Genomic DNA, 69799 nt, shown 5'->3' with positions numbered 1-69799 from the left:
ATAATTACGATAATGTCTGTAAATCAATCTTTCCATTTTCAACTCTCCTCTTTTTCTGTTTCTATTTCTCACTCTTGCAATAATCTTCAGGTTTTGATGTTCGATTCTATTTACGGAAGAACATGCTTGCATTATTCAGCTTATTACGGCCATTCTTCTTGCCTTAAGGCAATTCTTTCTGCTGCTCAATCTAGTCCTGTCGCTGCTTCTTGGTTAGTTACTCCTCTTTCTCTTTCACCATCATCACTCGTTCAAAATTAATTGGTTAATTTTGTTGCAGGGGATTTTCTCGGTTTGTAAATATCAGAGATGGCAAAGGTGCAACGCCATTACACTTGGCAGCTCGCCAAAGAAGGCCGGACTGCGTGCGTGTTCTGTTAGACAGTGGAGCTCTTGTTTGTGCTTCAACAGGTGGATATGGGTAATGAAACTAATCTCTTCTGTTCTGTTCTGTTCTGTTTGATATTGTTATTTAGATAAATGAATGAACGAGTTGGTGGTGTATGTTTTCACTTTAATTTGCAGATGTCCAGGGAGCACTCCCCTACATGTTGCGGCCAGAGGAGGATCTCTGGATTGCATTCGCGAGCTCTTAGCTTGGGGCGCCGATCGTCTACAGCGCGACGCATCCGGGTATTGTCTTGTTCTGTTTCAGTGCATTGAACCATTCACATATCCATGGATTTATGTTGATTGTTTATGCGTGCAGGAGAATACCGTATGTGGTTGCTATGAAGCACAAGCATGGGGCATGTGCATCACTGCTGAATCCCTCGTCTGCAGAGCCCCTTGTTTGGCCCTCTCCATTAAAGTTCATCAGCGAACTTAATCAAGAAGCCAAGGCCTTATTAGAGCAGGCCTTGAAGGATGCAAACAGAGAGAGGGAGAAAAATATATTATTGAAGCCTACCACCTACTCTCTCCCATCTCCATCCCATTCTGATGATGATAATATCTCTCAGGTTATTCAATTCAATTCAATTCAATTCGATTGATTCCACTCACTCTGCATCTATCTCTCAAATTGGATTTAACAAGATATTATTTGTTTCAGGTTAGCGAATCAGCATTATGCTGCATTTGCTTTGAGCAAGAATGCACAATTGAAGTCCAGAACTGTGGGCACCAGATGTGTGCACAATGCACATTAGCCCTATGTTGCCACAACAAACCAAACCCTGCCACGGCTGCCCTTATGCCGCCGGTTTGTCCCTTCTGTCGAAGCGCCATAGCCAGGCTGGTGGCCGTGAAGGTGGAAGCTCAGGAGGAAGTGGATCAAGACACCAATAATGGTTCCAAGCTAAGCAAGTCATCAAGGAAAACAAGAAACACAAATGAGGGCGGCAGTAGCAGCTTCAAAGGCCTATCATTCGCCAAGTTGGGTAGCCGCAGCTCTGGAAGGATTGCTGCTGATGATGAATGGATTCACAAAGACTGAATGCAATGCTTCCATAATTGGCAACATGGATCAAAAAGAAAAGGTTACTAGCTATATATATGTGCTTCACCAGCAAGGCATGATCAAAGAATATTATGTAATTTTGGGAAATAAGCAAAGTCAGTGGAAGTAAGTGCAAGTGAAGTGAAGTTTGCGGTAGGTACCAAAAACAAGACCAGGATGTCATGTTCTACTAGCTAGCTACGATTGTTGTTCTAATTATTGTTACTTGAGATTGAAGAAGCATCACTTGGGTCGATGATTTTGAGAGTATAGTCCTCATTCAATCAAATTTTATTATACGTTAAACAGGTAAAGTGGACGGGAATTGGATTTCTCTTCCAATAATAAATATTTTATTATGGAAACTGTGTATTTGGTATTTCTTTGTAACCATGTGAAATGAGCAATAAAATATGAATACGAAAGTGAAGTACTTACTCATCAGAGTGTCATGTGATCATGTCTCTACGTTCTTATTAATAATTAGTAGTAATAATACATACATAATTTGTGCACTTGTTAGATGATGTTACATAGTGTTGACACGTGGATTTTGGAATTGTATGTGATATAATAATGGTTGATAACTTGATATCATTGATTCAGAATCAGATAGAGGGACAGCAGGGACAAACAGGAACGATGATTGATTGATGAAATGCCAAGAGTTACAGTGTAGGTGTCACTTGCTCAATTACGCCACACTGATGCAAACGCTGTGTTTGACTTGATGATGAACTTCCAACTTCCAAGTTCCAATCTCCAATCATAGTGAATAATATAAATAAAAAATACTAACGGTCCATGCTCCATGCTGATCTTAATATTTACAGTTTCAAAAGCAGAAGCAAGAAACTCATTAGAAAATAATGTGTATGCGTTGACATTATATGGTTTCTTTAATTCGTCATTTATATTTTTACAAGTTGCATTGTAGTAACTAATTTGCAAGATATGAGTATTATTGGTGTCTGCCGACAAGTTGGATGCAAAAATATCTGAAAGAATAGGTCATATTCAAGTACGTCACATGGGACTTGGTCCTTTTGTTTATACAAAATGGAAACAATTATGAAACTCGTAACCTTCGTTTTGGATCCAAGCCAAGTGGCTGCAGATTCACATGAATCTGGATAACAACAATGACACATTTTTTAATTTTTATTTTATATTCAGGACTCTATGCCACATATATAAACTTCTCTAATCGATATGGTTTCTAATGAGATGACTAATCGCAGACGTACCCTGTTTCACTTTTGTATTTTGTCCATTTTAGGTTGGGTTGGGCCAATAGATTATATATCCCCAAGTTTTAAGTAATCACTAAGCATAATTAATTCAAGAATAAGAACCAGTGTAGGAAGAAAATGTCAACGGCTCTTACCTAACTTAATAATCTGATAGACATTACTATTATTATTTTTCTATTTTAAGCTGCAGTTGCTAGACAATATTATTATTATGATGAACAACGTAAGTGTAAAGTGTAAACTTGTAAACAAAAAATGGTAAATGTTAATTATTTAGTATTTACAACAAAAGAAGTTTTCATCAAATACCAGAATCACGTGTAGAGAGAAACTTTCGTGATGAAATACTTAACTAACTGGGCAACAACCCAACAACCAATAAATAATTCCATGTCAATAATGTACATAAAAATATGTAACCAAATTGGTATGTGGCAATGACCATTGACTCTTCACCAATAACGTACTGCATAAAACAAAAACGTATGTTTTAAGAAATAATTCACTTTTGAGATATATTTTAAAAAAATTGTCAATCTAGAATATATAACTGTAGATTGTTATTGAACCTCCAAGGTGTGTGATTTTCTCCCTAAGTAGGGGTCATTTTAGTTAATTAGTTGAACAATTCTGTCAAATATCTGTAGTGGTCCAATCCGGAGAAAACAACCAAGTGTCAATTATTTAAGTTCTACTTCATTATCCACTAACTCACCAAATAATTGATGCATGCTCAAGCTAGCCAAAATCGATTTTGCTTTCTTGTGATTCTTAATTGGTTCCTTTTTTGTTTCTTTCTGTGCAGATATGTGTAAGAAATCAATGTTTAAATCAATTAATATCAGTTAAATTTTTTCTTCAATGTTAAAATTGCATTTTTAACTCTCATTTGTTTGAAAGCTTTAAAATCTAAGGTGTAAAATTTATTATTTAAGATTTAAAGTTTAGCATAGTTGAAGGTGGCAACAGTGGGAAGGTGGCCGGTGGCAGCGGTCAGCGGCCGACGACAAGAGATGAAGTAGTTGTGATGATGTTAAGAGTGGTATTGGAAGAGAAAAAAACCGTGAAAATAGAAATTATGAATATAAAATAAAAAAAGATGAAGTATTTGTTTTTCTAAAATTTGTGATAATTTTAAAAATATTTTTAAATTTTATTTTGTTTCAATTTTGTCTTGGAAGGTTTTCGATTTTTATCAAATGTATATTTTAAGCTAAATTTTCAAAAAATGTAAGATTAATTCAGTAATAATGTATGACAACTATTTTTACCTTGCTTTGATTGAAAGTTGTTCTTGCGAAATTATTGCTGAATTCATTATAAATTTTTTTAAAAATTAGTCATTTGGAATATATTTAATGAAATCGAAAACTTTTTAGACAAAATTAAAACTAAATAAAAATTAAAAATATTTTTAAAATTTTTACCAAAATATATTTTACCCATAAAAAAATTGACCTAAATTAATCATTAAAAGTTAGTTTCATAGTTAGACTTGGACTTATAATCCTAAGATTTGACACGCACAATTATTTTATGATAAAAGAATTGAGGTAGTTAAAAGATAAGAGTTCTCGTTATTGAATTGAATTTTAATGCTTAATTAAGATTTGATCACCCATATATATAGGGTAAAAAAATTAAATAAAAAAAAACCTGCATATATTGGTTCATGGTAGAGTGAAGAGTTAGGCCAAGCTTGGGCCACAAACGCATGAAAAGAGCTCCAAAAGTGATGTACGAAACCGTTTCTTCTTCTTGTTGTTGTTGTTGTTGTTGGTCGGAGGTGGAGCAATGGTGCCATTAACAAATAATGAATTTGGCTCTGCAATATGAATGGTTTCAGCCAATGCAACCTCATCATCAGGTCCATAATAAATAATAGGCTTATTACTTGTTCTTTCCACGGCAAGATATTCACCAAGAGATGGACCATCATTATTTGAATTGTTATTATTATTATTCTTAGTATTTCTTGTCCTTGATGATGAGCTTGGACACAATAACCGTGAGATCATGAAACTGAACCTGTTGTTGTTCTGCTTCTTGATCTTGTTCAAGCCTTGTTCTGTTTTATTATTAGGTGCTCTTCTAGAAAGCTCTGATATTGTGGACACACCCATAAGGCTCCCAAGTGTGGTACTATTGTCCACGTAAAACGACCCTGTTGACTGATTCATATATTTCAAGGGACACAAATTAAAACGCAGATTTAGTATTTGATATGGATTAATTAATTAATTAGTTCTCAAGGCAAGAGAAAGAGTAAAGCCTTTAAAATCACTAGAAGATGTATATAGATAAAATATGAACGTATCACGGAGATTGCCCACCTAATTGGTACCTATAAGATCGTAGTTGATAAAGTTTCAATAGATCTGTGATATTGTAAGATCACCCAAACACAATCATTCACTAACTAATAAAGGAATAAAAATCTTACGTAGGAATGTCCAAATTTCATACAAAAGTGTAATAAACAACAGATGCTACAAGTCAAAACTTAACAAACAATAAAACCCCTTTGGGAAAAACAACAAGACTAATTAAGTGTACAAACGAACTGCGACAAATGAAATAACATGCAGTGCAGTGTCCAAGGCTATACTCATGAATCGTAACTAACTTCCCAAATTAAGACTAAACCGGAAACTTGCATACCCATTTTCCAATTTCCATTTCTTTCACAAAAATACTTGGGAAAATTAATCTTAAAAGACTGATGGCGAGATTTAATTATTAAAAGAGATTCGCTTTTATCAAAATTATTAAGAAAGATTAATTAATAAAATATTAAAAAACAAATTTTTTATTTAAAAAATATGTTCTATTTTTTTATTTATTTCTCTCTTAAAAATATATTTTTTTAATTGAATCTTTTTTTTCATCCTCCTCATTCGTCTTTTTTAACTATGTCTTTATATGCATCAAATCAATTTTTGAGTCTTACTTAATTTTTTATTTAAATTTTATTATAAATAATTTTGTTATTTTACTTTATACCTTTATTTTAATACACTGTCAAATCCAACATGACAACAACACAATAAGTGCTAGAATTTGGTTGAATTAGTCCCACATTGCTTAGGATAGCAAATGGAGTGAGTGGTCTAGGCTATAAATATGAGGCTAAGTTCTCCGTATTTTTTGCACCAATTAGAAACACTTAAAGTTTGTATCTGACTTTTCTTTTTCTCTATACCTTTTGATTAGAGAGTGTTGTGAGGTGTAGTTAAATATTTGCTTTGAGAGTATGGGTATACTGGGGTGCCGGTGTTAGAGAGAAAGAAGAAAGAGAATATATATTTTTATTTTATTTTAATTTTAATATTTTTTATAAATAATAAAAAAACTCAAATCAATTATAATACTTTAATTTTGTAAAGTTTTTATATCGGTCGTCATTTTTAAATTTTATGATCAAATTCAATTTCACAAAGTTAATAATGAAGAGAAAATTCACATTATTTAACAACAATATTAAAATTTACTCCTTACAAAAAGAAACGACAAAATTAACTTGAAAATATGTATAAATAATTATAACAACGAAATAATAATAATAATAATAATAATAATAATAATAATAATAATAATAATAATAATATATTTCATATTTATAATAAAGTGAGTTATGTTTACATATGTGTTCTAAGTTTCAAAAAAATTAATAAAAACAATTTTTTTTTTCATTATTCTTATATTGTTGCTATATTGGGTTTTGAGAGTGTAGTGAAATAATAAAATTATTTACTAATAGTAAATTGGTAGATTACAGTAATAATTTTTTGTTATAGAAAAAAGTGTATTAATAAAGATTTGAATATAATAGATAATTAAAAAATATATTTATAAAAAAATAAATAAATAATAACTTAAAAATATATTTATTTTTAAAAAATTGATTTTTTAAATATTATAGAAATTAATTTTTTTAATAATTTTAATATTAAATTTTTCCCAAATAAAGTAATAATCTTTTAGAGTAATTTTTCCAAAATACTTTTAGTAAATATCACCCCCTAGCAGTGCACTCGTGCTTCTTTTCTTAACTTGAACTCTAGAAGTATAGACATTTCGGACTTATTTTTAAATACTTTTTATTTTTAATTAAATAATTCTTAATTTTTTATTTATTGTATTATAAATCAATAATTTAAATTTAAAATTTATGATTTAATGTTTTAAAATTTAAAGTTTAAAATTAACATTTTTTTTGTTTTTTTTTTCTTAATAATAAATTATATTTTAAAGTGTGTTTCACGCTTTACTTTTTCAAAGCGCACTACCTCATTTACTTTTGCTGTTAACCTGTTATCCATACTTTATTTTTTATATGAGTATTATTTAAAAATTAAAATGGAATTTGTTAAAGAATATCTCTTAAAATGAAAAAAATATCGGTATATTTTTTGAAAATAAAATTATTTGATATAATTATAGATAGTAAATTTTATAGATAAAAAATCAAAACATAAAATATATATTGAACACCTGTTAATTTTCTAACCAACATACAAAATACGTATTAGATATATTTTTTATACATCTACAATAATATAATATACTTTAAATATCAATATTCGACTAAAATATCATTTTCCTCTCTATATTAAAAAATAATTTCTGCCAAGTTGATTTAATTTGCTTATTTTCTAAGTTGTCAAGTTTTCCTCGAAGTTAGCTCTCCTCATCTCCTCAGTAATTAGGCACAGACATTTAAGTATGTAGCACAACTTTTTATTTGTCCAAAAAAATGATGAATTTCAAGGCAATTCCAATATAAATAAGAGCAATGAGAGAAGCATGCAGGACAAATTAAAAGAAGACAAAAAATGGCACTATATTCTATTCTAGTCTCATCACTTTAGTAGGCACATGCAGTAACTGAAACATGCTCATTGGAATTGCCATCATTAACCCGAGATTAAAAATAAGATAAAATTGAGTGAGTAGTGGTGACCTCAGTGTCCAAATCAGATGAAGAATTATTATCTGTAGTAGAAGAAGAAGTGAGTAAAGTGTTGAATGATATTGACCCTGAATTGTTACCACTTCTTGCATTATTCAGTGGTTGCAATAACCCCAATGGCCACCCCTCAATATCCTACCATACAAACATCAAAATCAAATCAATTGTGTTCAGAGAAATAATTAATGTCCATTTTTGGTAGCAGACAATGGATAATGAAAACGAATCTCATCAATGCATATCAAATAAATAAAATTGTTGACCCACATCCTCGGAAATCATTACAATATAATAGATATATAATTCATGAGGATAGTTCCAAAAACAAGAACAAGCTAATGGGTTATTAAATTTAAAATGTACCTGTTGATGAGCCATGTTTGCAATATTTTGGGAGCAAAGGCCAAGCTCAGATGTTAGACAAGACTGAAGGATTCGTCATTGTTTCAGTTTGCTCTGTAACACTCTGATTATTTGAAATCTATAGCAAGAGGCAAGAGCTGTGAAAGAAAGAATGCTATGGTGAAATGAAATCTGAGTTTGATAAGAACAAGAGAGAGGCATAGCAACAAAGAAGAATAATGAGTGGCAGAATGTTGATCATTTGCAAGAACCCATCTTCTCTGCTTTTTCTTTTCCACTGTTCACCATAAATGGAACCATACTTATTGTGTCCGTATACTAAAGTGTCCCTAGAATAAAGATAAAAATGAAAATTATACTTCTAAGTTCTAATCAAATTCTGAAAATTATTCTTTTATTATATATTCTTGCATGATAAATTTAATTATGGTGTATACATATTTTAGACATAAGAATAAGCTTTGTTTACATATTTTTTTTACCCTTATACTGTTATACAGTAGTATAAAGTTAGAGACATAATTTCATCATTTTAAAGTACATTTAATAGGTGCTTTAAAAGGTTATTTTTATCCAGATTTTATTAGAAATCAATAATTAATCCTAATTTTTTATACCATGATAAAAATAATTGAATACAAGTATATTTATTTGTGGGAATCAATAATTAATCTCTATTTTTTGGATACAAACAAATATCACATAGGTATTTTAATGAAATTAGAATTTATTTTGCATAAAATAACACTTATGGATCTATTAATAGAATATGGAATATATTCAGCTAAGTTAGCATCAAGGCACACGCGAATCTCCCCCAATAACACATCACTCTGATCTTAGAAGCACATAAGTTTGGACTCAACTTGATGAGTCTTAGTCTTTTTTATTGCATTGACAATGTCAATGCGACTATAAATTTTAGTTCTATCAGAGATTATTTCAACATTCTTGAATACGCTTTGAATGTCTAAAATATATGTAATAGATACAACCTTTTTAAAATATTCAGATTGATTAAACCTTTTAAGATTACATGTTCTATGTTTTTCCCATTCGTCTATTCATAACTCCGTATTCATTTTTTGCTTGTATTAAACTTGGCCAATAATAATTTAATTCATCTTTTAATGTATCTATCTACGAGAATAAATTATAAAAATAAATAACAATTAATTTATTATATAACAAGATAAATAAAAATAGATAAAATTAAAGTATAATTAATTAACTCATCGAACTTGACTTAAAATGATCCGCCGGCTTTTGAGCACAATATTTTTCTACCTTCAATCATTTTAAAGTACCCTCTATTTGATGTATAAGACTCTAATTATGCCAAGTTAAAGGGGCCAAGGATGAAAAGGTCTATTTGCAATTATGAATGATGCAAATAGAGTGAGGAGTTGATGAGCAAGGATCATATAGAAGAAAGTGTTTGAGGCAAAAGGATAACATTATTTTGATTTTGTGTTAGAGGACAATCACAAGAATATAAATAAAAAAACATATCCATATAGAGTAGACACTTTTTTTTAAGAAAAAGCTTGGTTGATGGTCTCAAAGTCCGGTAGGTGTTTCACAAATCAATACACACTTTATTCAATTTGCAGAGAATCTTAATTATTTTCTCCAGTTTATCGAATTGCCTATTCAACCAATATTACTCAAAGTGTTCCCTTTTGCTTCCTTATGCATGTCAATATATACATTTATTCATATTTTTATTTATTTATTCAGACAAAAGTGCAAATAATAGTCAATTAGTTATCTTTCTTCGCTGGAAAATAATATTGTGGAGTCATGTCATTTAGATACTCCATCAAAGCACGTATATTTCAAAAGACAACTATGCAACAACAACTATGATTTTTCTCATGGTTAAGTATAGCTTTTTATTATTTTTTATTTATGAATTACATTATTAATTATTGCATATTTTTACTTATTTTTTTATTTTATAATTCAAAAACCATTATAATTATTTCAATACGAATACAAAAATTGAAAGTAAATAAAGAATGAAAGAGCATTACATAAATTTACAAATATGTATTTGATACTAAAAAATTATTGCATAATTATGTTTTGTGTGTGTGTTATAAAAACTTGGACAAAGACATATATAGGCCCAAAATCCAAGTAGTTCATACCCCAACTTATGTATGGGCTTTGATCTTTCTTAATTCTTTTCTCGTTTGAGTTTTTTTTTCTTTACAAAATGTTTTGATTCGAGATAGGCCTCCATATTTTGGGTTCAATAAAACTTGATAAGCCTCTACTCACCCATTTCTTTTGTCTACTTTCATTTGTGGTTATGACTTATGAGTCCCATTTCCTCTTAGGTCATCACATAAGATTCAATTATACATATCTAGTTTCACAAGACAAAGAAAAAGAAACCTCCGACGTGTTGTGTATAAACATATGATTCATGAATGTATGACTTTGTTGATGCAAAGTAAAGTAATAAATGTGAGCTTGCCCAAAGTGAGAAAATAAGAAGGTTCAAATTGAGGTATATTACTTGAACACATAAAATCAATAAGTTACATGGTGTAATGAGTTATAACATTTCGAAAGAATTATGATACCTATTGTGATGATATAGTTGAAACTCTTGTAAATCACTTTTTCAAGTGTTGACGTGGGATTCTTTTTAATATTGAGTTCCACCAACTCATAATATGACACCTCTTTAACGATTCTACTGTGGAGTATTTTTTTTAGTGGCACTTATTCGATTTTCTGTCAGTTAGAGTTATTTGCAAGTAATCATTTCTGTTTGATGAACTCTAATGAAAACACAAATTTAATGAATTATAAAACCTTGAAAAATCACTACCATAAAAACTAAAAAACTAGCTATTATGCTAAAAGAATCCAAAATCTTACAAGACTTTAGGTGCTATCTCCCAATGTAAAACTCTTTTTTGAGAATATCCTACAAAACTCATGACCCATGCTTCATGCTTATTAGAAGTGTTGTAGCATAATCAAGTAACATGGTTCTTGGGCCTGTATGGTAAATAATTAGGAAAAGTTTGATGAGAATACTAAACATTGTGAATAATAGATATGTTGGATGTTTAATTCAATAGGTATGCAGATGATTATGTTCATTATTTTTAATTGGATGATTATTCTTTTGATTCGATTTACTCATGTACAATTAACAATGAATAGATGTTCAATTTATTAGGTGTGCGAATGATTATCATAATGTTAAGGTTCAGTAAGTAATTTGAGGTGGAGTGTTTTTTACTTGATTGGGTCAATTCTAAAATCCATTATTCAAAGTGTTTACAAAAGTTATTATTTACTTAACAAAACCCAAATAATTATGTTCAGGACGCAAGACTTTGGTCTAGAAAGTAGCAATGCAGATTGTGGGTGAATCGGATGCATGCGATTGTTCATCAAGCATGCATGTAGAGAAGGAAGGAAGGAATTAATCCCATTCCACTTTCTATTATTTGAACTTTGAATTTCATATAAATACACATACATGCATATATAGAATAGAATTACATAATTAATTAAGAAATGTTAGATGAGGAATATTAGTTATTGACTTATTGAGCGGTGCTTAATTTGAGTCTCTTGTTATCGGCAGCAGTAGGGAACAAGGATTCCAAATGTCGGCATAGATGAGAGTGCGCCATTATTTTTTGCTCATCATCCTCACTGCAACTTTTCCGTTTCTTGGCCTTCGCCTTCTTGGGTGCCCCTGGGCATTCCCAGTACCTTCTTCTCGGAGGAGGCGGAGGAGTTTTCACTTCTTCTTCGCATTCCTCCGACAAGAAGGTGCCACCACGAGTATCATTACTACTCTCCTCTTCTTCTTCCTCTTTCTCCTTCTCCTCCTGCTTGTTCAATTCCATGGACAACGACGGCCTCATCAATACTCCAACACTTTCTTTCTCATCCATCTTCCTCTTCTTCACATCCATATCTACTTTCTCACACACAAACACTCCAGAAGAATTCGACGATGACGACGAAGACATCATTTTTATTCTTAGATGAAAATGGACAGAAAGATACAAGACACAGTGGTAGAAGATGGATAGGATAAGAACATAAATTAAAGAAAGTAATTCGTATATTATAGAAGATAGATCTTCCGAAACTTGATGTGTTCGAGAGAGAGAAGCTTTGGAATCCGGTTGGATCGGCGAAGGATCCAATGCATACAACAACAAATATTACACACTCTCACAACTACTCTATCTTCTTCTCTTTCTCTTATATATATAACACTTTAATTTAAAGGATGGACTTTATTACTCGTTATATTATAAAAATAAAAATGTTAGGGTAGCTAGCTAAGTAGCTTTTCTAATCCTGACTTTGATGCATCTAGGCACGTGCTGTTAACGTGCATTGCATGCTACTTTCCCCTACTAAATATTCTCACCACTCATTTCTCTAGATACCTTTGTTTTCACTTTTGACGTTACATGTATATATTAATTAATTGATTTAATTTTGACCTCATCATATATATTAGAATTCAAAATAGCTATTACATATATATTTATTTTATTCTGATAATTAATTTTAGTGTATATTTAATAGGATGGATTTAAATTTGGCTAAGCGTAACTAACAAATTAAACACAAATTCTGTTTGTTGCGTGCTGGAGGCAGAGGCAACACTCAGCAGGAGATCATTGATGTTTTTCTTTTCAATCCATTTATTGATGAGTGGTATAGTATAAGTAACTGTCTGCCATGTTTTCAAAACAAAGTCCCATATATATCTCCAACAATATTATTGCACTTAGATTTGATTGTGTTTTGGACTAACTCACAGATTAATTAATTAAATAATATCTTTAATTATTTTTACTTCTTTAAAATCTAACAATCATGAGCTAATAAATAAGCATTATATATATATCCATATTAGAAATAAAAATATTAAATGACTAATATTATTTTAAATTATATTTATTTTGCGCTTAATTCAATATTGATTGTTAACCAACTCTTTATTTTTTTCACTAAAACATTCACGGATAATAATATTAAGTTTTGCTAACCGGAGACAAAACTTTATAATGGAGTAAATTATGCAATTTTAATAAATTTATGGAAACTCGAATTTGTGAGCCTTTAAAATAGAGGCATTTCAATTCACATTCAAATGTAATATGAAAACAGTAATAATAAAAAATATTAATCCAAAATTATTTTATTTTAATTAATATTTACAATTTTATATATCTAACATCTATAATTATACACTTATTATTATATCTGATATTATCTAATCATTTTAGTAGATATTAATAAATGCAACTAATATAATTTTGAGCTAATTTTTTATTATTTTTCAAATATTTTTATATGAAAAATCCATTTATAAAAATTTCATGAAATTTGTATACTATACATAGCTCTTTCGTGGCACTGCTGACATTACTAATTTAAATTCTAGAAAGCAATAGATCATAGTAGCATGGTGGTTGTTAAATTAAACAAAAGACTCAATGATAATCCACTTGCGAGCACTTCAAATGTAAGCATGCTTTGACTAGTGTACATTGCAATTAAATTAGCAGGTAGGATTAATTAATATTATGGTATAATGCCGGCCATGACTTCTCATGTTTCCGATAATTGGGAAGTGACTATGGCCTATGGACTATATGGAGAGTATATGATTAATCATAGAGCTTGATGTGATGATGAGGTTCCCAAACTTTTATATTGAAATAAATCCAAAGGGAAGTTAGAGACTGGGTCAGTTTTGTTTTAGGGTGAACTAATGCCCATAAATATAAAATAAATAGAGGGAGAAAAAGAAGAGTTACTCCTACTACTTCCTAGTTCCGGATCCCATTCAATTGGAAATACTTTTTTCGTATTTTGTATTTTATTTATTTATTTATTTATATCCATGTTTATAGCATTAAAAAGGCATCTTGGCCAAATGAAAATGAACGTGGAGAGAAGATGGAGAGGACCCCATAATAATATGCAAATTAGCTAGGGCACATACCTGTACTTTATTTCTAGCATATATATTGTTTAATTTTAATGTACTGATAATAGTATAAAATGTTTTTTATAATTGTTTAATTATATTTATTATTTTTTATAATTATTTATAGATCAATATAAAAATTAATTATTTTTACTAATATGACATTATATAATTAGTTTTATGTGTAAAATTACTTTACGTATCAAAATTAAATTATATATAGATATGAGTATCGTGAGACTATTAGACTAATACCTAAAAAAATTGTACAAAGCTTTTAAACATTTTTTTACCATAATACTTTATTTTTGTAGTGATGATTCTCCTAAACTAAAGAAAGACTACCTATAGAGAATTCGAAACTAATAATAGGAGGGTTCTAATCGCCAAAGTTAACTAATTAAAGGGCGGGTAAATAATTTAATTAACCTCTTTTAAAAAATAATTTAAAATATATGAATTTAAATTAAAAATAGTTTATAAATAAATTATTTGTGTTTAAATTTTTAATTTTAAAAATATTTATTTTAAGAGAAGAATAATAAAAAAAATTTGTTATAATTTTTTTTAAATTTTTTTATAAATACTTAAATAACTTTTTAAAAAGTTACAAATTAATTTTAAAAATTGTATCAAACATTAATGCTATAACTTTTCATAAGTTAAAAATTACTTATAGACTTATTTAAAATAGTCTTTAATAAGTGTGGCGGAGTGAAATATCATAATTAAAGCTATCAGGACGCTACTCTGAAAAAAAAATGTTGAATTATGAGTCTTATGACACTATTTCTTCTTCGTTTTAATTTCATCGTCTTGGATGTCCATTTTTCTCAATCTGCTTCCATGAAACTTCAGCATTCTTCGAGTTTCTATAACAGGTTAATAACTTAACAAGAGCAAATAAGATAAAAGGATACGAGAGCTTACACGTGGAGCCACTGTACGAAAAGCAAAATGAGTATATAGTAGTACAATTTATTTCTGTCTTGTTAAATTTGACAACTTGGGGAAATTATTGCTGAAAACATGGTGCATATCATTATATCAAAGCAGTGTAGTTTTAATTTAATTTATAAAGAATTAAAAACATATATATTAGTAATCGAACATAGCAATATGATCAAGAAAAAGAGAACGCATGATAATGTGGGCCTGTGGGGTACGAGTAGGGGTTTAATATTTTATAGGCATTAGTTTTAGAATTAATTTTTTATGTAGTATAAAATAATTTTATATATCCATTTAATTATATAATATTATATTTATAAAAATTTTTTATATTAACAATATAAATAATCATTAAAAAAATGAAAATAATTAAACGATTATATAAAATATTTACATTGTTGTCTTACGTTAAAATTAAACTCTTGGTTATATATATTTTTTACATCTTTATTTTATTTTTTATAATATAAAAAATTGTATAATAGAGTTTATACAAAAGGTGATATCAACATTATTTTTTGTACATTAATAAAGAGAGCATAACTAATTTAACAATTAACAATTTAACACAGACTCTGATGGAGGGGGCATAATTGCATAATGCGTCCCATCTTCATGCTTAATCATTCTGCTTCTTCCCATCTCAATTATGGAAACATCTTTAAATGTGGGCCTATAACAATTACATCGATTTCTGACGGGCCCTTTGATCTCATTTGTTTTAGCATTTGATTTTTCAAAACCTTGAATTTCGCTAGACAAGTTGTTGCGATACCACACCTTCTTTCTTCCTTCTTATATTATGATGTAATATAATAATTGTATGTATCTAAATTGGTGGCTCATTGATGACAATATCAAAAGAGAATGATTAATTTAAATGTATTTATATGTTTAGGTGTGATAGTGGTGATTTTAATTAATTTTATGCGATGTAGTAACAAACGAAAAATTTATCGATCGACTTTGAGTTTTGGAATTTCTTACATATACTTTTATTACTGATTTATTAGATCATTGTCTGAAAGTTTACTATCTTTCTTCTCCTGCCAAATACTCAAACTTAAGAATTTAAGTTAATATATATACGAATCATTGTAATATAACTATGTTAGGGTGGCTTTGGTAATTATATTTTAAAAATTAATGCTAAAATTAAAATAATATGACGATAATTAGTGGCTAAGAGAAATGGGGTTGAATTTTAGCGCCTCTTTACTGAGTATTAATTGCTACTTTTTCAAAAAAACTTTATGAGATATTTATGCTTTTATCTCATAATAAGTAAAGAGACATTTTTTTTTTCTCGTAACCGGTTAGGAGATATTTTTCATTTTTATCTCCAACACAACAGAAACAGAATAGGAATAGAAGAGAAAGAGAGAATCACACACAGAAGTATCCTGATTCAGCTGCTAAGTGCAATGCAGTATACATCCAGTCTCCATTACAATAGTGGCAGAATTTCACTATAACGATCATATTACATACACCAATTCTTTCCGGGATCTATCCAATCCTATCTGGGATAAATCCATATTCTATCCCCAAATTTGAACTTGACTTGGACTCTCACCAAGCTTTCAACCGCAAAGTGCTAACCCAACTTGCAAGGGAATCCCACAGGATCATGAAACACAACATACAGATGTACAAAGAAACTCTGAGACATCTATGACTTTTTCTTTAATTTTGCTCACTGTATTTTTCCTCTCACTGCCTTTTTCTTACAAACCTCACCACGTTTACCTTTTGCCATGAGATTCAAATAGACAAAACTAAAGAAAAGAAAACAAAATAAAACTCATTGAAGGAGAAGAACTCTGTTAGCTTAGGGTAGTTATGAGAACTTTGTGCTTTCTCTCCTTGCCTCAACCCTTGGCCGTTCACCCTTATTATAGAAGGAAAAGCTTCTAAGGTTGAAACCGGTTCAACCAAGCCAGCAACATCTTCTCCAACACAGAATAGCAGTTAGGACAGAGAGAAGAGAGAGAAAAAATTGAAACAAAACCAACATGCATGTACCTCTCTCAACCCTTCTCATTAAGTTCTTTCACTGTGAGCCCTTGATCTTGACTTTGACTCCAAGAAAGAACTTTGACTCTTGATGAACCTCTGATACTTGTCAGCTCCATCCTTTCCATGTTTGCTTCTTTCTCTTCGTAGCTCCAGTAGCTACCTTCTATCTTGGAATAACAAAAATGGAAATGAGCTTTACCCACTGAGATCTTCTTCTCTGACCGAGACGGATCTTTCCTATTATTGGAATGGAAGATCTTGAAGCTCTTCTTCAAAATCTTGCCTTCAATGGCAAAGATCTAGCCACACTATACTTCGGGTCTTCCTTTTGTAAAGGCCATCATCATCCTAGCCTTTTTCTTCCTCCATTAGCCTTACTGTTAATTTTCTCTGATAACTTTCACTTGCTTCTTTTCTCTGGTTGAAGTAACAACCGAAAATAAGAGAAAGAGGAAAGAGAATAAACAAAGCATTCAATGTAAAATTAACTCAATTTAATTTCATGTTTCGATTACATATGCATGCAATTAATTCCTTTGAATTTTGAATTTCATTCCACAATGTAGTAGATAACCGTGGCTTTGCTTGGAGTCTTTGTAAAACCCATAATTTTCAAAAAAAATATTATTATGAATTAATTTTGATTTATTTATTCATTAAAGACTTTATTTATAGAAATTATTTTATCAAAAATAATTAAATCAAATATTGATAATTAAATTAAAAATTTTACTTCATTTATAATTATTGAATAATTTTTTATATTAAATTATAAATTTTTTATATTAAATTATAAATTTCAATAGTTTTAAAAGAATAAGAATCGCATAAGATTTAGTTTAAATAATTGAGATTTCAAAATTTAACACCTTAATTTTATAAACAAAGAAAATAAATTATATTATCTCTAATTTTAAATTAAGATACTCGATTGAAAGTTAATTAGCAAATTTATAATTAAATAATATTTTAAAATAATTTTGAGAGATTAAATTAAATTTTTAATTAATACTCTATATCCTTAATTTTATTAAAATTACTTAAACTACCCAAACTCTTACCCCTTACCGCCACTGACACTCACCGTCTCAGCCACTGCCATTCCTTCCCATATACACATGCACCCACACCCATGGAGAAAAGAAAAAAAAAAGGGAAATGAAAACAGGAAAGAAAGAAAAGGGGAAAGGGAGAAGAGAGGGAGAACGTTGAGGAGGGGAGAGCATCGTCGGCAGAGGAAGATGGAGGAGAAGTCGCCGCTGTCCAACTTGCCACCGCGCTCTGCCCTGTCACGCGTCGCCACTGCGCCATGCGTCGCCGTCGATCTGCCTTGAAGCCACCGTCGTGAATCAAAACTAAGGTGAGAGAGACAGTCGTGCGAGGAGGAGGCGTCGCCGTCCTGTGGAGCCACGTCGCCGTCATCACCGCGAGGAGCGTCTCACCGCCGCTGCTGTCCGTGCCATCGCCGTTGCCCTCACCGCTGCAAAACTGTCACCGTCATCGAGCCCGAGACGGAGGAGAGAGCGCGCTCGATGAGCGAGAATGGATGGAGGCTGGATTTTGTCGCTGTATTACTCCATTGCTACCTCTGCCATGTCCTGTTGAAGCTTCTGGAGCCGCTATCGTCATTGTTGGAGCGGGCTGGAGCTTGTCACGGAAAGAGAGAGACTAGTGCTAGCACCGTTTTGCCTGGTAAGAACCTGCAACTGCTCCTGCTTGATAAACCACTATTTTGTATTGAATTGAGTGGATTTTATCCATTATTCTCACACTTATTCATTGAATTCACATGTTTTACATTTTTCTTCCTAATTTTGTGCTATGATTGAAAACATGCTTCTTTGTCCTTAAATTTGCTAATTTTAATCATCTCTTATTACCATTCGATGCCGTGATATGTGTGTTAAATGTTTTCAAGGTTTATAGGGCAGGACTGGCTTAGAGGATGGATAAGAAGCATGCAAAAGTGGAAGGAACACAAGAAATTGAAGTTTTGAGAAGTTGGCAGCGACGCGCATGCGTGGACGACGTGTATGCGTGACTGGTTGAGTTATTTTGGATTCATATAAGCTGTTTGACTGCTGCTATGCTGATTTGAGTTGTTTTATTTTGCTTAATGTTTCCTGAATCATATGGATTTGCTGTTTCTTGTACCTATTTGATTTATTTTGGATTCATATAAGTTGTTTTGCTGCTGTTCGTTTATCCGGGAACGTTCTTTTTATTGTCGAAATGCTGCCCAAATTTTTTCTGAAAACTGTTTTACTCTTAACTTCCACTCATGAATTGACTTTAGTACTTTTGACTTTTGATTTATTTGGTTTAAACCAAAGCCAATTCATGGGGTGATGGGTTAGTATTTTCGTTCCTTTTGGTTCCCTTTCTATTTGAAATGCATTATTGATGATTTCAATTCTTGTTGTGCTTCTTGCATTACATGTTTCATCATCAATGACTTGCATTGTATGCATGGATGTGAGCTTGCTTGTTCTTAAACCTTTTGAACTTATTTTAGTTAGGAACTACATTACCATGCCACTAATTTTAACCCATTTCTCTAACTTTTAACTTAATTGACTTTCTAACTTTTTTTTTAGTTTTTACCCTTTTCAAACTTACTCTTTTAGTTTCTTTCAAAGCATGATGCTTGTTGTTTCTTAACAAACAAGCATTCTGAATTTCATTGTATAGATTCTTGGATTGTGATTTCTGATTGATTTTTTGAATCCTACTTTTCTTTCATTCCAAGGATTTATCTCTTTTTGACTCACTTCATGCTTTAGCTTTAACTCCTCTGTTGCCTATCTTCTGTTTGTTTTGCTTACATATTGTTTGCCTTTCTATCTCTCTGCTTTGATTTGATAATCTGTACCCTGAAAATTCTATTTTTCATGATGTCTGATAGGAAAGGGAAAGGAAAGGCTAAGGCCAGCTCCAGTAAAAGAAAGAGAGGACAGTCATCCATTGTTCTATCGAATGAATTTTGGTGTGAAAAGAACTTTTCTGATCAAGAAAAAACTGATCAACTTGTGCTTGCTAACGACTCAGTCAAATTTGATAACCTTTACTGTGAACTCCGGTTTTTGGTATTTGTGGAAAAATGAAAACTCTACTTGGAAAGGAAGCTCAGAATACCAACCGATTTGAGGAAGTATACTGAACATCAAATTGAACAGAGAGGTTGGGTATTTCTGGATAGGGAGTTAGCGGATGTGAATACATCATGGGTCCGTGAGTTCTATTCTAACTATTATCGGACGATCCTCGATGCAGTTCAGCTCAGGGGCAAGCAGGACTTGGTCACAGAGGAGGCAATACAAGATATCATCCACTTCTGGCCTAAAACAGATGGCACATATGGTTTTCAGAAGGCCGATGAGGCTATTCGTTTTATGAGTTTTGATTGGGATGCCGTTCGGCATACTATAGCTATTGATCCAAATGTTCCGTGGGCTATGGAAAAGTCGAAGGAAACTCCACGGGGTATCAAGGTTGATTATCTCAATGATGAGGCTAGGCTATAGCAACAGATACTGAGCAATTATGTTATGTCTAGCACTCACGAGTCAGAGGTGCCAACAGCTATGATCATCCTTATTTAGTGTGTCATGGAAGGGAAGGACCTATACCTTCCAAGACTCATTAAGAAGTATATGTCTAGAGTCCATGTCAGAGGCACCTTGGCTTTTATGTACTTGATCACTCAGATGGCTATTCGAGCTGAGGTACCTTGGGAGCCCCAGGATGAGAGACCACCAATTGCCGACTGCAAGAAGGTTATTCTGCACGGCAAGCGGTTTGGACCTCTAGGCCAAAGACCACATACTACTCCTCCTACTGAGGCAGCCACATCCTCAGCAGCACCTGCAGCACCACCTACTTCAGCAATACCCTCATCAACTTCTCAGCCAGTTTACCACCTTGTGCAGCGCCTTTTCAAACGCATTGATCAGATGAAGCGCCGCAATCAGCGACGCTATGAGCAGTCAGAGCATCGCAACAAGCGGCGCTATGCCCATCTGAAGCTGATTATGACTACTGGGTGTATTGACATCCCCCTGAGCGTGACACACCCTCGGAGCACTCTGAGGAGGAGGAAGAGCAGAAGGAGGACCAGCAGGAGGTTGCACAGCATGACGAGACTCAGCCTGAGCATCTGACAGAGTCACAGACACTGCCAGCTGACAGTGGACCAGTGGGCGACGATCCTTCTCACCCAACTTGATTGAGAGCATCGAGGATGATGCTAGCATTTAAGTGTGGGGAGGGTGCCGTTATCTTCGGAGTCTATATTTTGGTGAACCATTTCAGACTTTTGTTTTATTTTGCTTTATTTTGTTTTATTTTCAATACTTGCACATTTTTACTTTATTATTGCACTTTCAACTTTTGTATATATTAGTTATTTTTGATACTTTTAAGTTTATTTCATTCTGCACTTTGGCTTGTATATACTCTAGATTTTTAGTTGGATTTGCATCTTTTAGTTTAGTATATATTTAGTAGTTGTGATTTGGAAAAATATGGATTTTTGAGCTTAGTTTACCCTTTTGCATATGAGAATTTGGTATAATTGAAAATACGGAATGAATTAAAATTTTTTATCTTTTTATAATCACAACATTTCATTTATTATATATAATATAATAAATGTTGGTCAATTTGATGAAAATTTCAAGGAATGTTTCTTTTTCTTAAAAAGGGCATTAAGATTCACATTGATTTGAGTTGAAACCTTTTAAAACTTGCATGATGTATATATATAGTTTGGAATATGGTTTTTGAGTTAAGAACACACATTTTGTGAGTTTTTTAGCCTAATTATATGGTTACATTATTTAATCGTGATTTTTATTCTTGTGTGTTTTCTTCTCTATGATTGCAATCTTTGGTTTGTTCCATTCTGTATGTCAATTATTTAGTGTATATTCATGCAATTGTGTGATTGAGGCTATCATTTGACTCTAGCTCACTTATTCCAAATAACCTACCATTTTATTTACCTTTGTTTGCCACTTTGAGCCTTTTCAACCCCCTTTTGTTCTTTATATTACCACATCACTAGCCTTAAGTAGAAAAACAATTAATTGTCCTATTTGAATCTTTAGTTAGTTTAAAATAGTGAGAGTGTGTCAACTAAGTGTGGGAAAATGTGAGAACTTTGGTTGATGAGAATGTGTTTTGTTTTTATTGACAAATATTGAGAATTTGGGTGCTTACTCGTGTTAAATTATAAAAACCATATGCATTGATGTATTATGCTTTCATATCTATAAAAAAAAGAGAAATAAATGAATAGGGGATAAAATTACCCCAATGTTAAGTTTAATAAAAAGATCAATGCATATGTGATGGAATTGGAATTGATACATGAGTGTAAATGTATGTGTAAAAGTTAGATTTTGGGTGACTAAGCTTGATTTTAGAATTGTATAGAGTGTGTGTATATATTAAGTGAGAACTTAGGTTAGTCAAATATTCAAATGATAGCTCACTTGACCATACATATATCCTCACCCTTACCTTAACCCCATTACAACCTTGAAAAGCCCTCATGATATTTGCATTTGTATACTAAATATTTGTTGATTGGTTAGATAAAGAATAAAGTTTTAGAAATCATGATTAGAGGAGATTTGAGTGGTTTAACCCTAAACACTTGAACGATTAGAGTGCATATACACATCCGGTGAGGGTTCAATTGCTCAACACCATATGTCCATATTTAATCATTGCTTATCTTGCAAGTTTGTGAACTCTTTTGAATAACTCAACTCAATTGTGAATGTGCTTTGATATGATTGAGTTAGCCCTTGATTGTGCATATATGATTCCTTGAAAATTTGACTCACTTTGACCCCATATATATATATATATATATATATATATATATATATATATATATATATATATATATATATATATATATATATAGTTAGTAGAAGCATTTTTGCATGTAGTTGCATTCATATAGATAGGTTGCATTTAAATAAGTCCTACCATCCCTCTTCACTCTTTTGATTCTCTTGAGTTTAGCATGAGGACATGCTAATATTTAAGTGTGGGGAGATTGATAAACCACTATTCTCACACTTATTCATTGAATTTGCATGTTTTACATTTTCCTTCCTGATTTTGTGCTATGATTGAAAACATGCTTCTTTGGCCTTAAATTTGCTAATTTTAATCATCTTTTATTACCATTCGATGTCGTGATATGTGTGTTAAGTGTTTTCAGGGTTTATAGGGTAGGAATGACTTAGAGGATGGATAAGAAGCATGCAAAAGTAGAAGGAACACAAGAAATTAAAGTTTTGAGAAGTTGGCAGCAACGCGCACGCGTGGACGACGCGTACGCGTGACTGGTGCAGAAGACGAGTGACGTGCACGCGTGGGTGACGCGTACGCGTGACCAAAATTTTGTGAAGTGACGCGTACGTGTGACAGAGCGTCACGTGATGCAATTTACAGAAAACGCTGGGAGCGATTTCTGAACTCATTTTTTATCCAGTTTCAGGCCCGAAAATTGAAATTAGAGGCTGCAGAGTGGAGCTGGAGGGGGAATCAATCATTCATACTTTCATTCACATTAGTTAGGTTTAGATGTAGTTTTCTAGATAAAGAGGCTCTCTCCTCTCTCTAGGTTTTAGGGTTTCTACTCCAATTTCCTCTTAGATTTAGATTTAATTTCTATTTTTATTTTCAATTCCTTATAAATTATTGTTCTAGCACATTTGTTCTTCAATTCTAATTGTTATTTCCTTCACTTTATTATCCTTATATTTATGCACTCTTGATGCTTTGGATCTTTGTTAATGCAATTTATATATTCATATTGTTATTGCTTTCTTCAATTGTCATTGTTAATTTGTTTCAATTGGGTGTTTAGATTTAATATTCCTTGTTACTTTTCTATGCCTTTATTTTGTGCCTTCCAAGTGTTTGACAAAATACTTGGTTGGGTTTTAAATTAGATTTTTATGTTCTTAACTTGAATTGATCAATTAGAGGCTCTTGAGTTATCAAAATTCTTTTATTGATTGGTGATTGAAAATTGCTAGTTGGCTTCGACTTCACTAAATCTAGTCTTTGATTAGGACTTGTGAACTTTAGTTGATTTTGCTCACTTGACTTTCCTTCATTGTTAGAGGTTAACTAAGTTAAAGCAAAAGGCAATTACCATCACAATTGATGATGATAATGAGGATAGGAATTCCAATTCTCAATCCTTGTTAGGACTTTTCTTAGTTGTTATTTTCTTTCCTTGTTATTTTACTTTCTTGTTCCTTATTCCAAAACCCAAACATACACACACACACACACACACACACACACACACACACATATATATATATACTTTTCCATAACTAATAATAAACACACTTCCCTGCAATTCTTGAGAGACGACCTGAGGTTTAAATACTTCAGTTAATTTTATTGGGTTTGTATTAAGTGACAAACAATTTAAATATTGATTGAGGATAACTGTCGGTTTAGACTATACTTGCAACGTGATATTTTTGTGAAATTCTTTACCGGCATTTTTCCTCTATCACTGCTCTTGCTCTATGCCGCTTTGTTTTGCCCTCTGTTTAATGGCTATCCTTGGTGCCTTTCCGTCAGCCAGAGCTGTTGTCGTTGAAGTTTGAGCTAAGCTCTCCCTGCCTGCAATCCGTTCTGCCTAACACCTACAGCCACTGTTTCACTTTTTCGTTGAGTCCAATTCCTACTAATTATATCAAAAATAAGGTAAGAAATTTATTTTAAAATTGCAGTTTCTAGTATACATAAATGTTTGAAAAGTGTATATGAGTTGGTTGTGGTGAGGTTTTGCGGCAATATTTGACATAGGATTGAGTATCGGTGCTTGTATGTCATGCTTGAGGTCACCGTTGTTGCCTTGGAAGTGGTCTGAAGCTGTGGTTGTGGTAGGCTGCAAGGAAAAAATAAGGGCTTTGACGCGTTTGGTTATGGTTTGACTAACTGAGGTAGGGGTTTTCTTAAAATTTATTTTATCTTATAAAGTTGTTATAAATAGAAATTAATATGAGAAATATATGTATGTGATTATGATTGTCTTATAAATGTGGTTGTTTGCTGGACCGAATGACAGATTGCTTGATTGCTTGAGTGGTGTGTGATTGTTGAAAAGAAATTAGTTTTAAAAGTTATTTAGTTGATTATTATGAAAAGTGATTTTTCTTGGTTTTGAAGTTATTTTGATAATGTAAATGAATCGTCTTTGGAACTGACTTGAGATATGAAAATGAATTAATTTTAGAAGCGGTTTAATTTTGAAAAAGATTTATTATTGAAAATGATTGGATTTGAAAATAATTTGATATTAGAACTGGTTGAATTTTAGAAAATGATTGAAATTCGGAACTGGTTGAGAAAAGATTTGAGGAATGTTTGGACGGGACCCGAAAAGGGTGGCAAAGTCCGAGTTTTAGAGGAGATGCTGTCGAAATTTTATAAAATTGGAAGTTTTGTTTGAAGCAATTATTTTAAAAGATTTGGTTTTAAACATTATATGGTTCAAGGTTAATTTATCTATCAAAGAAAGTATTATGTTTTGAATTGGGATTGTTGATGAATGGAATGAAAAGAAGGATGATGAGAATTGTCTTTGAAATATGATTTTTGAATGAATTTGGAAATGAGATATGGATTGACGAATGATGATGATGTTGAGAATGACTTAGATATGGATGAATGTTGAATGAATTATTCATATGGCTTATGAATTTGAATTATCTGAGACACGAGTTTCCCTGGAAAGACGCAGTGGCTTGACACCACTTGCTCCAAGTTGAGACTCGATACTCTGTTGACCCTACGACGTAAGGGTGACCAGGCACTTATAAATTCCCGGGAATGGTACCCCCATTGAGAGATTTGATATATATATGAGAAAAAGCTGTGCATAGACTCGTGGGGAAGCGCGTCGGGGGACAGTCTAATGGTTTAGCAAACCGGATTTGTCGGGTTGGCTGTATAATCGACAGATGAGCTCATTAGCCATAGAACAGGCATGCATCATATGCATTTGTATGCTTTGATTGGGTTTGAATTTGTTTTGGTTTGCATAATTGTTAAACTGTTTTTAACTGCTACCTGAACCATTTGTTGTAACTACTACCGAAATTTGTGCTTTCCTTGTCTGTTTTGCCTGCGTTTGGCCTGGTGTGCTACTTTTGAGAATGAGTTTCGGTACTGAATTGATGATTGTGTTGATTGATTGTGTGGTTATTTTTTTATTAAGATTTTCTTATAATAAAAGAAAGGTTTTGGATTTCTGAAAGATTAAATATTGTTTATCTGAAAAGGTTTTGAATGATTAGCTATTGGTTTTAAAAGATTCGTAAGGTAATGATAATCACTGAGCTTGAAATCAGTTTTCTTATTAAATATCTTCTTATGATAATTCTAAAATTCCGTGGTGAGACCGTGTGGTTAAGTTCTCACCCCCTACAACTTTACCTTTTAAAGAATCGGATAAAGGAGCATTATGAAGAGTTACACTGCATTTTGGTTTATATGATATTGTATTAATTAGATAATTTTTCTTCCCTCGTCTTTGTTATTACAATTTTGTAAGAAGGATAGAAGTTGTATATTTTATATGTATATTACATTATAAGCTATTATGTAAGAAGTATTGTATATGAATCTATGCCTGTTTGTTTTTTTTTTAAATAAAGTATTTATTTCCGGTTTTCAAATAAATCGGCGATGCGGTATCGAGTCAAAGGCTCCTCCTATTTTAATATTAAGTATATAAAATCGTCGTAATACTTATTGCTATTAGAATATCGCAGCGAGAAGCGTGACATTCTAATAATGAGGGTATTACAGTCTTTTCCTCTTCCTTCAATTTCGGACCAAAGGCTTTGTTGGTCTAAAAAAAAATTGTTTTGGACTGTACACATATTTTTTGGCCCAAATAACTTTGTTATCCGTTTAAATAATTCAGCCACATTGGATGAAATATTTTTGCACAAAAGACTGATTACATTTTCATCACATTGGACTTATATTGCCCTTTAGTCCAAATAAAAAACTTATTTTAATTTCCTACACGCTAATACACTTGTTATACTTACAATTGGAAGCAATTATAAAATTAATAATAATTTTTTAATTAATAATTTTAATAATATTTGATCATCATAATAATTTAAAGTTTTTAAATTTAACATAATATTTTTTTATTATTTAGTAATAACTCTTAAATGTATTTATATGTTTAGGTGTGATAGTGATGATTTTAATTAATTTTATGGATTGTAGTAACAAACAAAAAATTTATCGACTTGAGTATTGAAATTTCTTACAAATACTTTTATTATCGACTTGGAATTTCTTACAAGTTATATATATATATATATATATATATATATATATATATATATATATATATATATATATATGAATCGTTCTAATATATCTATGTTATAGTGGCTTTGTTAATTATAGTATTTTAAAAAATAGTACTAAAATTAAAATAATATTTTTTAAAAAAATATTATTGAAAAATATTACTAAAATATATAAAAAAATTATTTTAATTTTAGTAACACTTTTCAATTATAGTCACCGTAAATATAAGCATAGTATAATTCAAATGTATATATACTAAACGAAATGAAGTTAGTGTGAGGAGAAGAATTCAATGTTTGATGTTGTGAAGCCAGAATGCGGGTCACGTTTGAGTTTGAAGTAGAGAAACTGTGATTAGTTAGTAACTTTATGTTTTCCAAATTGTCAATTTTTGATGTGTAATTAGCTTTTCAATCTTGGAATTGTAAACGTGTATGTATGTCAAAGCATGGCATTGTCAAGTCAACAAACCCAACATATCTATGGTCACACCAACTAGGACCAGTACTCGTGTTGAACTTTGATTTTCCAATTCTTGTAATTGTTTATTGCTAGCAGAAATTTCACAGATAAAACAGTTCTACATGTTGTAAAATAAAAGATATATATAAAATAAAGATATATAAAGAAAAAATTCTAGTATTAAAATAATTAGCTCAATAATAATTTATATATATATATAATAATATTATATGTTGTAATGTATATATATATATACAAAGATAGAAAGAAGTATTAAAAATAAAGAGAGAGAGAATTACATATGTTTATTATATCTATCTCAATATAATAAAGATGATTAATATTGCTATTAATATTATATGTAAAGAGTAATATAAAAGAGAATTTAGAATACTAATAAAATAAAAGAAGAGAAAGAGTTGTAGTAAAAATATAAAGAGAAGATTATTTGATTGCAACATAAAGAGAGAAGTATTCGTAAGAAGTGAGAGAGAGAGTTGATTTGTTTACTGCTTTTCACTGTGTATATATTTGCATCAATTCATGCCTATTTATAGGCGTACAAAAGTAGTGTTAATTAATTTCATTCAGTATTGAAAAGTGAATTCTCATCAGTAGTGGAAAGAGTGAACCGCCCATTAAATGGGCATCCACATAATCATGCTTATCTTAACATTCCCCCTTGGATGACCATTTAGGAAAATGCCTCATTAAAACCTTACTAAAGAAAACCCTGTGGGAAAAACCTTAGTGAAGGAAAAAGAGTACAATATCCTTTGTGATGGGGACTGCCACATTAAAAACATTGTCAAGAAAAACCCAATGGGAAAAAACCTGACTAAGGAAAAAAGAGTACAGTCTCCCCCTCTTGCTGACATCATTTAACGTCTCGAAATCGGCGCATCCCAATCTCATATACCAATCTTTCAAAGGAGGATTTTGGGAGTGACTTTGTAAATAAATCTGCAGATTGTCACTTGAGCGGATCTGTTGGACATCAATTGTCCCTTGATTTTGAAGATCATGAGTGAAGAAGAATTTGGGAGAAATGTGCTTTGTTTTATCGCCTTTAATGTATCCGCCTTTAAGTTGAGCAATGCATGCTGTATTGTCTTCAAACAGGACAGTTGGAGCTATCTTATGATCAATTAGTCCACATGATGATAGAATATATTGAATCAGACTCCTCAGCCAAAAACACTCGCGACTGGCTTCATGAATCGCCAGTATTTCAGCATGATTAGAGGAGGTTGCTGCCATCGTCTTTTTCGTGGACCTCCATGATATAGCTGTTCCACCATATGTAAACAGATATCCTGTTTGAGATCTTCCTTTATGTGGATCAGACAAGTATCCGGCATCTGCATAGCCAACTAGTTGTGACTTGGATCCATAGGGATAAAACAATCCCATATCAACCGTCCCATGAAGATATCGAAAGATTTGTTTGATTCCACTCCAATGTCTTCTGGTTGGAGAGGAACTATATCTTGCTAGTAAATTCACAGCAAATGATATGTGAGGTCGCGTATTATTAGCAAGATACATTAGCGCTCCAATGGCACTAAGATATGGTACTTCAAGAGCAAGGATATCTTCATTTTCTTCTTTAGGACGGAATTGATCATTTTTCACATCCAAAGATCTTACGATCATTGGTGTACTTAATGGATGTGACTTATCCATATAAAATCTTTTTAAGATCCTTTCTATGTATGTTGTTTGATGAATAAAGATCCAACCTTTTATATGCTCGATCTACAGGCCGAGACAAAATTTAGTCTTTCCAAAATCTTTCATCTCAAACTATTCTTTTAGAGTTTTTATAATTGTTGGAATCTCTTCAGGAGTCCCAATGATATTTAAATCATCAACGTACACAGCAATTATAATGAATCCAGATGTAGTTTTCTTTATGAAAACACATGGGCAGATGTCATCATTCTTGAAACCGTTTTGGCTAAATACTCAGTAAGACGATTATACCACATTCGTCCAGATTGCTTTAGACCATATAAAGATCTTTGCAATTTGACTGAGTATAACCCTTGTGAATATTCACTAGATGGTTTAGATATCTTTAGTCTTTCAGAGACTTTCATATAGATATCCCGATCTAATGAGCCGTATAAATAGGCTGTTACCACATCCATTAAATGCATATGCAGTTTATGATATGCAGATAAACTGACCAAATAATGTAATGTTATCGCATCCACTACAGGAGAATACGTTTCTTCATAATCTATACCGGGCCTTTGTGAAAAACCTTGTGCCACAAGTCGGGCTTTATAGCGCACAACTTCATTTTTCTCATTTCGTTTTCTCACAAATACCCACTTATATCCAACAGGTTTTACATCTTCTGGTGTACAAACTACAGGTCCAAAGACTTCACGTTTTGCAAGTGAGTCTAATTCAGCCTTCATGGCTGCTTCCCATTTTGGCCAATCATTTCTTTGTCGACATTCTTCAACTGATCTTGGCTCAAGATCCTTACTTTCATGCATGATATCTAATGCCACATTATATGCAAATATTTCATTGACAATTGTCTTATTTCGGTCCCATTTTTCTCCTGTAAAGACATAATTTATCGAGATCTCATCATTTTCACAATTTTCAGGTACCTGAACGTCTTCTGGCGTTATATCAGAATTTTGGACAACTGCAGGTGTCTCTACCATGTCTTTTTCAACAGGAATATTATTTACCTCTTTTCTCTTTCGAGGATTTTTAACTTTGGAACCGACAGGCCTGCCACGCTTCTGGCGTGTATTTGCTTTCGTGGCAATTTGTCCTACTGGGACATCAATTCGAATTGGGGCATTTTTCGCCCTGCCACGCTTCTGGCGTGAATTTGCTTCAGTGGCTATTTGTCCTACTGGGACATCAATTCGAATTGAGGCATTTTCCGCTAGTATATAAGATTTGGTTATCCTCTTTGTATCGGAAAATGCATCAGGCAATTTATTTGCTATTCTTTGCAAATGTATAATCTTTTGAACTTCTAGTTCACATTGCCCTGATCGAGGATCTAAATGCATCAACGATGATGCATTCCAGTTAAGTTCCTTTTCAGGAAGTTTATTCTCTCCCCCTAATGTTGGAAATTTTGATTCATCAAAATGACAATCCGCAAACCGGGCTTTAAATACATCTCCAGTTTGTATCTCAAGATACCTCACTATAGAGGGAGAATCATATCCAACATATATTTCCAATTTTCTTTGGGGTCCCATTTTGGTGCGATTAGGTGGTGCAATGGGAACATATATCGCACACCCAAATATTCTTAAATGGGAAACATTTGGCTGCTGGCCAAAAGCTAATTGCATAGGAGAGAACTGATGGTAACTCGTTGGCCTCAAACGAATAAGTGCTGCGGCATGTAAAACTGCATGCCCCCAAACCGAGGTTGGGAGATTTGTTCTCATAAGCAAGGGTCTAGCAATTAATTGGAGGCGCTTAATAAGTGATTCTGCTAACCCATTTTGTGTGTGAACATAAGCTACTGGATGTTCAACACTTATTCCATTAGCCATACAATAAGCATCAAAAGCTTGGGAAGTAAATTCACCAGCATTATCAAGACGAATTGCTTTGATTGGATTTTCTGGAAATTGTGCTTTTAATCGAATAATTTGAGCCAGTAATCTCGCAAACGCCAGGTTGCAAGAAGATAATAAGCACACATGTGACCATCTCGAAAATGCGTCTATTAGGACCATAAAATATCTAAAAGATCCACATGGTGGATGAATAGGTCCACATATATCACCTTGAATCCTTTATAAGAATTCAGGGGACTCAAATCCAGTCTTTACTGGTGATGGCCTTAAAATTAACTTCCCTTGAGAACATGCAGCACAACAAAATTCACTAGATTTAAGAATCTTCTGGTTCTTTAGTGAATGTCCATGAGAGTTTTCAATAATTCTCCTCATCATGGTTGTTCCCGGATGACCCAATCTATCATGCCAAGTTATGAATTCATTTGGGCTAGTAAACTTCTGGTTTACAGTGGCATGTGATTCAATTGTACTAATCTTGGTATAATACAACCCAGATGAAAGTGAGGGTAATTTTTCTAATATAACTTTCTTATTTGAATCATGAGTTGTGATACATAAATACTCATAATTTCCCTCATTCATAGTCTCAATATGATATCCATTTCGGCGAATATCCTTAAAGCTCAACAAGTTTCTTCGAGACTTGGTAGACAACAGTGCATTATTTATTATAAATTTTGTTCCTCCGGAAAATAAAATTATAGCTCTTCCGGAGCCTTCAATCACATTGCCTGAGCCAATAATAGTGTTAACATATTCCTCTTTTGGCACAAGATGGGTAAAATATATATCACTTTTGAGAATAGTGTGCGAACTTGCACTATTTGCAAGGCATACATCTTCATTACATATCCTGCCATTCTCTTCAAAAACAAATAATAATAAAATGAGTAGTATGCACAGTTAAATTGAATACTTGATCAGAATTATTTTTCTAAGAAACACTGTACATAAAATAATGTCATATACTGAAATTTTATTTTAAAATTTGACACATTTAATAATTTTGAAATTCATAAACATTAATATTTCATTATTTATGTACATCACATTTGAAACTTAAATACATAGAAAATAAAACTGAACAATAAGTTCTTTACATTATTTATTTACATATATACTTCACAATCCCACATATTAAACTATTCCATCATTGATCAAATGACCAATATTTCCTTCAGGGTCCTCAAAGAAATCAGATACATCATAATGAGTGGTGAAGTTCTCAACATCATTTGAAACAAAATTTGTTTCCTTTTCTTTGTCGTTCTTTTTCAAAGATGCCTGGTAAAGATCGACTAGGTGCCTTGGGGTACGACAGGTACGTGACCAATGGCCCTTTCCACCACAGCGGAAACACTTCTCCTCGGTTGATTTATTCTGCCCGATATTCCTTTCTTTATCCCACTTCTGGTGAGATCATTTCTTTTGAACATAATTCTTTTTCCTTCCATAATTTTTCTTATTATTAAAACCTTGCCATTTACCTCTTCTGGGGTAATTTGCCACATTTACTTCAGGAAATGGGGCAGCGCCAGCTGGGCGCGCTTTATGATTTTTCAATAACAACTCATTGTTGCGTTCAGCAACAAGAAGGCAAGAAATTAACTCAGAATATTTTTTAAACCCTTTCTCTCGATACTGCTGCTGCAGGAGCACATTCGAGGCATGGAAGGTTGAGACGTTTTCTCCAATATATCATGATCAGTTATTTTTTCCCCACACAATTTCATTCGTGAGGTGATTTGAAACATTGCAGAATTATATTCATTTATAGATTTAAAATCTTGTAAACGCAAATGCGTCCATTCATATCGGGCTTAAGGAAGTATCACCGTTTTCTGATGATTATACCTTTCTTCAAGGTCTTTCCAAAGATCTGCAGGATCTTTTAATGTAAGATATTCATTTTTCAATCCTTCGTCAAGATGACGACGAAGAAAAATCATGGCTTTAGCTTTATCCTTCTGGAATGCATTATTTTCAGCCTTAATGGTATCTCCAAGATCCATTGAATCAAGATGGATTTCAGCATCTAATATCCATGATAAATAATTGTTTCCAGATATATCAAGAGCATTGAATTCAAGATGAGAGAGCTTCGACATAATGAAAATATTACCTGAGTCTTCCTAAAGATTTGATCAGAGTCTCGTGCTGATAACGTGTTGTAAAATAAAAGATATATATAAAATAAAGATGTATAAATGGAAGACTCTAGTATTAAAATAATTAGCTCAATAATAATTTATATATATACAAAGATAGAAAGAAGTATTAAAAATAAAGAGAGAGAGAATTGCATATGTTTATTATATCTATTTCAATATAATAAAGATGATTAATATTGCTATTAATATTATATGTAAAGAGTAATATAAAAGAGAATTTAGAATACTAATAAAATAAAAGAAGAGAAAGAGTTGTAGTAAAAATATAAAGAGAAGAGTATTTGATTGCAATATAAAGAGAGAAGTATTCGTAAGAAGTGAGAGAGAGAGTTCATTTGTTTACTGCTTTTCACTGTGTATATATTTGCATCAATTCATGCCTATTTATAGGCGTACAAAAGTAGTGTTAATTAATTTCATTCAGTATTGAAAAATGAATTCTCATCAGTAGTGAAAAGAGTGAACCGCCCATTAAATGGGCATCCACATAATCATGCTTATCTTAACACTACACTTCTAATTTCAACAATTAGAAATTTCACAAAATTTTTATTAATTCTTGAATTGGGTTCTTCAAATCCTTTAATTAATATATGGGCTTTCTAGTAGGCTCTCTCAATTACTTCTATATTGGGCCGATCATTTCTCTATTGGGCCTTGTTCGTCCCTTGATGGAAGCAATTCAAAGTTCGAATGGTTCATGACCAAAAACAATAGTTTGAATGGTTGACGCGGTCAAATTGTGCCTTTTTCCCCACGGAAGGCCCTATTTTTTGAAGGTTGATTAAATCCACTTAAGATTTGAATAAATATTATAGCCTTAGTAAATAACAAACAAGAAGACACCAAAAAAAAGTAATAATAATAATAAATAAATTACAAATAACAATAATACCAAAAAAAATTACAAATAACAAGAGTCTATTTTACAAAAATAATAATAATAATAATAAATAATTAATATATGGAGGATTCATTTTCATGCCCTGCTTAAAAAAAAAAAAAACTGGACCAATCAAGTGGAAAACAATAAGTATACCAACTGCATTTCAGGGTATATTAGGGGTATAAATATGATATATAGTTGAATTCTTCTCCATGGATTTATTGCTATCCCTTTCACGGTGGTCACTATTCTGGGGGTTGTGAAACTCTCTTTCTTTTACACAAGTTGTATAATATAATCATTAATAAGGATATATTTTTTTGGCATGACAAGTCTGAAATATAATTTATACTCAGCTTATCTATAAAACTTCTTTTTTAAATATTGTTATGGGATTGTGAAAACTTGGTTGAAAGAGTCACAACAAAGCAAGTAGTTAATTAGCGTATCTACTATGATTTGCCTTTACATAACAGAAACACACACTAATTGACTATTGACTACATCTTTGATTATACATTCCCTAATTAATTATTGTCAGTAAATAAATAAAAACACCCACACTGATCCGACACATCACACACAGTATATCGCAGTTTTAGCTTCAGTACTATGTTAGTACAAAATACACGCATGACGCAATCAGACTGTATTTACAGTTTACACGTTTTGATTTTGAATGAGAAAGAAGGAAAGTAAATAATTTGAAATATAATGTTAAATTATTAAAATACCAAATTTTTAGTTATCTGTAATTCAATAGTGAATGATATTTTATAGGAGTCACATAATTGCTTATAAATGTGATATTAGTAGTCAAAAAATATTTAATGGATTATCATATGCACACAAATGAGTAGATAATAATCAAAACATGAATGGAAGAAACTCATAAATCAGAACCTTGAATGTAATTTAGATCTGCCACAAATTAATTTTTGATTTATCGGAATAAAAAGTACCCTTAAAAAAATTCTTTAAAATAAAATTGAGAATAGTAGTAAATTTTGGCGGTCGTTGCTCGAGTTTATTAGTTTGGTTGTCATAATCACTGGTCAGAGAGAGAGATTCTTCATGTTCAGCTTCTTCAATTGGCGTCTGCTTTGTTTCTCTCTCTAAATCTAGAAGCTTGACTTGAAAGACTTTCCTTCCAATAAAAACCTTGTCTTTTTTCCTCTCTCTGCCTCATCAACCGCTACTTCAATTCATTCAGGTTAGACTTCCATTTTTTTTTTTTTTTTTTTTTGCATTCAGTTCTCTCTCAACTCCGATCCTATGCATGAACCTACCTTCTGTTTTTTTAATTACTTTTCTCCCGTTACCAATCTCTATATTAATCAATCAGCTGCATGTTTCTGTTAGTTTATTTCGATTGTTATGATCGCATCTATCCTCAGTTAATCTCGTGTGGCTCTAATCTGTCTTCATATAATATATATAACATTAATAATATTATAATATAATATATGAATATATGAATATTCGCTTGCTGTTATTAATTTTTTTTTATAAGTTTAAGTTATAATTAATTTCCATTAGATGGACGGTTTTTAAGTTTCTTCTTGTTACCATCCGTCTTTTGTTCACAGTTTTGGCAAACACCACACAGAAGATTTTTTAGCCAACCATGCATCTATCTTTCTTTCAGACGAAGATTGAAGAAAATTAAGGTTAGAGGACCTCTTCTCTTACATGAATGATTATTAAGAAAACTGGAAAAACAATCTAATAAACATGCATGCTCCAATTTCTGTTCAATTCTGCTCTCTTTTTCTTTTACATGTCCTTTTTTTCTTTATTATTTTATTTTTTTAATGTTTGATTACGGTGGTTTTGCAGGACTAGGCCTAGAGGAAGATATTGATTATTCAAAAACAAAAAACTAGAGAATTGAGATAAAGCGTGTTAGATATGGTAAAGCAATTGGTTTCGACAGAGAATTCCAGCCTTGAATTTAATCAGGATAAGAATAATCAAGGTTGCATGTGGGGTTTCTTTCATATTCTGGATTATCATCATTGGCATGTGAGAAAGGTGTTTGCTAACAAAAGGAAAAGACATGCCAGATGTAAGCACTTTTGCAACTCATCAATGCCTATATTTTTTGGTTTTAGATTGAAATTGAAATCATTGCAGCTGCCTTTACAATATAGAATGAGCTTTCCAGCTGCATTTATCATGAAAGGAATAATCTTCAATCATCAAAAGGTCAACATCATAGTAAAGAAATATATATAACTAGGCAATTCAATTATGTGTTAAATACAAACTATGGGTTAATCTTGATTAAATAAAGCAAATGCTTGAAAAATGAAAGCACATATGAAGATTGGGATTTGTAATGGAAATTCTGGCTCTGCATATCACATGAGATTGTTTTAACCTCTTCAATCTTCATGACCGTATTGTGTTGACCTATCTGCAGGTAAGAGGAACACCATTTTGCATAACCAAGGTGAAGAATATGTCCCAGAAGCAGAAACACTCCTAGTAAGCTTAAAACCTCATGCTCATGTTTTATAGTTTGCAGAACAACTCAATTATCTCATTGTTAACATGGATATACATATTCAGGTTGTGAAAGGTGGCGAAAAAGGCAAAAGGTACCACAAACATGAGAGAAAAGAACAAGACACAGAAAATAGGCTTAAAGAAGGAAACTACAAAGGTGAATATGCACTTCAAGTGGAGAAAGATGGCAAGAAAACAAAAGCTTCCCTTAACCATGAGAGTATACAAAAAAGGCCAAACAAATCTGATACAGACACTGCCAATGTGTTTAAGAATCATAGAGATGTTTTGGGGGTAGTTAAAGTGGAGAAGGATTTACTGCTTAAATTTCTAAGAGAATTAGATGCTGAAGGGAAAAACCTTCATCAAGCTTCTGACAACAAAGCAAGATTGACAAAATCAGGGTCATTTCCTTTAAGCTCATCTTCACAAATGAGAAGTATTACTCCTACTAGTACCTTGCAACACAAGAAAACCGAAGTCTGGGCCACTCCCAAAGAAGAAAGGTTGCTTGATAGTACTCAAACAACAAAACCAGTGCCTTTAGTGAGTGATCATGGCGTGCTTAGCGCCGGAGAACAAAAAACAGGCAATTCTCTGCGGCCATCTCATGGATTGAATCATAAAGGTTGGAACCAAGTTGTCATTCATCGTTTCAAAGTTATAAAGCATAAGATAAAGCATACTCTTTTGGAGTTCAGAAAAAATGGTCACCACAGAAATTCATCTGAATATAGCAGCATCACTAATGATGAGAAAGAGGTGCAAAGCTTAGATGAAGGTGTGGTTCGAGAGTACATAAGGAGCAAAAGCTTAAAGGAGACTAAATCTTCTGATTATGCTTCCAACAGACAGGAAGCACAACGAGTCGTAAGAAGAACATCGTCTCTGAACGAATCGATGGATAAATATACTCAGTTGTTTGAGAAAAGCTTCAACTCAGATGTCAAGTGGCACAGTTCAAAGTCCAAAAGCTTAAGATTGACAAATGAGGATAAGAATACAAGTGACCATGCTTCTAGGTTTTCCAGAAGCAATTTTTCACTGCCTAATATTGAGGCTTTAGGCTTCATTGTACACGAGGCACTTCTTGATATGAATGATAAAACAGATACAGAGGAGCCTGATAATAATGCTGAAAGAAAACTGGTGGAACTTCCTTCAAAGAGAGATAAATCAATTGATCATGTTGAAGAGACTGAAATCACAGAAACAGCTAAAGCTGGCAGTGGAGATATGAATCCAAGTCCCTCATCTAATGATCAGGTTGAAGACAAAATTGATGAAGCAGTTATCAGTGAGAAAGTGGAAGATAAATATGAATATGAGTCAGCTAGGGGAGATGGAATTTTTCCTCAAGAAAAAGAAGAAATAGGTATGGCTATCCATGAAACTAAAAGTGAAGCAGATGCAACCCACCATACAGAAGGTAATAAATTCATTTCAACATGCATGAGATTAACTTAGTATATCGTCTGTTCAAAACTTCAAATTAAACACCTTTCACTGGAATAATGTTGCATGCAATTTTGTTTCCTATCTTGATGCATGCCTTTTGCTTTCAAGTTTCAACTGCAACAACGATGGCTGAGGCTTTTTTTTCTTCTTCTTTTGGCCAAATATTTCCAGGTAGAGAATTGGATATTCAAGGATCTAGCATGGATGGATTGAAGACTGATGAGTTATCAATTAAAGAAAGTATATATTCTTCCCCGAGCTCGTTATCAAATGCGAATGATAATACAGAAAATGTCACAAACAAGAGCCCTGAGAAGATTTTCCTTGAAATAGGCAATGATTCCAATTTCAGATACGTGAAGGCCATTCTCCAATTTTCAGGTTTAATGGAAAATGAACAGATTCTAACGAGGCATACTATAGACCAGCGACTAAAGCCTTCTTTGATAATGGAAATGGAATCCTCTGTAGCGGAGAATACCAAAGCCTATGATCAACAGCTTCTTTTCAACCTAGTTGATGAGGTACTTCTTGATATATATGAGAGGTCATCGAATCAATTCCCAAGGCCCTTCGCCTTCAACTACCTCCTCCATCCTGTACCGAAAGGAGACTATCTTCTTAATGAGGTATGGTCCAGTGTTAAATCATACCTGAGCTTGAGGCCAGAGCTAGATCAGACATTAGACGATGTTGTGAGACGTGACTTGGCAAGAAGAAGTAGCTGGATGAACCTCCAGCAAGAAGAGGAGCAAGTTGCAATTGAACTAGAGGACATGATTATGGATGATTTATTAGATGAACTTGTCTTCTCATGAAGTTTTTCTAGACTATAGAATATAGATAGATAGATACATTGTCAATTTTTACAGAAGTCATGCTGCTTGGTTAACTAGATCATGGTTTTGTCACTGTCACCAAGCTTGTTCCCTGATTTCTTCAAGCCTATAGGTAGACCAAGCACACATGCATGTAGTCAAGCACTATTCTTACTGTTACCTTGTAGAGTCCTTTCATTCAGAATAGGACTCTATTCTCTCTTTCATATGTACATGAATTGGCTTTGTAAATAGGATTGCCTGCTAGATGTCATGTAGAGTTTGATGGTTGCATGCTGTGATTCATATTCTTGTACATGAGACTTATGGCTATAGTAAAGTGTAAAACACAATGTTATTAATGAAAACAGTGAACTATTAGTATCTTGCAAACAACTAATTGACATAAGTCATCAAAACACAGGTTTAGCAGACATCCAAATGGGTCCATCAACATTACCATGTAAACCAATATAGATCCTAACAGTAAAAAAACCAGTGAGATATACATTTTGGTTCATTCAGGTAAGGTAATTGATGAACTCTGCAGCAGTAGCAACTGCTGCACCCGTAATGGCATCCATGGCAATCCTATCTTTCTTATTGTTGTTGGCTGCGGAAACAATAGCCCCGGTTACTGCACCCCCAATCATTGCATTCTTCTGCATTGCATCCAAGTCCATCAAAAAAAGAAAAAAAAATTCAGATTCTCAATTGCTAAATTAACCAACAAAATGCACATCCAAAGTATAAATCAAAACCAAACTAGTAACCACAACTTCAGTCTACAACAACCAGACAGCATTATTCCACCATGTAGAATTGGCAATGTAAATAATTTGTACTTAGACTTTACACCATATATCATCTCTGAAACCAACGCCCAAAAATGTGTAATAACTATCATGGAAATGCTGATTGAAGAGAATTACCCAGTCTCTCTTGCCACGGATCCTCTCCACCCCATATTCTGTTCCAACGTATAATCCAGCTACAGTTCCTGTAAACACACCAAAATTGAACCAATACAGTGCATTATTATTTGATAAATGTAACATATGTATAATGCAAGACCAGCATTAATTCTTACCCCAATATGCACCCTCTTTACACATCTTCTTCAGCTGCAATAAACCAAAAACACTCTCTCTCATGAGCAAGAGCAAGGAATGTGTATTAAACTCAATGAATAAGGCATGGACTCACTTACCATTTTCTCAAAATCTCGACTTGAAATATTTCCTGGAACATTCATGTTCAAGATGTTGTTGGTGTTAGTCTCTGACAAAGACCATTTACAAACGAAAACAGAAACAACAGATAACACTAACACCGACCATGTAAATATATTTTATCAGATTTAAGAATGCAACATAGCATAGCCACACAAATATATGAGCCCCTTATGAATTGAATGATGAAGTATCATGTCACATCAATAAGATTATAATAATAAGAAAGAGAGAATGGATGGTGAGAAGTAATACCGACCCTTACCCTTTTGGAGGATATGATAGGTATCCTCAGCAGCTGCCCGGGTAGCTGCCACCTGAAAAAGAAGAACATCCTGGGATGAATTTGTTTAATTAAGGAAAGAAAATGATCGAAAGAAGAGAAGAGAAGAGAAGGAATCATATACGGCTCCGATCTTCAAAAAACCATCGACAGTAAGATTAAGGAATGGATTGCCCATGTCAATAACCACGTCGACCTTGGGCGAAGTTAGGGACCCTGAAAACCTGCTGTAAGGCATCTCTGATCTCTCTCTCTCTCTCTCTCGGTTTGTTATGATTATGAATGTAGTTTCACTCGCTCACTCACTCACACAATCACATGACATGGGGAATGGGGAAAGTGAAGTGAAGAGATTGGGTTGGGTGTGGAGAAGATCCATGTGTCAGTTAATTGCTTCGTACGCTTGGATTTGTCTACATACTAATTTTGTCTCTAACGATTCTTATAATATTATTGCTATTCAGATCCGAATTGAATGGACGTACCTTGTTAATTGTTATGCAAATGTATCAAGTAAAAAAACTAAGAACATACTACACGGGGTAATTACCAACCGATCTTTTAATATTGTGCATTTTTTGGAATAAATTAATCTGTCAGAAGGCCCAAAATCCACACTAAATTCAAAAAATGAAAGCCCCAATAAAACTAATCCATTATCATAAACATCCTCTTCCTCCAAAAAAAAAAGTCAAGAAAGTTGGCATTTGGCAGTGGCCACGAGAAGATTGGCTCTGGAAGGTAACAGAGGAACAACTGCAATTACTTTTTTAGCCTTTAGTCATTCATAAATTTTTAAAATTGTCTGTATGGTCAAGGGTAGGTGGTAGAAAAACGGCGATCACACCCTAATTTTAATTTTTTACATATAAATTATATATAAATTTTAGTTTTAGTTTATTGTATAAATATTTTATCTAACTCCGCTCTTATCTTTAGTGAAAATATTTTATTTACCTGTCTTGGATTAGTAATAATTTTTTATAATTAATGGGACAAAAAGTCCAAAAATATTACGTAGAAACTATTCTAAAAAAGGAGACGCTCATGGTATTAAAAAGAAAATAAGATGAAATACAGAAAGGTAAATTATAAAAGAAATGACAACCAAATTTCAGAAAGTGTCCATTAGATACTAAATGATCAACACACCAATTTGTTTCTCGAAATTCATGGTGAAACTTCTAATTTGAAAACTTGTTGAACCTGTCTTTAATAGCCATGATAAGTGTGTAAGTTTCATGGAAATCAATAATATCATTCAGATACATCGAAATTGTAACTCTTGAATCAATTTCAATAACAAAATTAACAATACCTAAATAAATAGCTAATTTCGTACCAAAAAATATGCTCCACAATTCAGCCATAGTTACAGTACAAACACTTAGATTGACGCTAAAACAAACTAAGAATTATCCTTTATAATTCCGCAAAATAAAAATTAACTTCATAACTACAAATCTAGTTACTTTTAAAATTTGACAAATGTCATTTTATTATTGACAAGTTAATACTTAATTATTTTTAGTCACCATTAATCAAACTATAGAGACATCATTATATGTCATTCTTATTATAAAATGATTATTAGGAATGTGATATTATAGAGTATTATCATACTTAATGGAGTATAGAACATTATTATATATAATGGAGTATAAAATATTATTAATTAATAGGATATAAATTTTTATAATATATTTTTATTAATTAATAAATAGGTTAGGTAAATAATATCTTATTATATTTTTTTATTTTACCAATTTTTTTGGTATTCCATCGGGGCCTAGGCCCAAAGAAAACAAAAAAGAATTATTGTTTAAACCCAATCTTACAAGGCCAGCTCTCTTACAATCTTCTTCTAATAATAATTTGAGGTCAGGAGAAAGATTATCTATAAAAGGCACTCCAATTGTATATTTAACTCCATTTTTTGCTATCCAATCTGAACAGCTATATATTTTACCAATTTTTAATTTTATCGAATGTTTACATATTGGAGTTTTTTTTTCCCATTAAACCAAACGGCTCAGTTAAAACTAGACAACGTAAACCATGGGGCTGCCCAAGGATTTAAGCCCTTTGTTATTAGATGCAAACTAACACAAGTAAAATTTTTTATTCTTTCATTACTTTTTTCTTGTCTGGAGTTTGCTGCATCATGGATTGTGGTTGTCGTTGATTAATTATGTGTCACAACTTTTGAGAGAGCGCTAAGATACTGTGATTTTATTTTCGTGCAAATTTAATTGTACAGTAGCTTTAATTTTGTTCTTTTTTTTTTTAATATCCATATCGTCAATATTAAAGATTTAAAGTGTTTTACGTGGTGGTAAGATACACATACATATTCAAAAAAGTATCTATTTATGTGTTGGAGAAAATCGATCCACAATTATTATTTGGGTGGCCGTCCCAAAATTTGTGACACTACTGTCAACGTTGCTCTTCATGCTATGCTGATTGTGATTTTATTAATGTTCATTTCTATTTTTTTTTTTTTGGAATAAAACAGACAGTTTGCAATGGCCACAAAGTTATTGGTAGGTGAATCTATGGATGCCGATGAACACGGATTGCTTATGTCTCTTGCACCTAGAAATACCCTATTTAACCACTGCAAAGCATTGAGATCGAGAAGCCAACCAAATATAAGGTAGAAATAGGAAATGGTTGTGGCCATAATAATTTTACAATGTAGAATCTCAATCTCCCCCAACTTGGCAGCTTCCTTTTTCTTTTTCTTTTTGTTTCTGTGAATACTATGGTATCTAAAAAATAGTGTCTATTTATGAAAAAAAGTTAAAAATTAATATTTAATTTAAAAAATATAAAAATAAATTATTTTTAAAAATTTAAAACTTACCACAAAAAATAAGTTAAACAACAATTGACAAGCACCATATAACTTCATGTAAAATTTTACAATGTGCCTTTTAAATTTTAAGAAAAAGAAAAAACCACTTTAGAATAATCTATACATTCTTTTTCTTTTTCCTTTTCTTTTTTTTCCCTTTCTCCAAATATATTCATATCACATATATTAATAAATGGGTCGAATTCCATTCAAATATTATATATATTTGTCCCTTCTTAATTAGCGTTCTTTGTAGTAAAATATCTAAATTATCCTTAAAATTGCACCGTGTCTCTACACTATTAACATCTTTATTGATAATATTTACCGTCTTAATCATTAAAAATGTAAGGAAAAAAAGCTAATTTCGGGTGAAGTTTACCTATAATTTGAAATTTTAAGTTTTGGTGTCCTTGAAATTATATACAATGATTACTATGAAAAGAATATGTACAGAAAATCATATTTTATATTAGTTAATATTATTTACTTTTTTTAATTAATTTTTTTTCAAATTTTCATCAGGATTTAAAATAATTGGATACAATGTTAATAAGGGGTAGCTAACAGCAGTAGTAGTTAAGGGTGGCAAGCGGGGAAGTCTGTCCCTGTCTGTCTCGCTAGAAATCTGTCTTTTGGCGGGTTAAGTCTGTCAAATAACCTCTTTTTTTTTAACTATTAAATAATATATATAAAGGTATAAAAAAATTTCTCCTATTTTTTTACTTTTAACTATTATAATTTCTAAAAGTATAAATAAATTATAATTTTTATATTCATAAATATTAAAATATTTGTAATTATAAATATCTAATAAATATAATTATAAACCAAGTTTTCATCCAAAATATAATTATAAATATTGTTTTCAAAGCAAAATAAATATAATCAAAAACATAATTATAAATGTTGTCTTTAAAATAAAATAAATATAATCCAAAATACTCAATTTTCATCTTCATTATCTTAGAAGTTGGGTTGGAAAAAGTTGGGTTTTGGAAAAAAAATTGTAAAAATACTTCTTGCTAAAAAAATTCTAAGTCCGGCGAGAAAGTCCGCGGTTTAAACGGTGCAGGTTAGGCGGACTTTTACTATTTGGTGGTCCCAATTTTTCAGCCCAACCCGCCTTTTTTAGCAGGTTATGCAGATCGGCCCAGCAGATTTAGGCTCGTTAGATAACCGATGAGAAGACATAAAATTAAGGTGGTGTTAAACATAAATGTTAAAAGAAAGAAAAAAGAAAGTAATAAAAGAGATTATAAATCTGAGAATAAAAAAATTAGTTAAGATTACTAAAAAATTTTGGTTCCTTAATTAAATCTTTTGTTAAAAGTGTAAAATCATAAAAGGTAACTATTATATTTCTCCATAATTGGCAACTTTTGTACTTTTATTTATTTACCAGGGTATTTATTTATTGGAAAAAATGCGGAAAGCATATTCGGCTTATCTGCACTATAAAGTGTGATAAGGTAGTGAGTGTTAACGAGACGGTCACTTCTGAGGGTTCTGGTTTACAAGGGTTTCTCGCTCTTTCACTTGCTCGTTACAATCGAAGCTAAAACCACACAACAACCCTAACACATGGCAAGAAAGTTCTTCGTCGGTGGCAACTGGAAATGCGTATGTTCCTCTTCTTCTCTTTCACTAATTTCACAGTTTCTCTTTCATTGGAATAATCTATTTGAATCTCTATGGATAGATATTTTCGATTGTGCTCTGAAACAATCATAACAACCCTAGATCGTTTTATGCTACTAGTTACTGGATCAGATTAGTTCATTTCTCGGTGTGAAATTATTATTCGATCATTTGACTTTTGATTCCCTTTTTATTTTCCTGATCTATTAATTGTGTCATGATAGTGCACTCTGTGAGTAAGATCCTTAGGGGCGTGCACAAGGATGTGTTTTCTTTGGATTGTTTGTGATGATCTCGAGGAAAATGGATCATGTTGTGTTGATGTGATGCCATTTTTTATTTTTTATTTTTTGTCATGGATCTGTTTTTATTGCTTAGTAACTGATTATTTGAAGTGATTCTGATGCAGAATGGGACCACTGAAGAGGTCAAGAAGATAGTTACTACCTTGAACGAAGCTAAAGTCCCTGGCGAAGATGTTGTGGGTGAGTCTTAGCAAGAGCTACGATTTCACTAGTAGGGTTGGTTTTAGGACTCAAGCCAAATAATAAATGTCATTTGCTATATCGGTATAATATATGCATTATGTGTATTGCTTTCCAGTTTGACCTTTCTCAATTTAGTCCAACCAATTTTGATTATTATCCTTTATCATGATGTTGTTGTCATTGATGTTTTGCTAATAGATATGTCTCTTTCTAACAGAGGTTGTTGTGAGCCCTCCCTTTGTATTCCTTCCCGTTGTAAAAAGTTTGCTGCGGCCTGACTTCCATGTTGCAGCACAAAACTGCTGGGTTCGCAAAGGTGGTGCATATACGGGAGAGGTTAGGTATGTCATTTGTTGGTTCTTCGGTTTGTTTGCTTGGAGTGATTTGCTATTGTATTCATGGAGTTAAAATTTCTATTAATGAATTTTGGATTGTTATGTTTCGATGTTCCAGTGAGCCATGTAAAACTAATGTCTTTGCTTTCAATACACTACTGATTGTTTTGATTTATGTTGCATTAACAGTGCTGAAATGCTCGTCAATCTGTCAATTCCATGGGTCATTATTGGTCACTCTGAACGTAGGCAACTTTTAAATGAATCAAATGAGGTACAATAGTGCTCCATTGCCTTTGGTCTATATTTAAAGATTGTCCTACATATTGGTTGTGTAATCTGTCTAACAGAATTACTTTTCGTTGGAAAATTTTCAGCATTTTACTATCTCTATTTGTGCACTTCTTCTTCGCTGACTTGTGTTTTACAGTTTGTGGCAGATAAAGTTGCATATGCACTTTCACAAGGTCTGAAAGTTATTGCCTGCATTGGGGAGACTCTTGAACAGCGTGAAGCTGGTATAACAATGGCTGTTGTTGCTGATCAAACAAAAGCAATTGCAGGTACTTTTTTAATTTCCCTGGCAAATGACTTTCTTCTTCGTCATCATTTCTTGCTGTTGTTCACTTTAGTTCTATTTGCACTAGCATTCATGCTTGCTAAGCGTTTCATTGGCTGGAGTTGCTCATTCCTGTATTATTCATTTTTTTGACGTTTTTTTAACCTTCTTGCAGTTGTTTTTTGCTATTGTTCATAGCGCTCTTTAAAAGGTTATCTGATTCTCATTCTTGTAATCTGTTGAACTAGGTCCATGCTGATTTGCGGAAATGGATTCATAGCAATGTCAGTGCTGAAGTTGCTTCATCCGTAAGAATCATCTATGGAGGTACTCCCTGTTGCACCTTTAACCTGTTTTGTTTTTCCATTTGCAACTGAGGGATGTAATGAATACATGCTCTGGGGTTTATTTAAATGCCACATGTTAACTGCAGGTTCTGTAAACGGTGGAAACTGCAAAGAATTAGCAGTACAGCCTGATGTTGATGGATTTTTGGTTGGTGGTGCTTCATTGAAGGTAATTTTTAACCCCATTATTTTGGTTGTGCTGGTTGGTTTCTTCATTTCTTGCTTTGCATTTACGTCACTAACTTGTTTTAAACTTGTGTGTTACTAGCCCGAGTTCATTGACATCATCAACTCTGCCACTGTGAAGAAGAACTGAATTTCGTAGTTGAGGAACTGATATGCTGCCTTGCAAGCCTTTGCTTTGTAAACTGTTGAGTTTTGGTTTTTATGCTCTATGGCCTATGCTTGAAACCTGTGTTTAATATTGAATAAATATAATTTCCTTTTAACTTATCATCACTCGTCGTAAGAGTGATTCAATTGGATTTTGTTTAAGTTTGGACATTTGAGGATAGTTTTAAGTTGTAACTACCATGACATTATGTGGGTAAATAATGCTGAACACCCAGTTTTAGTTTACTACTCTATTTCGATGCCCATTTTCTGCACTTTTAATAATGTTTAGTTGTTACGCCTAATCAAGTGAGTATTTTAAGGAATGACCTAGAAATATTCGATTTTGTTTTGAATAGTAATGATAGTTGTAATATTTCTGTATTGTAGTATGTAGATTGGGTTGACTAATATCCCCACCACAGATGGTTTGATGCACGATGTAAACAGCTTAATGTAGTTGGTATGAGATTATTCCTGTTGTCTGTGTAAGATGGACTACGTTAAGATAGACATGCCTACTTCAATAATCTCCAACCTCGCGGATAGTAATGGAGTTCTATTTTATTTTTCCCCAGAAGAGTTGGACAGTGTTTAACTTTAGGCATTAAAATAACACAAATTTACTTATATCATACACTTTCACATACAACAACACTTTTAAGGGTTTCTAATCTACTATTTGGTCTCAATCAAGATTTGAATCCCAATGTGGTTCTATACGAGGCAAATAAATTGCAACTATGCCAAGTAGAGGAGTTAAATTCTCCAGGATAATCTCTTCGTTTTTGTTTTTGGGCCTCTGGCCTCCTCAGTATCAAAAAAAAAAAGAAAAAGAAAATAGCCAAAATTAAGGCATTTTTCTCATGTTTCTTCAATTAATCAAATCGATGGATATTGGATAATGGATACTCTCTATTCTATCTTTAGAAGCAAATACTAATGCATTGCCAAAATTAAGGCAGTTTTCTCATGTTTTTTAAATTAGTCAAATCGAAACTTGTAGTAGGGATCTTATAGCGATAGATCATTAGACTAAAAGCAACTGTCCCGTAAAACAAACATTAATCGGAACAATTAATAAGGAAAGAACAACATAGAAAAATTCTTGTAGCATGTGTTACAAGAATATGCATAATCAATATTTTTTTTATTTATAATATTTAAATTATTACTTCATATTGAAACTTATTTTTCATTTAATTATGCACATAAAAAAAATAAAGAAACAAATGCTATATTAAGTGTTTTGTACAAAATTTCTCTTATGAGATAATCTCTAATTATATAGTTTCTCTTATAAAGACAAATTAATGCTGTTTATTTTTTTTAATAAATAATTGTTTTTAGATAATAAAACTTAGAGCTCGAAATTGGATAGTTATTCTTAGGGGTGGCAAAACGGGTCGAGTACGTCGGGTCGGTCTGTTAAATCCACTAAAAAAAGGCAGGTCGGGCTAGGATTTGAAGCCCGTCAAATTAAAAAAATCCGCCAAACCCATACCGCCAAATTGGCGGGTTTTGGCGGGACAGGACGGGCCGGTTCGAAGACTTTTTATTTATTTATTTTTTAATTAAATAAAAGAGTAATTATTATTATAAAATTTTTAAACACTTTTTTTTTATTTTTTGTTTTTATTCTTCTTCTAGTTATTAACTTTATTTATTTTATTTTATAATTTCGTATATATGCTCAAATTATGTGACTTATTTTTTAAAATAAAAATGATTCTATTGACAAATATTATTTTGAACAATTTTATTAAAGTTAAAAATAATAAAATAATAAAAAATTATATTATAATTTGATTATTTTTTATTTGCATTTAATTTTTTAATTATTATTTTTTGGTTAATTTTAATGAATTTTTTTAAAAAAAGTCAAGTAGACTAGCCCGCCAATTTGCCATAAAATGAGACAGACTAGCATTTTGAACCCATTTTAGTTGGTAGGACGGACCAGTCTGTCCCGTTTATAGGGTGGGTCTAGACGAGACGGATCGGGTTGAAACGGGCCGGCCCACTTTACCCCCTAGTTATTCTTCAAGTTATAACAAAAACTATAATATCATCGTTGTTATATATTCAACCGGTTAGATATACCTAAAAAGCCTAATTATTGAATTAATTATTTTATAAATTATATGTTAAAATATAAAATATATATTAAAAATAAATTAAATAATATATATTAAAAATAATTTTTAGCATGTACATAATATTATATATATATATATATATATATATATATATATGTATGTATTACATCATTTACAACAGAAACAGAAAAAAATTTCTTGATTTAATAGGATTTTGGCCTTTCAGCGTCATTGAAAACAAAACATAGTTTCCAATCGTGCTGGCCTATGGGCCCTTGGCTCGTCTCTGCTTAAATGGGTGGGATAATGGCTTGGTCCCATTCGTGTGGCCCCACTCACCCATTGGACCCCACTTTTTGACTTCCTTCCTTTCTACGGCTCCACATGTGACAGCTCTACAGCAGGCAGCAGCTAACATTCATTCACTCATTCAACCATTGAACCTAAAAAAAAAATATATATTTTATATATTTAGTTAAAAATTGTCAATTTCTAAAAAGTTACATATGTATTTGAGTTTTTGTTTTCTATCCAAAAAAGATGAATTAAAGTTTTAATCTGCACATATCTTGTTGCTAATATTCATACATAACGATTATTATTATCTTATTTTTCATTGTCATGCAGTAAATGATGGTTGGATCTAAGGAAGATTGGTCACGCAACAGCAACACAATGTCTCACTCTCACTCCCCACCTACTACTTCACCCATTTACACATCATTCCCATCTGCACCTCTTCACTTTTACTTGTACTTTCTACTTACATCTCACATTTTAATTCATCAATTTTTTGGTGAATACTTTTCTAATGATTTTATAGTTGTCTTAATATAAACATATATCTTTTTTATTATTAGATGATAAATTATAAAATTTAATTTGATATGTTAAAAAATATTATTTTTTTAAGTGTAGTCAAACAAACAAAACATATTTTTTTATATAAAATTCTTCATAAAGAGATATTTTAACATTTTTATTTGAGTAAGTGTCTTTTTTTTTCTATTGGCAGGCCTCACAAGCTGAAATTTTTGGATAATTTCAAATTTCAACTATATATATTCGGCTAATTTTGTAGATATTAACCAAATTTTAGTGTAATAATCAATCATTAGATTTTATGATATTTTTTACAATTTTAAAAGTAAGACAATTCGCAGGGAGTGTATTGTCAATGTACGGAAGCATATTATCCCGTTTCAGAATTTAAAAGAAAAAAAATCATAGAATCTAATAATTGTGTTACACTAAAGTTTGGTCACTATCTAACAAAATATATGTATATATTCATGCATGCATGCATATAATAAGTCACAAACTATAATTACAAGTTGTTACTACTTACTATATTCATGCACATATTACCCTCCTTTTTCATTCTTTACATCTCAATTACTTCTTTTGCCTTAATAAAGGTATCATCATCATGTGAATGTTTGAAATAAATTAGCTAAAATTTGATAAGAATTTAGGAAGGAGCAGAGGGTCAATTTCTGTCATAATTCGTCAAAAATGTTACTTTCATTGTTATTTTTGTGTGGCTAAAATTCTTACCGAGGATAATAATGTCACACAAAATTAGAGACTCACAGATATTATGTAATTCACTATAAAAGACCAAGGTTTTAGGGTCCTTGTATTGGTCCCACCAGTAGTGATGTTACTCATTGAATCCAAATTAAACACCAAACATGATTCATGAATCAATCCAACTTGTATCCTGTGGTTGGCTTTTCTTTATGAATGTGCACGTGATGAAATAATCTCGGGTTATTTATCATGATTATGAAAGCTTGTATAATTGAATTATATTCAATCTGTTATTCCAGCTAGGTTGAACTTAGTATTGCTTAAATATCTTCAAATATAAAATTATTTTTATTGAATATATTTATACAATTATAGAATTTGACATCTCTTTGAGGAAGAGATATAAAAGATCTAGCTCCTTATCAACAAGAAATGGGTTGGTGTGTTATGTGAATCATAGACAAGTTTATATAATAAGTAATAGAAGAATAGTAGGATTCAACCTAACTTTTTTATTTTTATTAAAAAGAAATCAATTTAGTCAAGAACCATTGCTCCCTTGATTACAACATGATCAAGAATCCATCTAAGTGACATGTATCTTATCATATCTTAAGGATTTAGCAGCACAATCTGATTTTGAATTCTAATTTGGGAGATTATGACTTTAGGATTGGAAGAACTAAGAGGAAAACCTTGGCGACTGATGTTCTTGTTATAGGTGAATGCTATGGTGCCTATTATTTTATATCTAAATTATTAAAAAAGGTAAATAAATGATATTTAATAAATTTTATATAATTTATTTTTTACTTTAAATATTTTATTTTTTACTTTAAAAAGAAAATTAAACAATATAAGTACCATAACAAAAACACCGTAGAACTCATCTTGTTATATCCAAAGTCCAAGTGGTAAAAGCATTGAGGGCCCTGACAAGACATGGAATAAGACATGCACCCCCCAAAAGTTAGGTTTTTTTTTAATATTTAAAATAATATTTTTTTTTTCTAAATTAAAAAAGAAGCAGATACAGAAGAGACAAGAATATTAATAGGGTGGCAGAAATGAATAAAATGGAAATGACATGGTAAGGAAGACAGTGACAGAATTGGAGTGCAGTGAGAAAAAAGAAGAACAAGGAAGATTGATAGTATTTTCAAGATCTAAAGTTGAATGTAAATTGTACACTCAATAATCAATATGATTCAATAATGGAAACAATTGTTTAAATATTAAAGTAAGAAATTAAATAAAAAAAAAGAAGTACCATAAGGTTGGTAGCTAGCCAGCTAATGAGTGAATAACAAGGCAAAGAAGCAAGCAAAGCAAAGCAAGACAAGTAAGCTTAGCAAAAGCATAAAACCTATGCATTTATTTATATTCATTTCTATGTATATGTGCACTGTACAATTTTCTAAGCATAAGAAGAGAGTGATACAATACAAGAATTTGATGATGCTTGTAAATTGCAGTGGCATTGTAGCTTGTAGGCATTAATTAACATTGAAGGGAAGGGGGTCCATAAAGGTTGAAGTTAAAAGGAAAACAGAACTGGGTCCATTCCATGAATGAATGCACACCTCATGTCCCTTTCAACTCTCTCTACCCTTACCCTCCATCACACACCCCACTCATATTCATATATAACCCTTCTCTCTCTAAATCTCACTTTGGACTTTGGAGTCAGGTTTTGTAGCTTCACTTCAAACTGTTTCACAGGTTCTTGGCCTTTTCCTTCTCTTCTCTTTTGGCCTCAGATCTTTTCTTGTTTCTTATTCTGTATTCAGTCCACCTTTCATGGTTGTTTGTTTGTTTGTTTGTTTATGCAGTTGTGCTGGACCTTAACTTGAGTTCTCAGCTTTTCTGATTGTAATCTTCACACAACAAACAAGGATTCATTAATTGAGGAACCTGTTTCTAGCATGGGAGTTTGTCTGAGTGCCCAAGTTAAAGCTGAGAGCCCCTACAACACTGGTATTCCTTCCTTAATTCTCTTCTTCTTGGTATGACCTTTTAAGTGGAAATGCCTTTTACAATAATTGAGTTTGGATATTTGTGCTTGCATGTATATCATCCAAGTTTGTCCCTTTCTTCTCTCTCAATGCTTTTGAAGGAACCAAGGCAGAATTTTGATTAGCTAAAAAAGATGGATTTAGGCATTCTTTTCTTCCTCTTTCACTTGTTTAATATATTTGATTTGTTAATTGAATTTGCTCTCTCTTAAACTGGTTATGTCTTCTAATTTCTCAATCTAGTATACAAAAGGTCTCTTTACACTATTTTGATGCTTATGAATCTCTTGACAATAATTGAAGACTCAGAACCAAGTGATCCAATTTGATCTATGACATTGTAATTAGATATGAAGATCCGTTGTGATTGCTCAGAGAACTTTACATTGGATATTGGTGAAGGTTTAACTGTAATTGATATAGTAGTTCCATTTGGCAGGGGTGAACTCAAAGAATGTGAGCACAGATGGAAATGATCTCAGTAACACAAACAGTAAGGTTTCGTCTACCTCGATGCCACCGACTCCACGGAGTGAGGGAGAGATCTTGCAGTGTTCTAATTTAAAGAGCTTTAGTTTATCAGAACTTAAGACAGCCACGAGAAATTTCCGGCCGGACAGTGTGTTAGGAGAAGGTGGTTTTGGTTCTGTTTTTAAGGGTTGGATGGATGAGAATTCTTTGGTGGCTTCCAAACCTGGCACTGGCATTGTTATTGCTGTGAAGAGACTTAATCAAGATGGCTTACAGGGTCACAGGGAGTGGTTGGTGAGTTTAAGTCCCTTGCTTATGTTAGTTCAGACCAAGCATGGTGAATAATTCAAGAAGCAAGTCTCAAGTTGCATTATCTCATCCATGATCTTCTTCTAAGTTAAACTGAATCAGTTTGCATAACTAAGAGGAGTTTGTTTTCAATTTTTAGGCTGAAGTAAACTATCTTGGACAATTTTCTCATCCTCATCTAGTGAGATTGATTGGATACTGCCTTGAAGATGAACATCGCCTTCTCGTCTATGAGTTTATGCCTCGTGGCAGCTTGGAGAATCATTTGTTCAGGAGTTAGTGCTCTCTGCCCATCATTGCACACAATCTTAAAGTTTCAACTTAGGACTAATTTTAACATTTGGATGTGTTATTGTGACAGGAGGCTCATACTTTCAACCTCTATCATGGAGTCTCCGTTTAAAGGTTGCTCTTGATGCAGCCAAAGGGCTTGCATTCCTTCACAGTGCCGAAACACAAGTGATTTACCGTGACTTTAAGACTTCCAATGTCTTGCTTGACTCCGTATGTGACTGTGTGCTTGCAATATATCATAGGATCATGGCAGAGTTTGTTTTGGTAATTTGATTAAAAGCAGGGGACATTATTTGGATTTTGGACATCATAACTGAATATATTTCTTGATTTGATTACAGAATTACAATGCAAAACTTTCGGATTTCGGGCTAGCGAAAGATGGACCAACAGGTGACAAAAGTCATGTGTCAACAAGGGTGATTGGAACCTACGGATATGCAGCTCCTGAATATCTAGCTACTGGTATGGTTTGTTTCTAAGTTGCTGAACAATTTTTGCTCCCAATTTATGTTAATTCATGATTAGTATCTTTTTGGTAGCTGGCTTAAGACAATGTTAGTGCAGGTCATCTTACTGCAAAGAGTGATGTCTATAGTTTTGGAGTAGTCCTACTTGAAATGTTATCCGGTAAGAGGTCGGTTGACAAGAATCGACCAACCGGACAACACAGTCTGGTGGAGTGGGCTAAACCATACCTGGCTAATAAACGCAAGGTCTTTCGAGTTTTGGACACGCGCCTCGAAGGACAGTATTCGGTTGAAGATGCCTATAAGGTAGCCACACTCACCTTGAGATGCATATCTAGAGAATCCAAGTTCAGGCCAAACATGGATGAAGTTGTTACATTACTGGAGCAGCTGCAGGCTCCTAATGCAGATGCAGGCAACCGAAATCCTTCTTGTAATGCGTCTCGCCCTCGTAGAAGAAGCGCTGATGATGTTAGCCATAGGAGGGCCACCCCTACAGCTTACCCTAGGCCCTCTTCTTCAACTCTATATACTTGAAATTGCAAACACACACAACCTTGAAACTTAAGAAATCCTAATAATATATTGCTCTGATGCAGGGGAAAAAACATGATGCATGAACTCAGGAACTTCTGTAACTAATAGATTGTACATATGATATAATTCAGCTAATGTTGCAATTATGTAGGTACTTCTTTTTAATATTAGGATATTTTTGGGGTGGTGTAGTTTCCTAGTTTTGTTATGTTAACACTTGATTGCAAACACGAGATATATTTAAATGCCGATACACTACGACCTACTTTTGTTCTCATACACAATGAAGGTGATGGCTTTCTTGTGGATAATAAGGACATAGTTGTTTGTTTACTATTGTAGATTGCTAGTGAGGTAGGTGAAATCCTCCTCAATTATCTTGTTAGCAATTTCAAGAAATAAGTTCGTGTCATTTTAGGCAAAATTAAAATCATTCTGGCTAGAACTAGAGTGGACCAAGAGCCAAGTATATGGACAAAACACTCATCAAGGACACAGTTCTTACTTGTATGCACATTGCTGCATGTACAGTTCCATATATGGTTTCCAAACTGTATTTATCTATATAATTTAAGATTACAGCTCATAACTAACAACTAATAATGTTGAATACACAACTTTTCTGATAAATAGCATCACCAAACGGTTTTCTTGTCTTAATAACATTGATCATCATATAGAATATAGATTTCTGAGAAGTGATAAGTGATGTTGGATTGGATTGCACTGCAATATTACTTTCCCTTACTTATATTTGACAGTTATACTTACAAATATGTTTGGCTACAGTTAACTTAAAGAATGTGCAGTTATTTCCTATACTGGAGATTAAAACTGTCTCTTTCAACATTCATGGTCCTTATCATATTTAAGTTATTTCAAGTGTTAAAAATATGTAAAGTTTCCGATAAAAAAATACCAAAGTAATTGTTTTTGGTTAATAGCGCGTGAGAGTGTCATATGTCATATGTCAAGGTTGATTGTATTTAATTATAAGATGAATAGACAATATATATTTTAAGCTGCAATTAAGGAAGATTAGAAGAATTAGGGTGAGAAGGGAGGGAGTGTAGAGGTGGATTGATTGCATTGTTAGGACGTGGCATTGCATTATCAAAGATTAAAGAATGGTGTGAATGTGAATGTGAATGTAAATGTGAATTTGATGCACTCACTAGTCACCACTTTTATTTTCGTACACTGTCCTTCCAGTTCCAGATCCCCTCTCATTCTCATCTCTCTCTTTTTTAAAAAAACAAAGAGAATTGGGACCACTGAGTACCGGTGCTCTGCAGCCACACATGAACCTCTTCTCTTTTGTTTGACCATATAACAGAATTCAGTTTTTTTAAATCAGATATATCATCAAGTTTAATTTTATTGTTTGTATTTACTATCTAGTCCTGCGTATATGAATAGAATATGAAAAAGTCTAAGACTAACAATTTCATTAAATTCTGACCAGTATGTAATTAACAAAGAATAGTGAATCATTAGATGAAATCTCAAATCAATTTTACACTATTAAAATTGATGGCTATTTAATGGTTACAACTCTCAAAAATTGCTGTGTCCTAATACTCCTCGTAGAATATTAGTGTGGAAGAACAAATCATGACCATATTCATTAGAGCAAAGCTTCTAGAACCAAGACTTATTTCACGCGCAAAGAAATTGAGTTTATATATGTATCACTCATCAGCCATTATTGGTATGGATATTCACGTTCAATTCTACGATGACAGTGAAATAATAAGCTCATAGTGACTAAAAACATGAATAAAAATAGTTGGTTACAATAAAATTTGAATAAAATAGTAAATTTACATGATTATTTATAAAAAAGATTTTGTTTTACAAGTTAGCGAAATTGAAAGAGCAAAGTAGAGAAGGAATTAAATGATGTTTGTTAAGGCTAGGTAGGTAGGTAGGTAGTAGGGTAGAGGAGCATCTATAAATGGTTGCAGTGGAGTGATACTTTTGTGAGTAGAGTTGTAGACCCAAGATGATAGTCTCTGATAGAAAGATATACAAGATAGTACAGAAGTACTCCTACGTGTCAGCCTTGGGACGTGGACTCATACCAGATTCTCCACTCTTTTGCATCAGCTTTAACACCTCTTCACACCTCATTCATAACCATACGCATGCATATGCCTAAGCCAGTAACTACACCATTTCCTCGTTCATTTCCAACTAGAAAGCCTACGTCACTACCTAAACCCTAACTAAATCTTTCACTCCATCATTTCATATTTCACACATATTTAAAATAATAATCAGTATGTAACCAAATAGCTATTTTTTGTACATAAATTCATCGCCTTCAAAGTCACTCTTTTTCAATTCACTCATTAAATCAAAGAAATGATTCACATGCGTCCGGTTATTTAATTTGTCGTAACAATATAGAGTATATAAGGAAGGCCAATTAAATATATTAATTAATTAATGATAATAACGGAGAAGATGAACATCATGATGATTACCAAGTGGGGGTTAATGAAAGTGCATGGGGGTTGACGTACTGGGAACTAAGCTTGTTGTTAACGTTGATGGTGTTGCGGAGTGGTGGGGTCACGAACCTGAAAGAAGGAACGGTTCTTGAGAACGATGTCGTACAAGTGGAAATTCTTCAACTTGGAGAACCTCTTGGGGAGTGAGATGAGGTGTGTGGATGAGTCAGATCGGTGGAACTGGATGAGCTCAGGGTTTTCCGAGTTAGGGTAGCGAGTCCAACCGAGTTCGGCGAGTCGCTCTTCCAGCTCATCGTAGGAACGAATCACCTGGTTGCTTGGCAGGTACACCAGCACTCTGGGTCTGGCACCGGGAGCGGTGGCTGTTCCCGCCGCATGCGGTGGATCCCTCTGCTCGAAGGATTCCCTTGTCGGGTTTGTTATGAGCCTCGTCACTCCGTTCTTGCCGAAAACCCAGACCCCAGACATTGCTGCACCTGCACGTGAATCGCTTTCGATGACCACTATTCTGTGAGTGGTGAGTGAAAATTATCACACTTATATAGTTATATACCACGCTTCATCAATTTCGCTTATTATAACATTTATCTAATTTCATAAACCCTATTAATAACACATCTTTCTTCAGCCATATTTAACGTTAACATATATCACCAATGCGTCCAACTTAGTTTATACTGCTTATCCATAATTCTAGCTAGCTAGCTACAAAGATATAACATATAAGCCATCAAGTAGACGTGAAATTATAAAAACTTTAGGAGCCCAAGGTAATATTATGGGATATAATCTTTGGGAAGGGGTAAATTAAAATTTAACTTGTGTGCGAGATGCTTGCACATTAGTATGCTTTTTTTTTTCTAATTACTCTATTGTTGTACAGTTTTTTTTATCAATTTTGTAATTAAATTTTTATATATTTTTAATTAAATTTTTACACTATTTTTTATTTTGTAATAAAATATTTTTCGTGTTAAAAGTATTAAAATTAATATATTTTTTGAAAAAAAAAATATTTGTAAAAAAAATCTATTAACTCTGACATTTTTATACTGGCTCAAACCAAATTATAAAATTTGGTATAAAGATCTAATTAAAAGAAAAAAAAGTATAAAGATATAATTATAAATTTAATAAAATTATAGAATTTAATAGAATAATTGAATTATTTTTTTTCATGATCAAAATTCCTTGTCTAACATGGTGATCGAGTTTTTTTTTTTTCTAATTCATAAGTATTTCAATGGATATTTTTTTTTTGTGACTGAAATAAATTAAACAAAGAAAAACAAAACAAACAAAACAAAGAACTGTTTAAATAGAAGGGCAGTTCCGTTTAAGACTACTCTTAAACTCTTTTCAAGGTGAAAGAAGCTCTACATGCGAAAGTTGTAACTTCATCGCCATCTTTGCCATAGTATCTGCCACCGTGTTTGCATCTCTCATAATCAAACGAAAGTCAATACGTCAATTCCAATGCATGATATCTCTTATTTTGAGCACCAATGGATCAATAAACCCAAAACCATCTTGAGTAACAAAATTAAATGCTTCCACACAATCCGTCAACAAATAACATCTCGTTGACCCACATCCCAAGCTAAGAGATATCCTCTCCAAATAGCAAACAATTCTCCTTGAAGAATACTATTACTCTCAATCATTCCCAAACACCCCATTTGCCAACTCCCATTACAATCTCTAATAAGTATTTCCCAAACGGTTTAATATTTTTATAAATAAAAATTGAATTCTCAACATTTATTTATAAAAAAGTTCATTCCGCTTAATGATACTTTTCTAGTTCTTTTTTTAGACCAAAAGAATACTTAGTTTTAGGGTTATTCATATTTTGTTGTGGGTTTCAATGTGATTAAAGTTATTTCTTTTTTAACGATAGGAGATGGGCCATAGGCCCAAACAAAGAGAAATTACCGCCCAAAAATATAGCTTTTTACTCTCATGATAAACACATATGATGCCATGATTATGAATAATTGAATATATACCTGTTTAACGTAAAAAGGAAATTAAAAAAAAAAAAACCTTGATGGTTTCCCCGCTACAACTAAAATTCTTCCTACAAGTTCGTTGATTATTGCTTGGAAACCCCCTCTCTAAGTCGCACTAGAATCAACACAATGATTGGTCTATAGGGATTTCATGGTGGTAATTCTTGTATCCACATTAAAAGGTCTTTATTTCAATTGTGAATTTATTATCATTTATCATTACGATTATAAGATAAGATTGGGATCCTAAAAGAAGAAAGGTGTTTGAAAGTTGCTAATATTTTCATTTTTTTCAACCAATAGGATTGCTTGAAATTTCACCAAAATTACTAGAAATTATCTTTTAACATAAAAATAGAATTATGGGGAAAAAAGAAAAGAAAAAGAAAACGGAAGGACGCATGACATGCACATTGCACCCAGTGCAACGAAGCCGGTCTCTCACTCTCACTCTCTGAATTGAATGAAATTTCAAATTTGAAAAGAAACCCTTAGACCCTGTGCAACCCAGCCTTCCAGCAAGCAGCCACCATCGACCACCGCACTCCAGCCGAACCATTCTCCTCGCCGTCGTCGCTTGTGGGGGGTTCTTCTCATCGTTCCTCTTCTCTCGCCGTCAAGGTCGAGCTCAAAGCCTCAAACTCACCGCCGAAAGCCCGAAACCCTTCTCGCCGTCGCACGAAGGTCGAGCTCGTGCCGTTGTCGTCGCGTCGCCGTCGCCGTCGCGAAGGATTTCTGGTCGTCATTTCTTCGAGATCTCTCTCTCTGCCGAGCTCAACGGCCCTGGTTCGAGCTCGCTCTCTCTCTCTCTCTCTCTCTCTCTCTCTCTCTCTCTCTCCCTCTCTCTGCCGAGCTCAACGGCCCTGCTTCGAGCACTCTCTCTCTCTGCCGAGGTCAACGGCCCTGCTTGGGGCTCTCGCCGCCGGTAAGCTCTCGCCGCCGGTAAGCTTTCTATCTTCAATTTATTTTTGCTTGTTTAATTCTGAGTTGGAATCGGGTTTAATTGTGAGTTGCTGGGATTAATTCTGAGTTGTTGAGTTAATAATACTGATTTTGTTGATGTATGTTTATTCTGAATTGTTGATTTTCTGAAATGATGATGATGTTGTTGCTGATATGTTGTTGGCTTGTTGCTGATTTTCTGATGATTACTGATTAGTGATGATTAGTGCCTTTGTTTAATTCCAAGTTGGAGTTGGGTTTAATTGTGAGTTGCTGGGTTTAATTCTGAGTTGCTGAGTTAATAATACTGATTTTGTTGATGTTTGCTCATTCTGAATTGCTGATTTTCTGAAATGATGATGATGATTGCTGATATGTTGTTGGCTTGTTGCTGATTTTCTGATGATTACTGATTAGTGCCTTTGCTCCCTCATTTAACAGTTGTTAATCCCCAATTTTAGAAACTGAGTTGCTTTCTTCTTGTTGAAACTTGTTTAAATTTCTGCTTTGGCTGGAAACTGCGGGTGAGTTAGTGAACGGATACAGACAAATGAAATTAAACGTTGCTCTTGATCTTGTATAGTATGCATGAGATGATTTGGCATCATATTTGAAAATCTGATTTCAGTTCACATTGGCAGATGTCCAAAGTGTCAGAACGTATGACTGAGTCTGAGTTGAAAGATTATGAGTATAGATACTACAAGGACTTGAAGAAAGAGTCTATTGTAGTGAAAATATCCAGTTCAACGTATAGGTGCCCCTTTTGCCCTGACAAACAGGATTGCAGTTTGAGTGAACTTTCCAAGCATGCATCACGATATGCCTCTGGTTCGATGAGCAGGGGCCAAAAAGATAAAGCAAAGCACTCTGCTCTTGACAACTATATCGTTAGATATCTTGATGTTAAGAGGAGGCGGACATCAGAACCTGCAGAACCTGTTGTAAAGGATGCTGTTAAGAGGAGGAGGACATCAGAACCTGCAGAACCTGTTGAAAAGGATGATGTTAAGAGGAGGAGGACAACAGAACCTGCAGAATCTGTTGAAAAGGATCAGATGTTTGTCTGGCCTTGGATGGGTATCTTGGCAAACATTGCTAGGGAACTGAAGGGTGATAAGTACACGGCAGGAAGTGGCAGCAAACTGAGGGATGAGTTGACACGAGATGGATTTCATCCCTTGAGAGTTACTCCATTATGGAACTGGTGTGGGCATTCCGGTTTTGCTCTTGTTGAGTTCAACTCAGACTGGGAAGGTTTCATAGATTCAATGAACTTCGAGAGGAGCTTTGAATCTAAACGCTGTGGTAAGAAGGACTACTACAGTGTCAGAGACCGAGGTAATAAAATTTATGGATGGGTAGCCCGTGAAGATGACTACCACTTTAAGGGTATAGTCGGTGAACATCTCCGTAAAACTGGGGATTTGAAAACTGTTTCTGGAAAAGAAGCAGAGGACAAAAGGAAAACAACTAAGCTTGTTTCAGGCCTGGCAAATACTTTGAAAATGAAGAATATAGAATTGGAACAGGTGACAAGCAAATATGATGAAATTAATGTGTCTCTGAAGAGAGTGATGGAGCAGAAAGAGGAGATGATTAAATCATTTAATGATGGTATGTCAAAACTTTTAATGAATTCCTAATTGTTTATAATTTAATAAATTGGTCTATTACTTTTATTCTTCACTTTTATGATAAGTTAGTTTGTTTTGTTTCTCCAAATGGGATGGTGAAATATATGGTTTTATATGGTTCTCTCTTTTTGTTTCTTATGGTAGCTTACAGGTTAAATTGTAAGATATAAATAGTTATGTACTTATGTTAATTCTGGAATGTTGCTTACTCCTTTTTTTATCTTCTACCATTAGAAATAAATAAGATGCAGCAGATTGATCGGGATTATCTGGAGAAAATTTGTAAGGATCATGAAAGAGACAGAGCACATTTAGAGAAACAGAAGAAAGAACTTGAGCTCATTGAGAGGGATCTGAAGAAGAGGGAGGTGCAGAATGAAAATGAGAGAAGGAAGCTATATCTTAAGAAGAAAAATGTAATTTATTTTCCTGTTTGAGTTCAGAAAAACCATATCTTTTGTGTAAAATTTGGAGGACCACTCCCAATTGTTTTAATTATTATTATACTGGCATTTGCAGAATGAAATGGCTATAATGGAGCAAAACAAAGCTGATGAGAAAATGATGCGTAAGGCTGAACAACAGAAGGTATAAATTCCCCTTTCTCATTTTAGATACATTTGGATGTCTACTATTGTTAATCCAGTTACTTGTGTCCAATTTATTCACTGTGCCATTTGGGGGGTTGAATATTACAGAGGGAAAAGGAAAAGCTGGATAGAAGAATTCATGAACTACAAAGACAACTTGATGAAAAACAAGCATTGGAATTGGAAATTGTGCGTCTGAGAGGGGCTGTTGAAGTAATGAAACACATGGAGGAGGATGAAGGAGAGGAGAAGAAGAAACTGGAAGCAATCAAACTGGATCTGCAGGAAAAAGAGGAGGAAATGGAAGCAGTTGAAGGACTTCAGCAAACTCTTGTTATCAGGGAGCGTAAAACCAATGATGAGTTGCAGGATGCTCGCAAGGAATTAGTAAAAGTAAGTACGTTGTCCATGCATAAATGTTAATGTCAATAAGTCTTTTTTGCCTTTCAGCTCTTTCAGTGGTCTGAAAATTCAACTTCAGAAAGTCTTTGACTAATTGTTTCTAGCAATAATAAGCTTGCTTGCATGTTTAAACAAACTTAAAATTCACAGGAAACATGAGAAAAATTATAGGCATATTAATGTAGACAAAACTGCTTCCATTATCCATATTACTGCTGGCAGGATGCTTCATGTTTAGTAGTCTATACTAGATGATATTTTGATTTGCTTAAATTAAAAAAAATGATAAAATCAGATTCAGGACAATGAGAAAGGTGATTTGTTGTGATAACATGTAGCTCTCTGTTTGGCCATGTATTTTGTGTGATATTATCCTGCTCTTTGGGAATCAATGTGGTTGCTAACTTCTGCTTTGTCAGTTCGTTACAGAGTTATCAGGTGAGTCAGTTCTAAATTTCTAACTCAGCATGTTTATCATCTTAAATAAAAGATGGTAGAATCATGCTATGTCTTCAAAAGCCCAGATGTGGTTTATATTTTGCCATCTTGTACTAGTTTGTTGCATTTCGCATGATCTGTGACTTAACCTTCTAGCTAAGTAATATCTATATTTTCAACTAGTTAGTTGTTGATAGTGTCACTTGGTTGGTTTTGTTGTTTCATTTTTGGTGAAGTAATCTGATATATATGTATATTTTTTTTTTCTTTAACACAGTTTATGAAAGAGAAGTCAGCTCGTGCTTTCATTCATGTGAAAAGAATGGGAGAACTAGATAGCAAACTGTTTGTGAATTTAGTTAAGAGAAAATTTGATGGTTTAGAAGACGATGAGGTGCAGATAAAAACAGTAGAGTTGTGCTCTCAATGGGAGGATTATCTTAGAGATGCAAATTGGCATCCTTTTAAAGTTGTAACAGATAAAGCAGGAAATACCAAGGTACAATGACTTCGAGAATCGCATGCCTCTTAAAGTATATATATATTCCCATGAACTGTTAATTTGTTCATTTAATTGTGGACATTACCCCGTACCTTACTGGCTATACTAGTTAACAATCAAATAGACCAATGTATCATTTCATTATTGGCACCTTTTTCCTCTTGCTCTTTCTTGTATGCAATGCAGCATGATGTAAACTATGTTGGTTATACTTTGTAGGAAATTTTAGATGAAAATGATGAAAAATTGCGGACTTTGAAGGATGAATTTGGTGAGGAGGTCTTTGAAGTGGTGACTAGAGCTTTGTTAGAGTTGCATGAGTACAATCCTAGTGGTAGATACCCAGTACCAGAAGTCTGGAATTTCAAGGAAGGAAGAAAGGCATCTTTGGAGGAGGGTGTTTTAGATCTGATTAAGCAATGGAAAGTGTCAAGACGAAAGAGAACTTGAGGCTTTTCTTTCGGTGGTTCTACTAGAATTGAGAGAATATTTTTGGGTAAGCTGGAGGCCAAAAGCCCAAAGTTATCAGAATTGAGATTGATGTACAGAACTGAGCAGCAGAATTGGATTTACTTGTCTGGCCCCGCTGGGCTTTCTAAATCCTTTCAAGACGATTCAAACATGCATACAAAACAAATTTCAATTAAGAAATAAAACTACACTTAGTGTTTCGTGTTTATAATTAGCTTTCTTTTTCCATGGAAGGTGCTACTGGAATTTTTTTTTTCAGTATTCATTGCCCGAACAAAAATTAAAGTTGCTGATGTGGCTGTTACATCCAATTAACTTCTGTTATATCCCGGATTGCCCCTTTAAATTACGCGGATCCTATGATGTGATGTCACCTGATTGGATGTTAATTGTATTATTTTATTTTATCTGAAGATTAGCCTAACAACATTTGTTAAAAGAGATAATAAGAAACTTTTGTTCTTTTAGTATATTTTATGCACGAGACTTAAAATATTTATATTTCTAATAAACCTTTGTACCTGTATTATTTTGACAAATGTCCTAAGATATTTTACATCTAGTACTAAGTCCATGATTAATAAATTACATTGTAATGCGAATGAATGATGTACGAGTTCTGAGCTGTACAGTACTGTATTTCATAATTCATAGAGCTTTGTGTTTGTTTTCCTTGTTCTTACTCTCCCATGTGATTTTTGTTCTCCTGAGATGAATACCCCAAGTTGGAAGTTGCGCCTTCATTCATGGGTCATTTGTACAGGCGAATAAGTGTATTTGTCAAGAATAGTGTGGGTCACACACTCGAGTTTGACCACAACATTCAGTCCCAACGAATTGTAGGTAACGTGGAAACAACAGATTGTTCAGTCAGCTTTGGAATATTACATGACTAGGTCCAAATCTTATTTGCCAACACCATATCCATATGCATTTATAAAATTTTGCTTTCTCATTGGCTCAAATAACTGGATGGGATTCGAACCTCGCTGCTTCTGATCTCTATAAACTTCTTTTTTACAATCATTGGTTTAGTCTTATGAACTATTGTCAGGTATTATATTGATCAAATAACATTTAAGGACTTATCACTAACAAATTTTAAAAATGAAAAACCTAGTTAGTCATTTTAAAAAGTTAATGACTAAGTTTATGTCATATCAAAATAAACATTACTTCAAAGATCATCTATCATTTGTGGAGTAGTAGTTTTGCACTAACTGCAATTTAAATCATTACACATCCCTCCCAAAAGAAAACAACGTAATTGCATGTAGTAGAATGAATGAAACACAAACCAACAAAATACATTTTCTGATTCCAGCGTATACAAGTTAACGACAACACACTCCCTTAGATACATAATGACATAACAACATAACACCATCCCATTTCTAATTTTGCCGCGGGCTGCTACTTTGCTTGGCCGCTTCAGCATTCCTTACTCCTCTTCCGTTCCCCCCCTTCACTCTAAAATCTAACACACAAACTGATAAAAGAGTACAAACTCATGCACGCACCCCAAATTAAAATTATATAGCGATATCATATCAAACCCACCCACCCAAAAAGGACACAAAAGTCAACAAGTCACAACCTGCTGTCACTCACTCACTCCCCCTTTCACAGTCTCCAAAACATTCAGTCAAAAATAAAATCCAGCATTCTAATCGCTATCAAAATGGGCGCCAGAAGGGGGGTAAAAAAATATAATAAAAAACTGACATTAGACAATTGGTTGGAAGCCAAAAAAAATAATAGCCTTGTCCATTTCATATAATCATGAGCATAATCATAATCATAGTGATAATGATGGGGTAAAAAAAATATAACACTATATATAATTATGATTGGGTGTGAGTGATTAGCGGGTGACTTAATAAGGTTAAACCCGGAAATTCTTTCCGGTAAAAGTTTGACCGAACTGCCAGTTGGAGGGAGCAATGTTCCAAGAGGTGGAGGTGCGACGGTCACTGGCGGTGACACGGAAGGACAAGGCTTGACCCACTAAGACCGCGTTTGACTGCCAGTTCTGGCCCCAGTTCCTGCTCATTGGCATCCACCCGGTTCTTGAGCCCTTCACGTACGTCCTCACTATATCCCCTGCACCCGCGACGTTGCTGATCAAAACCAAATTGAAGTAACGGAATCCGTTAATTGTGAACCTGATCCCACCATGCTTTCTACATGGCACCCTGCGCAAATTACCAATGCATCACCATCACTAATCACGTTGGGGAACATACAGAGAGAAAGAAACAATTAAGTACATTTGTTAAAATATAAAATTGATAATTATTTATTAAATTATATAAGTTTTCACCTACAGAAAATAAAAAAAGCAATAAATAGGGTCCACTTCACCCCCCACCAAATCTGCTACTAAAAGTCAAAAAGACCTTACACACACAGTGCCGAGATTCCTCCTTTTTTCCATGAACACGCTGTTTCGTGCCTATACTTTACCTTTATCTACTTTTATTAAGACCTACGTATGACTAGTGTTCTTTTATTTTCGCTCATTTTAGTTAGTAAACAATGTTAATGTTGCAAAGGAAAATGCAGTAGCAATAGCCTTTATCTTCCACTACATAGTTTTAAAAAATGTGGAAGCAATGTTGATAATATTAGTTAAATTTGTCGTCTCAACTATTAATTTTATCGAAAGTTATTTGCACCTGAGTTTTGAGTTTTAAACAAATATAAAAGTAATTAAATGATAATGAATAGGTGATGTTATGTTGAGTAGCTGCATTATATAACGAGGGAAGGAAGGAAAATGGTACCGGCGATAGGCAACGGGGACGATGCCGGCACGGTACTCAGCGATCTTGAGGAACATTGGCATGGCAAGATCGAAGTGAGGTCTGGGAGGGTTGCACCAACCACCATTGTCACTTGGGAGTGCGTAGTTTGGGGGACAGAAGTTTGTTGCGGTTATGAATATGGAAGGGCTCCCGGAGTGGCACCACTGCCTGTCGTTGGCACACTTGATCTCAAAGCAGGCACCGCAGCTTAGACCGCTGTTGAAGAGCGCCGTGCTCAGCGCCGCCGTGTTCACTCCATATCCTTGGCTATACAGGTTCCCATACCCACATGCTCCCCCTACACACCCACACATACATACATACACTTATTATAAACTATCAAACTCAAAATTAAGTAGAGAATAATGTTACATACCCATGGTGCCGGAAGCGTCAGATCCTCCGTAGAATGTGGCATGAGCACTTTGCCAAGCACCACCGGAGTACACTCCTGGGATTCTAGCCTCCACCATCCACATTAGAGAGATGATGAGAGATCCAATAATGTTGACCACATTGCTGGCCATACCCCCTCTTTTCTTGTTTACAATGTTAGTAACTTATTATTATGTTTGATACCGAGAGGTGGATGGAGAAATGTGGGAGCAGTGTGTGAAATACTTATGGTAACGGACTGAGGGGTTGGGGTTAGTTATAGTTACACACTCTACAGTGATACAGGGGCACCATCTGGAATTTCCACATTACACTTTCCAATTGTGTTTCATTTCACACCCTACTCCGTTTCATTGTGGGCTCCACAAATATATTACATTTCTCATTTCTCTCTTTAATTATTTTTATTTTTGTCGTTGAGATAGTGAGGGACACCATTCTCCCATTCCCATCAACTGAATACGTGGCCACAATAACAGATAATGTGAAAAGGACGTACAGTTTGCGACGAATTCAATTCATTATCCAATTAAGTCCATGGACATAAGAGCCCACAGAATCGAACTAATATAAATTACGATGTTATAGTTACCGTAACCAAACCAAAGTACTATTAGTAGCGTATATAACTTCAACTTGAGACTTTAGACACTATAATATTCACTAATGAGTGATTTGTCACACTAACTTTAGTTTATTATAAGTAGGCTCTTGGAATGCGAAATGTTGAAGTAGCTAGAAATTGTTATTGTTATTATAATTATAATTGTGAAGAACATATATGATTATAGTGTCAAATAAGGGGAGATTAGGGTAAGACTTTTACTTGGCGTGATGTGCGGTGTGATTGGAATACAAGTAGCCAAGTAGAGAATGACTAATGAGAGTACTAAACACATAAGACGAAAAATTAAATTAAAACGATGGGTCCTCCCCTTAATCACCGTAATCTTCGGTCAATTATATTCCTGCTTCTCTTTCTCCAATTTCTCATCCATTCTTCAAGCTTCAAATCACACATTTCTCTTTATAATTAGACAACTAATTAACTATTAGTAGTTGTAGGAGTCAATCAAAGACTATTGGATAAATAGTAAGCACTTTAGTCTTATGTCATTTCTAAGAAATAAAACTATCCGCTAATTATTTGCGTTTAAATAAAAAAAAAAAGGTTAATAGTAAGTTGGTAGCATTGGATGCCTTGGATATCAAAAGATGACTGATGATTACTAGCTATGTTCCTGTTAATCTCTTAAATTTTGTTAGTTGTTCATCATTGGATTCCTCCTTTTAGAAAATTCTCATTTTCATTTTTTAAACAAATGTCACTTGGAAGGGAGGGAATTTTCGCTATCATTTGAGTCGGTGCAAATTGCATTATTCCATGGGCGATTCATCATGCCCCCAACAAATAGCGTTATTAAATTCAATTTATTTCTGAAAATGTGAAACCAACAACAACACAAAATGAACCACATACAATTTATCATCCTGAAAAAATGTTAATTATTCATTCTAGAGTTATATCATTCACACACGGTAGATCGGATGGGTACACAAATAATCAATGCTTACCCAAAAACATCAAGGAATTTGAATGGTAGAAACATTTTCTCCACAATCTTATTTTATTGTAACAAAATGTGAACCATATGCTTTATTAAGAACATATATATATATATATAGTGAATCCCAAACCTATAACTATTTTTTATTCGCTTTGTATCTTTAATAAATGGTTATCAGTAATGTCCCTTTTACATGGATTACATGAAGGAAAAAAAACATATTAGGATCTGAATTGTTGTTTACTTTTCAAATTTTGTAGGTGCAGATAATAATCAGATTTAATTGTTCATGTGGAAATATGATTACGAGTTAATTAATTATTATGGGTGGGAAAAAGAAAAAGAAAAGGAAAAGGAAAACAGTGAGATTTGCGGAGTTGCTGACTAAGGTGGTGAGATTGACTAACTTTGGCTCTCTAATTAAAGTCCAAACCTTATAAAGTACTCCATATCAATACACACTCAATTTCAATAAATACAAATTTCATATAAT

At 33.0% G+C, this 69799-nt stretch overlaps 9 protein-coding genes across 14 annotated transcripts in view; 5 read left to right on the top strand and 4 right to left on the bottom strand.

Annotated features, from left to right (window-relative positions):
* The window catches only part of LOC112706706 (putative E3 ubiquitin-protein ligase XBAT31), a 1895-nt gene extending 10 nt beyond the window's left edge, over nucleotides 1-1885 (top strand). Inside the window, exons 1-5 of the mRNA XM_025758136.2 lie at nucleotides 1-212; nucleotides 281-421; nucleotides 526-633; nucleotides 710-962; nucleotides 1055-1885. The exon at nucleotides 1-212 is cut by the window's left edge and continues 10 nt beyond it. Of these exons, the coding sequence (XP_025613921.1) occupies nucleotides 13-212; nucleotides 281-421; nucleotides 526-633; nucleotides 710-962; nucleotides 1055-1438 (1086 nt within the window). The 5' untranslated portion in view covers nucleotides 1-12 and the 3' untranslated portion in view covers nucleotides 1439-1885. The remainder of the gene's footprint in view (nucleotides 213-280; nucleotides 422-525; nucleotides 634-709; nucleotides 963-1054) is intronic.
* A 1068-nt stretch (nucleotides 1886-2953) lies between these two features.
* On the bottom strand, nucleotides 2954-8288 carry LOC112706705 (uncharacterized). 2 transcript variants are annotated; one of them, XM_072200940.1, is made up of 4 exons: nucleotides 8030-8288; nucleotides 7658-7801; nucleotides 4351-4865; nucleotides 2954-3160 (listed from the first exon to the last, which is right to left on the bottom strand). In XM_072200940.1, exons 1-3 carry the CDS (start codon nucleotides 8042-8044, stop codon nucleotides 4383-4385), a joined length of 642 nt encoding a protein of 213 aa, XP_072057041.1. In that variant the 5' UTR covers nucleotides 8045-8288; the 3' UTR covers nucleotides 2954-3160; nucleotides 4351-4382. The 2 variants fall into 2 exon arrangements, with proteins under 2 accessions (XP_072057041.1, XP_025613920.1); XM_025758135.3 differs by lacking the exon at nucleotides 2954-3160 and having other exon boundaries at nucleotides 4249-4865.
* Nucleotides 8289-35308: 27020 nt separating this feature from the next.
* On the top strand, nucleotides 35309-39654 carry LOC112705164 (protein TRM32). Its single transcript, XM_025756016.3, has 6 exons — nucleotides 35309-35684; nucleotides 36061-36141; nucleotides 36311-36539; nucleotides 36897-36961; nucleotides 37046-38411; nucleotides 38612-39654. The coding sequence occupies exons 3-6, from the start codon at nucleotides 36383-36385 to the stop codon at nucleotides 39256-39258; spliced, it is 2235 nt and encodes a 744-aa protein (XP_025611801.1). The 5' UTR covers nucleotides 35309-35684; nucleotides 36061-36141; nucleotides 36311-36382; the 3' UTR covers nucleotides 39259-39654.
* LOC112706704 (outer envelope pore protein 16, chloroplastic) lies at nucleotides 39590-41290 on the bottom strand. Of its 3 annotated transcripts, none has more exons than XM_025758133.2 (6): nucleotides 40898-41290; nucleotides 40750-40807; nucleotides 40469-40500; nucleotides 40349-40382; nucleotides 40191-40258; nucleotides 39590-39920 (listed from the first exon to the last, which is right to left on the bottom strand). In XM_025758133.2, the coding sequence occupies exons 1-6, from the start codon at nucleotides 41009-41011 to the stop codon at nucleotides 39780-39782; spliced, it is 447 nt and encodes a 148-aa protein (XP_025613918.1). In that variant the 5' UTR covers nucleotides 41012-41290; the 3' UTR covers nucleotides 39590-39779. The 3 variants fall into 3 exon arrangements, with proteins under 3 accessions (XP_025613918.1, XP_025613919.1, XP_072057789.1); XM_025758134.3 differs by having other exon boundaries at nucleotides 40756-40807; XM_072201688.1 differs by lacking the exon at nucleotides 40469-40500 and having other exon boundaries at nucleotides 40349-40401; nucleotides 40746-40807; nucleotides 40898-41289.
* A 3775-nt stretch (nucleotides 41291-45065) lies between these two features.
* On the top strand, nucleotides 45066-47590 carry LOC112706703 (triosephosphate isomerase, cytosolic-like). Its single transcript, XM_072201687.1, has 8 exons — nucleotides 45066-45256; nucleotides 45684-45759; nucleotides 45980-46103; nucleotides 46287-46371; nucleotides 46528-46728; nucleotides 46905-46983; nucleotides 47090-47172; nucleotides 47272-47590. Exons 1-8 carry the CDS (start codon nucleotides 45218-45220, stop codon nucleotides 47317-47319), a joined length of 735 nt encoding a protein of 244 aa, XP_072057788.1. The 5' UTR covers nucleotides 45066-45217; the 3' UTR covers nucleotides 47320-47590.
* A 4465-nt stretch (nucleotides 47591-52055) lies between these two features.
* LOC112706701 (probable serine/threonine-protein kinase PBL9) lies at nucleotides 52056-55329 on the top strand. Of its 2 annotated transcripts, none has more exons than XM_025758130.3 (7): nucleotides 52056-52690; nucleotides 52801-52945; nucleotides 53423-53748; nucleotides 53903-54038; nucleotides 54125-54267; nucleotides 54399-54522; nucleotides 54625-55329. In XM_025758130.3, exons 2-7 carry the CDS (start codon nucleotides 52894-52896, stop codon nucleotides 55062-55064), a joined length of 1221 nt encoding a protein of 406 aa, XP_025613915.1. In that variant the 5' UTR covers nucleotides 52056-52690; nucleotides 52801-52893; the 3' UTR covers nucleotides 55065-55329. The 2 variants fall into 2 exon arrangements, with proteins under 2 accessions (XP_025613915.1, XP_025613914.1); XM_025758129.3 differs by having other exon boundaries at nucleotides 54125-54321.
* Nucleotides 55330-57610: 2281 nt separating this feature from the next.
* Nucleotides 57611-58009, bottom strand: LOC112705162 (flowering-promoting factor 1). Its single transcript, XM_025756015.2, has one exon. The coding sequence runs from the start codon at nucleotides 58007-58009 to the stop codon at nucleotides 57611-57613; it is 399 nt and encodes a 132-aa protein (XP_025611800.1).
* Nucleotides 58010-59876: 1867 nt separating this feature from the next.
* Nucleotides 59877-65005, top strand: LOC112706699 (factor of DNA methylation 4). 2 transcript variants are annotated; one of them, XM_025758127.3, is made up of 7 exons: nucleotides 59877-60495; nucleotides 61137-62112; nucleotides 62367-62548; nucleotides 62652-62720; nucleotides 62831-63115; nucleotides 63840-64061; nucleotides 64284-65005. In XM_025758127.3, exons 2-7 carry the CDS (start codon nucleotides 61137-61139, stop codon nucleotides 64512-64514), a joined length of 1965 nt encoding a protein of 654 aa, XP_025613912.1. In that variant the 5' UTR covers nucleotides 59877-60495; the 3' UTR covers nucleotides 64515-65005. The 2 variants fall into 2 exon arrangements, with proteins under 2 accessions (XP_025613912.1, XP_025613913.1); XM_025758128.3 differs by having other exon boundaries at nucleotides 59933-60478.
* Nucleotides 65006-65821: 816 nt separating this feature from the next.
* Nucleotides 65822-68064, bottom strand: LOC112706702 (expansin-A4). Its single transcript, XM_025758132.3, has 3 exons — nucleotides 67719-68064; nucleotides 67322-67640; nucleotides 65822-66730 (listed from the first exon to the last, which is right to left on the bottom strand). Exons 1-3 carry the CDS (start codon nucleotides 67867-67869, stop codon nucleotides 66421-66423), a joined length of 780 nt encoding a protein of 259 aa, XP_025613917.1. The 5' UTR covers nucleotides 67870-68064; the 3' UTR covers nucleotides 65822-66420.
* Nucleotides 68065-69799: the final 1735 nt, after the last annotated feature.

Source organism: Arachis hypogaea, chromosome 8 (assembly GCF_003086295.3).
Source record: "Arachis hypogaea cultivar Tifrunner chromosome 8, arahy.Tifrunner.gnm2.J5K5, whole genome shotgun sequence".
NCBI classification, from domain to species: Eukaryota; Viridiplantae; Streptophyta; class Magnoliopsida; order Fabales; family Fabaceae; genus Arachis; species Arachis hypogaea.
Note: the sequence above shows the minus strand (reverse complement) of the source record. Positions and strands in the feature narration are given on the sequence as shown.

What these genes read in the sequence shown, in the direction of transcription:
- LOC112706705 (XM_072200940.1), bottom strand. An exon ending in CATCTGATTTGGACACTGAG is followed by an intron (nt 4,866 to 7,657) that starts GTCACCACTACT and finishes TATATGAATCAG; the next exon opens with TCAACAGGGTCGTTTTACGT.
- LOC112705164 (XM_025756016.3), top strand. Translation starts at nt 36,383, where the DNA reads ATGGTAAAGCAATTGGTTTCGACAGAGAATTCCAGCCTTGAATTTAAT. An exon ending in AAGGAAAAGACATGCCAGAT is followed by an intron (nt 36,540 to 36,896) that starts GTAAGCACTTTT and finishes ACCTATCTGCAG; the next exon opens with GTAAGAGGAACACCATTTTG. An exon ending in CAGAAGCAGAAACACTCCTA is followed by an intron (nt 36,962 to 37,045) that starts GTAAGCTTAAAA and finishes ATACATATTCAG; the next exon opens with GTTGTGAAAGGTGGCGAAAA.
- LOC112706704 (XM_025758133.2), bottom strand. Translation starts at nt 41,011, where the DNA reads ATGCCTTACAGCAGGTTTTCAGGGTCCCTAACTTCGCCCAAGGTCGAC. An exon ending in GTTTTTTGAAGATCGGAGCC is followed by an intron (nt 40,808 to 40,897) that starts GTATATGATTCC and finishes CTTCTTTTTCAG; the next exon opens with GTGGCAGCTACCCGGGCAGC. An exon ending in TATCCTCCAAAAGGGTAAGG is followed by an intron (nt 40,501 to 40,749) that starts GTCGGTATTACT and finishes TGAATGTTCCAG; the next exon opens with GAAATATTTCAAGTCGAGAT.
- LOC112706703 (XM_072201687.1), top strand. Translation starts at nt 45,218, where the DNA reads ATGGCAAGAAAGTTCTTCGTCGGTGGCAACTGGAAATGC. An exon ending in GCATATACGGGAGAGGTTAG is followed by an intron (nt 46,104 to 46,286) that starts GTATGTCATTTG and finishes TTGCATTAACAG; the next exon opens with TGCTGAAATGCTCGTCAATC. An exon ending in TTGGTGGTGCTTCATTGAAG is followed by an intron (nt 47,173 to 47,271) that starts GTAATTTTTAAC and finishes GTGTGTTACTAG; the next exon opens with CCCGAGTTCATTGACATCAT.
- LOC112706701 (XM_025758129.3), top strand. Translation starts at nt 52,894, where the DNA reads ATGGGAGTTTGTCTGAGTGCCCAAGTTAAAGCTGAGAGCCCCTACAAC. An exon ending in AGGGTCACAGGGAGTGGTTG is followed by an intron (nt 53,749 to 53,902) that starts GTGAGTTTAAGT and finishes TTCAATTTTTAG; the next exon opens with GCTGAAGTAAACTATCTTGG. An exon ending in TCCTGAATATCTAGCTACTG is followed by an intron (nt 54,523 to 54,624) that starts GTATGGTTTGTT and finishes ATGTTAGTGCAG; the next exon opens with GTCATCTTACTGCAAAGAGT.
- LOC112705162 (XM_025756015.2), bottom strand. Translation starts at nt 58,009, where the DNA reads ATGTCTGGGGTCTGGGTTTTCGGCAAGAACGGAGTGACGAGGCTCATA.
- LOC112706699 (XM_025758127.3), top strand. Translation starts at nt 61,137, where the DNA reads ATGTCCAAAGTGTCAGAACGTATGACTGAGTCTGAGTTGAAAGATTAT. An exon ending in TATATCTTAAGAAGAAAAAT is followed by an intron (nt 62,549 to 62,651) that starts GTAATTTATTTT and finishes TGGCATTTGCAG; the next exon opens with AATGAAATGGCTATAATGGA. An exon ending in ATAAAGCAGGAAATACCAAG is followed by an intron (nt 64,062 to 64,283) that starts GTACAATGACTT and finishes TATACTTTGTAG; the next exon opens with GAAATTTTAGATGAAAATGA.
- LOC112706702 (XM_025758132.3), bottom strand. Translation starts at nt 67,869, where the DNA reads ATGGCCAGCAATGTGGTCAACATTATTGGATCTCTCATCATCTCTCTA. An exon ending in TGACGCTTCCGGCACCATGG is followed by an intron (nt 67,641 to 67,718) that starts GTATGTAACATT and finishes GTGGGTGTGTAG; the next exon opens with GGGGAGCATGTGGGTATGGG. An exon ending in GTCCCCGTTGCCTATCGCCG is followed by an intron (nt 66,731 to 67,321) that starts GTACCATTTTCC and finishes TAATTTGCGCAG; the next exon opens with GGTGCCATGTAGAAAGCATG.